Below are 72,089 nucleotides of genomic sequence, written 5' to 3'. Positions count from 1 at the left end.
TGGCATGCTAAATCAAGGTGTGATCTCTGATTACAGTGGTTTGTGTATGTACAAAGATATAGTAACCATGTGATGCATACAGTACCCATTGTGAAAACAGGGACTCAAAAGGAATAGCATTGTGTCCAGTATGTAACTGAACTAAAAAAGGACACTCTGCTTTTTAGTGTCAACTAGACAGTCACAATGTATACTACAAAGGCTCCTTGTTATGGTTGTATGCATAGTTTGATGATAATCATTGCACAGGTCATAGTTTGACCTGACAGGTAGGCACTGTAGATGTCTCTCTGAAGCTGTTGCACCTCAGGCTACAAGTGCAAAGGTCATGTAGGCGAGTGATCTTTGGAATTTATCATAATGTCAGAGTTCAAAGGGCACATCCGGACACCCGAATCATAAGGACACAGGGTCAGCCCTTGATCCCCATCTGAGAGTGATAGACAACTGCACATGACCAAACGCATGAACGGTAGGAAGACACTACAATAACATTTACCGGGAGTTTACACCAGAGTCGCTCTGTTTTTGAAGCGTTTTTCAGTTGCCCGTCCAATAGAATTCCATCAGGATAAATGTAGCAATTTTACACAGGCAGAGCTTCATGCATGTATTACGGATGACCACAACTATTTTTATGCTTCACTTCTATTATTAGAGCGTTATGTGTCTATGTACTGTGTACGCTATTATTGAAGCGTTCATATAGAAAAACACATGGATAAACACACTGTTGTGTCACATTAGAGACGAAAGGCAGTGTAAATTGATAAATTTACTTTTCACTCTTGCTTATGTTTTGCTTGCGGTGTAAATTCCCACTTATGATCCTATTGTAGTGTACATAACATGAATTGCATTTTCCAAGCTCATCAGAATAGGGGGAAATGTTACTGACAGATTCTACACAACTTCATGACAATGGTCACTAATGAGATTTGCTTATCACCAGAGAACCAAATTGAAAATAACAGCCAGTAAAATGTTCATAGAAAATTAAAGCTAAGCATGGTTTATATTGGCACTGAATTCTTTTAATTCTATGTTTAGGTTCTTTCGATCACAAGATGTAGAGCAATCATGGGAAAATTCTGGACCCAATTCTGCTTCCTAATTAGCAAGGTCTAAAGCCACCCAACCCTCACAGCAGGGGAACGACCTCATTGAAATGTCTGCTAGCATCAGATGCTTAGTGAGATGAGAGCCAAAACAGTCTATTTGTGTCATCATTTCAGCGCTCACAAGTAGAGAATGAGGAGAGAAGAGGAATGTGGTGCTTTCTGCTTGACTCAGCGCTTTCAGCACAGATGCAGACAGAGGCCAGACCTGGACAGTATAGTAGGCTGCTCACTGGGCCCTGGCAACGGGCTGACAGTAGCTCTTGTCCCATATTAGTGGCTTGGAGTAGGGCTGGGTTTGTTCCCACTTACACTCTTTCTTATTCTCTCTCCCTCTTTCTCCGTCTCTCCATATTGTTTTTCTATATTGCATGGCTCCGCTAAACCACACAGCGTTGCATTGCCACTGAGGAAGAAAACAGGTTAAGTAAGATTTATAAAAAGGGGAAGAAAGAGGGAGAAACCCAATGAGAGCAAGCCATACGACCCAAGTGGCTAATTCACATGAATAACACAATTAGACAGACAGGGGGTGGGCATGGCAGGCTGCAGCTGATCCATGCAGAGTGCCTTCTACAAACCAACAAACCGTCACTCACACAAGCAAGCACACACACACACACACACAAACACACACACACACACACACAAATGCATGAGCGCACACACAAACATTCGTGGCTTCTCATGCATGTGCGCACCAAGACACAAACACACACAAACCCTTCACTGTTCTTCTCTCCCTTCACTCCCTCTCTTTGTCCCATGTGACATCTGCCAGTTTGGTTAAGGAAGCTCCACTCTGAAGAATGTATACATATACAGGAGAAGGTGAAGAGAGAGAGAGAGAGAGTACTGAAGCAATCATACACAGACAGAGAGAAAGAGAGAGAGCGACAGAGACACAGAGAAAAAGAGAGACAGAAGGTGGGTTACATACAGTAAACCCTGAAAATGTGCAAATCCAAAATGTCATAAGAAAAACGAGTAATGGAAACAGAAACACAAATACCGCAACAAAGTTTTTATGCTCGCATGAGGTGGTTTTTCAGATATATCGAAATAGAGCTATATTGCAAAAGTGCAATGGAAACACTTTTTTCACATTTAGGTGAGTCATATGACACTAAACGCATTAAAATAGGTAGCACATTTTGTGAAGTCTAATGACACAGGATTATTTTTAGAGTTGGTTTGAGGTAAGGACATCGGTGCAGGTCTACTCTACCAAAATGCATTTATTATGTTAAATGTGGGCTATGCCCTCTCAGAATTGTCACACATTGAGACAAGTTTAGGTTTCGCTTTCAAAATTTGTCCTCCCTTTAGCCTACATGCTCACTCCCTCAGTGTAACTATCAAGTTTTTTTGTGGATGCAATTGAAGATAAACTGTCAAAAGAGATTCGTTGTCTCATTCATCTAATATGACTATTGCAAGAAGATAACATGTATATTTTATCACATTGCATCACTTAATGGAAACCATTCGCATTTGTGCTTTGTCGAATTTCGGCAAATATCGTTTTTATTTTGCGCAACACTGTAATGGAAACTCAGCTAGTGAGAGAGAGAGAGAGAGAGAGAGAGAGAGAAAGGGAAGCATAACAGCCCCTCTCTCCATCTCGCTGGGCTCCTGTTGGAAACATTTACGAGCGGGACGGGGATAATGGTGATGAGGCCCTAACGCACTGCCACACTCACAGGGATGCAGTGCTGCTCCCAGGCCTGTTTGCCTCATCAATAACACCCCTAGTAATGAAGGCAGCAGCCACTGGCTCTCTCTCCCCCCTCTCTTTTTCTCCCCAATCTCTTTCTTTCTCTCTCTCTCTCTACCTCTCTCCCACTCTCTCTCCCACTCTGCCTCTTTTTCTCCATGAATCTCTTCACCTCTCTCTTTCTCAGTCCCCCTCTCTATCTCTCCCTATCAGTCTCTACCTCTCTGAATCTCTCCCTATCAATCTCCCTCTCTTTCTATGTATCTCTCCATCTCGGCACATCTCTCTCTCTCCCTCTCTCATGTACGTACGGATGCCTCGGAGAGTGATGGTGGTCGGCAAGCGACAGTTTAATCTCCTCTCCTCAGTGCATCATACAGTCACACAGAGACAGCACTTAACGAGAAGGATGATGCCCGTTTAAATGTGCACGCAAGAGACACGCATGAACAGGAAAGAGATGAGCGAAGATTTGGAAACACACGTATATATACACATACACACACACAAATGCGAGCACACACACACACACACACACACACACACACACACAAGCAAATGCACGCACACAAACAGATTCATATCGGTGTACACACCCACATTCCATACATTCATATATTAATCCAATATACAGACATAAAAAGTCATGTGTTTGCCTACAGAGGAGCGCTCTATATAGACATGCAATATAGAGGCGTACTGTAAATGTGCATGTGATTACTTCAATGTCGGTAGTCACACACACACACACACACACACACACACACAAATAGATGCACAAACATGCACCATAGAAACCCACAAGCAAATGAATTGCACCACTATGGAAAAAAAAGCACAAACACAGCCTCTCATTTGTGGCTTTGCGCTGCTGGGACTGTGAACTCCCACCTCACGAGACGCTCCAGAGGCAGCAGGGGGTGGGGGTAGGGGGTGCAGGGAGGGGGTCGGTCATCAGGGATTTGAATCGTCTTCTCTCCAAGGAGAACCAGAGAGCTTCTCTCTTATCTACTGTCAGGATGTGTATGCCTGGAGAGACTAAATGAAGAGGAAGAAGAGAGGAGGATCTGAACAAGCAGCCAGCGAACAAGACACCTTCGACCTGCATTTTGGACCTAGAGGAAAAGACAACTAAGGACGGGAGGGAAAGAATGATCAGTCGTTAGTTCAACGCTGTTCAATTCCTGGTGGAATGGGCATCATGCACACAATCATGGCAGTGAAAGTGCCTTTTGTGTGCAAAAGGGAGGGGGGGGGGGGCACAGATGTAAAGGCGTATTCACTCTAAGCACACTACTATTCTCCATTGCTCGTTGATGTGTTTCACATGAACGAAACATGTGTAGTAACTGTTTTGTGATATTTTGTGATTATTATACATAGTACTTGACAATAATAAAGTTCTAATATAAAAGGCAAAGATTAAACTGAGAGAAAAAAATCTGTTGTCCCTTGAAGTCCATGTTTAATGTTCAACAGTGTGTTCTTAATGAGTAAGTGCATTGCCAGCAGCCACTTGAGCTTGATTGTTTTCTCTTTTCTACTTCACCAAGCAACCCTCCCTTAACACATGCACAAACACACACACACACACACACATCTAACACCCATGGGCTATGTTTGGCCATGATGAAAGAGGCGGTGATGCATTTTGTAAGACACTGATCAATCCACAGTTTGTCACGTGGCCAGAAGCCTTACTGCCCTACGGGGGCATTTGTCCAGTCAGTGGCCTCATTTGTATGAGTGTATGCTGAGGTCTCCCTCCGTCCCTCCGACCATTCCAGCACTGTCATCCTTCATCACAGGCAGGATGATAATTGGGTCAGGTGGCAGAGGTGGACATCCCGGCTTCAGAGAACAAAAGTCCTGCCATGTATTTCTTCAGTGTGTGCATAGGGGATATCAACAAATTAGCTTGTCTACCTGATTGAAGACAGAGATTATCTGAAAGCGCAACGGCAGTTGGTCCTGGACTTGGAAGCTAGCATTGGAAGCTAAGTGTTTTTGTGGAATCCTATGGGAGAACTGGCCAAGTAGCCTGACTCCTATTTTTGTGGAACCAGTTGGGTCCCTTTTTAATTAGACTATCTCTGATATGATCTTTAACATCTTACCCACAGCCTATAAATAATGGGTGTATGGGTAAAAATTGGGTGTTTAGCAGACACTTTTATCGATATTGACTAACAGAGACTTACAAGATTGAGTTTGGAATATGGTTTGACTGCTTACTGACTCGTTTTTAAGTGCAGACACTGTATGTGGAGATTGATTCCCTTGTTTGTTTATTGTTGTTTATTCCGTTCTGACTCGTAATTGGAATAATGGTGAATCCAATGGATCAGCACATGGAAAAAAGGGAGATAAACAAAACAAACTTCAGATAGATGAACATTCAGATGCTCAGTAAATTAGTGCTTGGAGAAGTGTTCGATAGACTCTTCTAAATGGTCTTTAGCCTTAGTTTATTAGTAGATAATTTAAACCTCTCTCATAATTGAAGCAGTTCATCATGATAAAAGAGTATCTATGTAAACCTTTGATGCCTTTACAAGAACATACAAATAATCCTCACCTCCTAATAGAGCAAATCCCCACTTAACCGGATAGAATGGGGAGAAACAAGTAATGGATGTCCTTTAGGAGCCTATCACGTTGAATACATATATCCGTTATTGTAAAAAAAAAAAAAAAACATCAACATCTCTTTCTCTCTCTCTCAGTGAGCATGTGAGGTGAGATCAAGATCGATGTGCACAGCGTGAGGCAAACCTGATGGGTCTGTGATCACGTAGAAGGCTCAGCGGGTGCCTATTTGAACTGCGTTTGGTGCTTATGAAAGTGGGAGCCCGGGGACAAAACTCCTCCACTCATAAATCTCCACCACAGCACAACCAACACAAGAACTTAGCAGTCAGACTACAACTACAGCAGTCACTTTCATTATGGCACAAAGAGAGTTATATGAATGGATCATCACACACACACACACACACAGTAGTATTATTCGCTGCATACTTACTGTAAATTATGTGGGGCGTAACTAATGGCTTAAGAAAGAAATTTAGATCTCCATACCATAGGATAGGATGGGGCAGGAGAGGAGTGTGACAACTCCTGGGCCTAGTTCAACAACCGCAGTCCCAATAGGTCATCCTCACCATAGTCACCCTAATAAGCATGACCTGAACTCTGGGACTCCTGATTGGATGATTGTCTTTGTGACATGTTTTGGAACTTGATTCCCCTTGAATTTATTAATTCTTTGAGAAGGATTTGTGGTGGGACAAAGTGTCAAATCTTGCGAGTAAGAGCCTTGTTGTTTTGTTCATAGATTTGTTGTGGATGTTTCCTTTCTCTTCGTTGTCTGTTGTTGGGGGTCTCTATGTCTATTTGACCAAGGTTTAGGATTATTTCCCAAAGGAAAACCTACAGAACAACAAAAGTTGGTATGATAAACCTATAGAAAACATTATATGGACAGTACATTCTGGTTGATATAAACTGCAAGAACTGAAGAAATGTATAATGCCATTGCATCCAAACATGAGAAACATTTCTAAGTGAGGAATGTGGTAGTGTGTATGAGTGTGTGTGTGTGTGTGTGTGTGTGTGTGTGTGTGTGTGTTTAAATAACACAGCCACTTTGGCAGGGCAATATTGAGTCTTTCAAGGTAAATTGCTGGGAGAGAGAGCATGAGACCAAAGGGTCACCTGACAGAGACAAACTGAACATCAATCACTCAGAGTAGCAGTTGAACAGTTGAAAATCGTCTGCCTTCAGAATGAAGCTTATAGCTTGAAAGTGAACAGGGGGCAACCTTGGCTTTCACGGTGTGATGACACTGAAGTGGATTGTGTCAGTCAATGCAACCGGCCTCAATCATCAAAGACACGGACAGAAAGACTCAACAATCACCTCAACTCATGCTTTCATGTGCAGTTACAGTAGCCGTGGTAACGTTAGAGGCAGGTCAGTTCTGACGTCCGCTTTCCTTTCTCCACCTCTTCTATTTCTCTTTTCTGTCTTTCCTTTGGTCTCTCTGTCGTTCCCCTCCCTTTTCTTTTACCATCTGTGGCACAGAGCTGATAGATTAAGATCTTTGTGGATTTGACCTTTGTGTTTTGTGCAACAAATGTGCCTTATGTTGTTTTTTTTGTTTGTATTTGCTGGCAAGCAGTGCGTAAATGGGAACAAATAATACAGTGATCCCTGACTAGCCAGAGGAAGCATTAATACTGAAGGAAGATGCCACTTCATCCTGCAGTTTAGATCTTATTTTTGCTCTCTCTCCGAGTGCCTTCCACAAAATATAAATTAGCTTGAAAACAAAGTGTCCTTTAGCAAAATGTCTAGCTTAAAAACAAAGTGTCCTTTCTGTCCTTTAGAGACAGTTTTTTACTAACAATTTTTCGTATTTTTTGCTTGTCCTTAAAAAATGCTGACAGACTCTGTACACGTACACTTACACTTTAGCACAGCAATCACAGAAACACTGGTCCACCTCTTAAGTTACTCAAAGTGTAATTCAATTAGTACCTGGACTGTTTCACCATACACTGTACACCACATAAGCACAACACATAAAAAAAGAAGACCTATCCTAATCCACCATCATCTTCTCTAGAGGCCCTGGCACTCCATGAATCATTTATCTGGGCTTGCAGGGCAGAGTGCCTTTCACGTGGAGCCGAGGATAAGAATCGATGTAGATTTCCCCAGGAAGGCCCCGTCAGCTTGCCCCCTGGCTGCGTCAAGTGAGGGATTTCGTTTTTTGCACCATCAAGTAACAGCTTTGTTCCCCCGTCTATTTAACACGTGAACTTGTTCGTGTAATCAGTCGCCTTCTGTAACGTCGCTCCAAAGTACACGTTTGGGTGCTATCTACCGAAGTAGTAATAGAGGATTAACAGAGTGCGTGTTCAATCTGACAGCGCATGCCCGCACGTGGTCTGAATCTTTTTTTCCTCTCAATTCTGGGCTGTGGTCTCTGTAATAGATAGACAGGGTGGAAATATTGCCTTTTGCCTGTGGCATCTTCTGACCAAACACTAACTGTGTGTAAAGCCGTGCCTTCATTTTAAAACAGGGGATCATTTAGGAATCTCACAGACTGTACAAAGACTCTTTTCACCTCATAATAAAGAACCCCTGAGGGGGAGGCTCTACTACTTTGTGATATGAAAAGAGGATCTAATAAAGAAGCGATTCTGACATAAAGAAGAAAGGTCTGTTAATATTGCTTGGGAAAAGAGCATTTAAATGAAAACGAGTGCTATATGCCATGTAAGCTATGAAGAGAAGAGTTTGTGGTGATGGAGATAATCTAATACTTGTCTTTCACCTTTGTTTCACCTGGCAGTACTCCAGCATTTAGAGTTTGTGCTGTAAATGCACCTAGACAGAATCATGACGACAAAACCCACCGATACACACTAAAAAAGTCCAGCAGCTCAAGCAAACACATACAACGCCTGTGCAGATCACTCTAAATGGATATGTTTGCCAGATACATTTGTCTGAGACATGGATTTTCTGGTTACAAAACAATTAGCACAAGATTAAGAAAAGCCTTTTGCCATCAACACTCGTCAACACACACATACGCATACAATTGAATTATTGATTTACTGTAGCTTCATTGTCATTAAATGGACCTGTCCGTCTCAGACATATGCAGGTCAGTCTGATAGACAGCAGTGGACAGTGCCCATCACAACCAATTTAGCCTTGTGTGACTAATAGGAGATTGTTTGCTAGGCTAATGTCAATGACTGCAGCAATGCCTATTGAGTTAGCAGCGGTGACCGTTTTAAACTGGTGTCAAAGATAGTATCAGACGCTCATCCGCCTTGAGAGCTGTCAGGGAGACAGACAACAGCCACACCTCCAGTCATTGGGTTCCTTCCACGCCGAGACCCCAGGGTTCCATCGCCACGGTGACAGGCCGGCTGGGCTTCATGTCGTTGACATGGCCACTGTGCACATGAGGGATCTGTTGTTCTGAGCTGCTTTAAAGAGCTGCTTTTCCTGTTTATCTGAAAATGCACTACCAGGCAGAGGGAAGATCACAGCAAACACATTCATCTCGCTCAGCTAATCAATGGTGCATCATTAAAGGGGCATTATTGGCTGTTCCTGTTTGGCTTGTGCATATCAATGGATGTGGCGCTATAGTTTCATCAATGCACAGGAGATTGGAAAATGACTGACTGACTGTGTGTAGTGTCGGTGAGGAATTTATTCCTTGAATAATGAAGAGTTTGGTTGTGTATGTAACAGCTTGTGCATGCACTAATTTGTTCTCGATAAAGTGCCGACATGTTGTCGATGCGTGAGTACATTGCTCAGCTGTCAGGGTCGCCCATTGCATGTCTCTATTTGGCCTAATAACGAAAAAATGTTTCTCAGTTTGCACCAAGCTTGATTCACTCATCAATTATTTGTCACTTTTTGGCTCGGGGAGTTCTTCAAAACCCATTTCCTATCTGGTGTGCAGGGCACTTGCCTCTACAAAAGCATCGCCTAAAATTTTAATGGTGTGGAGATGCAGCCATGTCGAACTTCGCTGCAGGTTCAGATGGCACACCTACATTTTGCATCCATTTGAACTGCATGTGAGTGTGGACAAAAAACAAACAAAACAACAAAAACCTAAAAAACCTAAAACATAAATGTGTCACAAATATAGAATACTTTCTCCAAGGGGGACCCTGCAGGGGGAAATTAATTGCAATTTCTCAACATGTCAGACAGATCATCAGAGGACCACACACAGGATGTTGTTGTTGAGGAGAACTTACAGGGCCACAGAGAACATGTCAGGTCTTGAGTGTCAGAGAACATGTCAGGCCTAGACTCTGTAAGGCACTTCTTACAGAGTCTAACCAGAACAAGCCATTTTATAGGCTTGAGGTAGAGACTGCAATTCTGTCGAAGGGTCGATGATAATTAAGCTCATAATTTAATCAAATTACACTCCACCCAACCAAAACAAGCCAGTTTAAAGGAGCTATACATACTGTGCCACACATAGCACTACAACATGGTATTACAAGAGAGCTGGCATGGTGCTAGCTGGTTAGCATGCTAACTTCAGGGGATACTTGGGCAACACGGAGCATAGGTGTTTTTGAGATTACGTCAAAACTAAAAGGAAAGGTAGGGTCTGCAATTCTGACGAAGAGTTGATGACATATTGCACTCACTATTTCACAAAAAGCATATGGGATAAGAATAGTTGACTGTGCCTTTAAATACCACCAACATGATGATGGCATATTAACCTCAAAACTGGCTTCACATTCAAGACTCTGAGCTATACTCACGCAAAGATGGCTGACATAGAGTTCCCCATGGAGCTAGGCAAACAGGCAGGGGAGCGGAGAAACAGACGACCCAGAGGAGAGTCCGGCTAAAACCATGGCAGCAGAGAAACACAGCAGGTGTGCCCTTAAAAAAGACACATACACACACACACACAGAGAGAGAGAGAGAGAGAAACACCCTCTCTCTTAGACAAACAGCCAGTTGCTCTCTGCACCTCTTCTCAGTTCCACCACAGGAGTACCTGCATGACAATATTCCCTTGGCATTTTATTTGCTTGTTTTTATTTATTATTTTTTGTTGCAGTTAGATGATTTCATACAGAGAGATTGAATGGCTCTGGCTGAAAGACACTGGTAAAGGGGCCATCTTAAAACAATCATCTGGTGTAAACCTTCACTTTAGGTTTAATGACACACATCAGTGTTAAGCATCTGATTTACATATATTACTCATGTTCATTAATTAGACACTGTATCGCTTGACATTTGCATAGACACACACACTTCTATTCTCCCCCTCTCGCACAGACTCACACACATGGGGGCCATTTTGATCCCTTGGGAGATTTTTCTCCAGCATCTGTCCAGGATCATTAAATGTATATCTCTTGCTAACTGTGGGGCTTATGCCAGTTCACATTAGCATGCATAAAACACATATACATTATTAGCATCTTCCAATTTCACAGGCAAGACACTTTAATAAATGCAGCCAGAGGGGGTGCAATAACATAGCAGCTGGAGGCATTTGACATTTGTTCCTAATTCAATACTGCAGTACTCGGTTCCATTTTGTTACCTAACATTCTGTCGTGTTTCATGTGATTTTCTTTCTGTCGGTGTTGTCGTGGAGATGATGTATGGAGCAACACAGGACTTGCCATCACAGAGGACAGGCACAGTATGAGTGTGTGCTGGGGGATTTCAAATGAACATAAAGGCACTAGCCAGAAAAATACACAGCACAGGCACGCAGAGATAGACAGACACACACACACACACACACACACACACACACATACATTGAGAGAGAAAGAGAGAGAGAGAGAGAGACATAGATGTGCATGAAACAAATAAGAACTCAATCTCCCCAATATCACACTAAGGCACACAGAACAGACCTGAGCTCATTCCCACGCCTGTGCACCAACCCACGCACACACACACACACACTCACTCAGCTACCATGGCAATCACCTCTCTCTCTCTCTCTCTCTGCGTCTTTTCCTCACTCACTTTTTATCCTTCGTCCTTTATAGTTTTTACTTTCACTCTCAGCTTCTGTGTCTCTGTGCTGATTCGCACTTTAGCGTCTCTCATATAGAGTGATAGTGATAGTAATGTACACAATAGGTGAGCCAGCTGCTATAACATACAACCTACAGTATGCCTCATGGCTCTCACAAATGAATGTACAGTATTTAGTATAAATGACTTTATGACTCACTGAGCTGAGGGGCTGTGGTATTATGGGTATATGAATAGTGTATGAACAATGAGTAGCGATTCACTCACAATTCCCCTTCGCGTAATTATGATCTACACAACAACTGATGGTGATGGCTATAAATTGCAATTAGCTAGAGCTCCTTGACATAATGTTTGGTCTGGTCCATATAGACAAGGTGATTTAATCAAACTGTTGATGAATTGTGTGCACCTGGGTGCCATCTGCTGTTGGAGATCAGGTATGTTTATGCTCCCCAATGATCATATTTTATAGTCTATGCACATATATATATATATATATATATATATATATATATATCAACACACACACACAGACACAGACACACATAAAGTCTATATGCAAATACAAAATACAACCCTAAAAGACATCTGCTCGTACACAATCTCACAAACATTATCTCCAGACACATTTTGGTCCACAGTGTTCATGGTGATATAGCATTCAGAGCATCTGGAATGAGTACTTGTTGGAAGAAACGTTTTGTCCCGCGGTCTTCCTCAGGTGCTGAAATGATATGTGCATTAACGCTTTGTAGAGTATTACCACTGTGTAGACCTTATTTATTGCTTGTAGGATAGTCATTTTATCGCAGAGGGATCCATCCATCTCTAAGATGTATCTACACTCACACAAAACACACACACACACACACACACATGCGCACACACACACACACTGACAAAACATATATTTCTACGCACACAGCTGTGGATTAAAAGCGTCTGCTAAATGTGTCAATGGAAATGCGCCTTGCAAAGCAGGGAGCAGAGATGGGGGCCGCCACGTTCATCCACAGAGCCATTTCATGCTAATCACCACACTCCTCTCTCCCTCTCTCTCTCCCTCTCTATGTCTCTCTTTCCAGCCATACGTGTGGTAATGAGTCAGCATGTTTGCAGGGATGCGAGTGGAGAAGTTATGCATATTTCATTGGTTTTAATGAGAACCCGTGGACCATCACAGCACTCCAGACATTGTGTGGGCACTGCTGAATCGTGTGGTTGAGAGAGAAATAAAAACATATAAGATGAAAAAAAAGTCTGGGACTAAGAGTACTGCTGTATGGTGCCATAGTGGAGTAGCACCCGGGAACAACACAAATAATGTGGAGTCAGCGGCAGACAGTGAAGTGGCAGCGTGGGCTGCACTGTGTGTTGTGTGAGGTGTTTGGTGATGGGGTGTGTGGTGATGGGTGTGTTGTGTGAGGTGATGGGGTGTGTTGTGTGTTATGTGAGGTGATGGTGTGTTGTGTGTGGTGATGGGGTGTGTTGTGTGAGGTGATGGGGTGTGTTGTGTGTTATGTGAGGTGATGGTGTGTTGTGTGTGGTGATGGGGTGTGTTGTGTGTGGTGATGGGTGTGTTGTGTGTTATGTGAGGTGATGGTGTGTTGTGTGTGGTGATGGGGTGTGTTGTGTGTTGTGTGAGGTGATGAAGTGTGTTGTGTGAGGTGATGGGTGTGTTGTGTTTGGTGATGGGGTGTGTTGTGTTTGGTGATGGGGTGTGTTGTGTGTTATGTGAGGTGATGGTGTGTTGTGTGTGGTGATGGGGTGTGTTGTGTGTGGTGATGGGTGTGTTGTGTGTTATGTGAGGTGATGGTGTGTTTTGTGTGGTGATGGGGTGTGTTGTGTGAGTGTGACGATGTGCCGCCTCAGCAGCACATCGCACTATGATTATTAGATTATTATTTAATTAATGATATATGTCAAATTCTTGAATGATTTGTGCGTGTTCTATATGTTGGGTGCGTTCCTTTGCGCGCGAGGAATGTTGCTTAATATTTGATCATGTGTTTTGGGGGTTGTGCTATGGGTAACTTTTGATGTCATGATGTATGCTTTAGATGTCCGCCAGGTAGGGGCGGTGTGCCCGTTTTGGGTGTTTAGACTGCGCCGGTGTCAGCAGAAGTAATTAGTTAATTGGCCATTTAAACGCCGGCTTTTCTCTATGCAGGGGTCAAAGTTTTGTGACGCGTGGTAAGGGGCTTGTGTGAGTCCTGCGGTCAGGTCTGATTGTATAGTGGCATGTAGCTTAGCCATAAGAGACTTCAGATATTCGTGTTTGTTAAATGTTTTGTTTGTGTTTTTCGTTTTATCTCACGTCGGGTGCGACCGAGTGTCGGATAGGAAGTGGACGGTATTTTTTGATTATTTTTGCAGATTGTAAATAAAACACCGTGGGCCCTCTTAAACCTGCCGTCTCGGCCTGGTTTCTCCTTCACCACTCCTAGGGTTAGGAGTGAGGTGATGGAGTGTGTTGTGTGAGGTGATGGGTGTGTTGTGTGTGTGTGTGTAACGGATGCCAGCTAGCTTAGCTGTGCTTGTGGAACGTTGGTAAACCTCACTCCCCGACGCCTCAAGAGTGCTGCTGGCATGCAAGCCAGTAGCCTGGGTTATTGGCTCAATTGTTAGCGCGCTCGCCTCCCGATCCGAGGTGCTGCTGTTCGCGGGTTCGAGTCCGGGCGTGTGCAGGGCTGAATCGCGCAAGTTCAACACAATGCAGGTTACATTGGTGCCGTGACCCGGATCGGGAGTGAGGTTTAGGGGGGTGAGTGTAACGGATGCCAGCTTGCTTAGCTGTGCTTGTGGGACGTTGGTAAACCTCACTCCCCGTCGCCTCAAGAGTGATGCTGGCATGCGAGCCAGTAGCCTGGGCTAATGGCTCAATTGTTAGCGTGCTTGCCTCCCGATCCGAGGTTCTGCTGTTTGCGGGTTCGAGTCCGGGCGTGTGCAGGGCTGAATCTCGCAGGTTCAACACAACGCAGGTTACATGTGCGTGTGTGTGTGTCTCTGTGTGTGTGTGTGTGTGGGGGGGGGGGGGGGGTTAGAGAGAGAGAGTGAATGTGCTCAGAGAGATTGACAGACACCAAAATGGCAATAGTGCGTTTGTGTGTGTGTGTGTTTGTGTGCGCGTGAAAAGAGCTCTATAACTGACAAGAGCTTGAATACACCAATACACCAAAGTGCCTTAGTATGATCCCTCTGACAGTTCATAGTGCCCAAAGTCAGAGTTAGAGAATGTTAGCAAATTCCATGACAGGACTCAAACAGAAACTAGGATTCACATTGATCTTGTATGAAATGGCCTTTCTAAATCTTAACTAAAACTTGGAATAAGCATTAAATCATGCAGTAGGAACCACTCACTACACTTATGTAGCATCACATATTTGTTTTTTATATATAAAATATTAAACATATAGAGATCAGTGTACAGTATGTTGTTGATTGACACAAATGGATGTCATCTGACTAAGCACAGTAGCACAAGGTCAGCCTCTGCTGGTGAAACACTGTCACTACACTTTCATTCAGCGATCCCTCCACACCACTGCTGAAGAGGCTTCATGATCCTCATATCAACCTGACTCATCTCATAGCATGTCTGAATGGGACTGAGGAAATGTATGCACGCACACGCACACGCACACACACACACACACACACACACATTCTTAATCTTACACACAAAGCTCACAACAATGCTGCATCAGGGAAGGGAGGAATGTATGCCGTCTCCTAGCAACAGATGCCTGCTGAAACAATGTATCCCCTCAGCCAATGGGGAGAGAGCAGACAGCCACGACAGCATAATAACAACACTGCCAAATGAATGACTGCTTCCTGGTGCATCTGAGACCTTATAAGAAAACTAATTTAATCAGGCCACCTGTCTTGCCAAAAAAGAAAAAAGAATGTGTGAATGTCTATTTTAGAACCCAACAAGTTAAATGGAAAATAAAGGCAACAGATTTATAGACATAACATTGTGAAGACACCATTTTCTATCCAGCTCAATTATTATTAAGGTAAGTGACTGAACCTAAAGTAGTCCTTGGACAGACTTTCATATGGTGTCAATAATACACAGTTTATGTGGTTGTGCTTCTTTAGTGAAGCAGTTCAGTTAACGTGCATTCCAACTTGGCCATTACCCAGCAGGCACAAGCAGCAGCTGCCCATCTGTGGGATCTGCATGTGTGAGCCCAGAGGCATGCAGCTGGACGTAGGACATGTGGCCAGGCAGACACACACACAAATGCATGCACACACACAACACAAAACACACACATGCATGCAGGCATGTGCATGCACAAACATACACACATATACCGGTAGCCTAACCACAGACACACATGCATGCATACACACAGATTGCATCCAAAGATCACACTAACACCATCCAAAATGGTTGATATATGTTAAGTCTACACTCAAAATACATCTCAAAATAAGATATTCTAGACTCCAAACTACAGTAACTCAGAACAACAGCCTTACTCACACATTAGCACATCAGAGAAAAACAGAAAATAACAATCTCGTCGGCTTCAGCTTTTCAGAGAAAACAAGAAGAGAATGTCACTTGGTTCACAAATAACTCAAAACAAAGCATGCATACAGACAGCAAGATTCAGGACTCACAGTCACAGAACAGTAAAGTGCTGATAGATCACGCTCACTCAGAGACCATCTGACAGAGCAGAGATCCTTCAGCAGATTGTATCAGGACAGTCACACTCAGAGCTACCGCCTTTTATTGTTTTACCACCATCGCCACATCTCTCTGTATGCCTCTCCTGGTCAGTCCTGCTGTTTGTCAAATTTTAACAGCATCTCATCCACTGTCCCATAGCCCAATCATATACTCTAAGTAGGCTAAGCTCAAGAAAACCAACTGGCAGCTCACTGCGCTGGGATTAGTGTGTGCTTCACCTCACTGTGTGCTGTGTGTGTTTCACTAATTCACGGATTGGGTTAAATGCAGAGACCAAATTTCCCTCACGGGATCAAAAGAGTATATATACTTATACTTTGTCATAGTTTTTTAATCAAAAAAAAAAAAGTAAAAAAAAAAAAAGAAAGAGTTAATAGAACAAAAGTGGTAACACTTTACTTACTTTGGGTGAGTTCATAACACATTCATAGAAGCTGTCATAAACTGCACATAAAGCATTCATGACTGTTTCATGAGACATGACTCAACTTTCATACCAAACCTTGAATGTGGAAGAGAGAACGATGACAACTTGTCAAAGTAAAAGTCCAACAATCGTAAAGCAGCATTGGCGTTTTTGTTCCTAGCCTACCTGATCACGTCACATCTGAGTCAGTGGGCTAAATATTTCATGAATATCTTTTATGAAGTCTACATCAAATGTCACTTTACTATACAAGTTGTGAAGTATTCGTAATCACTGAGTTTAACACTGGGAGGTAAACTAGCCTACATTCAGTTGACCCGTATTTTTGTAATCTGGAATTTGGTAGGAAATTCCCAGTAGCAAAAGATGAGAAATAATCTGAAAAGGTTACATCATAAAACAAATACATTTTTATGAAAGAAAAATTATTTGCTTGACCATGTTCTGTCTTTTTGGCACTAGAGTAGGGTAGCCCATTGACTCAGATGTGACGTGATCAGGTAGGAGGTTTGGAACAAAAACGGCAAAGCTGCTTTGTGATTGTTGGACTTTTATTTTGACAAGTTGTCGTCGTTCTGTCTTCCACATTCGCTTTCTGAACTATTATTATGACCGCCGCGCAGCGAAGTCATAGGTTTGGTCAGATTTTTTTTTTTTTTTCTTTTTCGCATGTCCAAATTTCCGTCAATGATTCCGGGGACACTGAAAGACTGGGGTACACAAAACTTGGTGGGCATGTAACCCCACATGGATAGCATGGAACCATCATTTTTCGTTTTGATTCGTTTTGATCTGTGGCCCCCCGCTGGACTGGACCCCCGAAAGGACAGTAGGGCAGACACAGTTTTCTGTGAATATCTCGAGAACCGCAGGGTTTAGGAGGACCATTTTTTTTTGTATGTTGGTCTTAAGGGGCCATGTCAACCCATCCCATTACCACTTATTTCATGTATAGCGCCATCTAGTTAAAAATTAAAAAGCAAAAAATGAGGTGTTTTAATCACAATATCTCTGGCTGACATGGTCAAAACTGCACGAAATTGAAAGTGTAGGATCATTATGACACCCTCAGAATGCATACCAAGTTTCGTGAACTTTCATTCACGACGGGCCTTACAATAAAATAATTTATGTGTACATTTAGTGACCGTACACCAACAGAGTTTTCTGTGAATATCTTGAGAACCATAGGGCCTAGGATGACCAATTTTTTGCTTATGTTTGCCTCCAGGGGTCATGTTAACCCATTCCATATGCACACATGTGCATAAACAGATACACACGCACACACATACATTCACAGTAATCATACGTATGACACATACTCACACAGTAAACATATGTACGCATGCATGCACATGCACAAACACAGGCACGTACGCAGGCACACACACAAGCACGCACACACGCACACACCCACACACATAAACATAAACATGTACAGTACACGCACACATGCACACAATTCAAGAATTTCTCAGAATTATGAACAGGCAAGATGGGGGTGGGGTTGTATAAAATTAATTTTACATGTGAAATCTATGAACTAATCATGTTTTGGTACTTGTTGTCTAGCAGATACCAGTGAGAATTGAGTGTGCACAATGCAATTTAGTGAGTTAGAATCAAATGCAATTTAGTGAGTTAGAATCAGTAAAGTTTCAGTGAGATTTATTTTTGTGGAAAAAATATGCTGGACTGGGCGGCGGTCATATTTTGTACCGCTCTGCGGTACATCTAGTTATTATACACAAAAGTTCTATACATATGATACTGTATTCATTGTTATTAACTAGTTTAAGGATTAATTTAGCAGGGGGATTGAAGACATTTCCAAGGTATCAAAATCAGATTGGCAGATAGCGGACCGCTGGTGGTATGCAGGCGGTGGCATGCCACTTGTGGTCCGCTGTTGGACCACCATCTCTTTAAATTTAACTTGTCATGGTTATTAAGAAAAGTTAATCAAATGATATATGGAGTATAACTGAACAAATGAAAAAGATTTTAGACCAATAGTGGCAAAATATTGGGCAATTTGTCTGAAACCCGCCAGCGGACTGCCAGAGAACCGATGAGCAAAATGCCAGCAGACCGCCAGCTATGCCCCCAATGGACCGACAGTGGTCCGCCAGCCTCTTGCTATCTGGGTTGTAAGACACTGCATATCAGTGGGGCACATCCAAATGGGTCGAAGGGACAGTGCCCTACCAAAAGATTTATTCATATCAGGTTTAATTTGTTTATGTAGGCCCATTCTGAAAGATCTTTAATCTTAGTAGATCCATTTCTTGGCTTGTAAACTGCTGTCAGCTTCTCATTAGGGGCTGAGACCCCATAAAGGTCTGACTCTAGAACGGCCCTGCAGTGCATGCATGCCTGCTATCAGAGCCTGAAAGGCAAAGAAAACAGAAACTGCTCTGCATGCTGAACAGATATATCATCATGCAATATCTTGGAGAAGGGGGTGTATTGTAAGACCTGAGACTGTGCAGGCTGCACATTCTGAACAGACATGCCCACTTCAGCCCTGCACAGCTTCCCCGGAGTTTTAGCTACACCTGGGACTAATCACCAATTAACCTCACCCTTTATATTCACTTGAAGCACCTCACACCAATGTGAGGTATTGTTGTTTGTGACTCTACTAAGCCTGTATAGATTTGATTCTGAACTCTCGTTTTTTACCTGTTTGCCTGAACTTGGATTACTCGTTGGATTCTCCCTTGGATTGTTTATTGGATTTGTGACCAGCTAAGTGAACTTTATTAAATTAATTTGCTTGCTGCATTTGAGTCTGAGGTTCATTCGTTACATGTATGACTTCATGAGATATGAAATGACATAGTAACAATAACCATGTTTGAAATAATTATATTTAAAAAATAATCAAAAGAGACATTACATTCTTAAAGATCTGTGTGGGTACATGCCCAGTTAACTTCAGAGGCACTACACCTAATACGGCAATAGCATTTGATCTCACCCAGATTTAATATTCTGATGGCCCAGCCACTGATTTTGCAACTGTTGCAGCTGTCAGAAATAAATATAGCAGCCACAGCAAAAATGTTGTTGCCAAAGCTGCCATGTTTAGATGTGTGTGTGTGTGAATAAGTAACTTGATCAGACACAGCCCATATTACCTTGTATGGGACAGGGTCTTAGTGCTGAAGTTACAATCTGGCTAGGAGCTGCTGGCAGTCAAAGCGGGATAGCTTTCCGATCCAAGGGGTAAGTAAATGTTTATTTTTTTAATATCTTTAATTATTTATATACTTGCACACTAGTGAAATAATTTGGCAAAGTCTGTGGGACATTTCAATAATAGTCTAGGTCAATTTTTAAAAGAAATTAACCCTGAAGGCAAATCATGTTAATTTTTGGCATACAACATTTTCAGGGATTTTGAAGGGTGCTGAATTCAAATCTTCTGTATGCCAGGCTCAAAAATGTCCCATAATGCCTCAAAATGGAGAAATCCAATATGGCCGCCACCACCAGGTCAAAATCGAATTAATCACTTATCTTTTAGACTGTACAAGGTAAAAACCTGAATGTAATGTGTTTTTATAGGTTTTCACATATAGGGAATTCAATGCCATGCTCAGATTTAAGATCAAGACTAGAGAAAATGCTTGAAATTAATGTACATGGTTAAAATTGTTGTATTTTTCATGAAAAAAGAGGACCATGAAACAGGTTGATGGCTTTCTGAAGAATTTACTTGAAACATGTATAGAAGTAAGGTTGATTACCATATTTTAACTATCTATTTATATTATTTATCTGTATTTTAACTATTTATTTAGTATTTGAAGAAAATGCTTGAAACTCTTAAGCTAAATGCCTATTTTAACTATATATTTATATTATTTATCTGTATTTATCTATTTATCTATATTTTACCTATTTATTTAGTGATTAATCCATTCTATTCTATTCAATTCTTTAAACTTCTTGGTATGAAGAGGTAGGCTACACACTTAGGCGAGGATCACATTAGCCAGCGGCAAGCGGCAGCGGCAAACGTAACGCGACGCTCAGACCATAATACATTTTGTCTCGTTCCTAAGCAACACAAACGGTTTGTCAATTGAATACGCTCGCGTTGTGCTTTGAAAGTTGAACCAAGTTCAACGCCCAGCTTGTTCAAAGCTTGCGTTATGCCAGCGTTGCCACCGTTCTGCTGCCGAACCCTAGAGAACAATAGGAAACCTGCCGCTTGCCGCTGGCTAATGTAATCCCCGCCTTAGGCTATCCTAATCATCCTCATCCTCCTCCTCTCCAGCAGGGTTCTGACAGGTGCTGCTGCAGCTGCATGACTCCATGCATAACATGCCACTTTTCCTGCAACTGCAGCGCAGGCTTAGACATCCCTTGAAGCAACCACAGGAGGTGATCTCCTTACAAGCTTTTGGAATTGGTGGAAGAGATAGTAGCTGTGGCACTAACTGATCATCCACATTTGGATGGCCATGATAAGTATGTGTTGTGTTTGGGCCGCTCCTTGGCTCAGTTCTGGGTAGCTAGACGCCATCTCTGGCTGTCTCAATCTCAGCTCCAGCAGGCAGACAGGGTTAGCGTCTTTTGAGAGTGCCGGGTGCCGGGAGCCTGGGTCCATGTTCGGCCCTCAGGCAACCACCCTGTTGCAGCAGGCGCGTTACAGCCGCCGCTGTGCAGAAGAGGTGTCAGGGTCTCTTGGTAGGCATGCCAGGGGTGCTAGGCGCCCTAGGGCATTCACGCCTCAGCCAACACCTACCTTGGGGCATCCGTCTTGGGGGCCGACTGATGTCAGGCAGCGGCTTCAGGCATCCCAGGGGTGGGGTAGCCGCCCACAAGCTGGCCGGGGGGCCAGCGTGCTAGTGGCCGTGGCCCCTCCAGGTGCCCTCGTCGTTCCTGACAATCTGCGGGCCAGCCAGCCTCGCCTCTGAGCTCGATGCAGGAAGGCTTGGCTGGCCTTAGGAGCGGATCCATGGGTGCTCTCCACCATGACCCATGGGTACCACCTGCAGTTCAGGACCAGGGCATCCGTGACTCTCTCACCGGCGAGACAGCAGTCTTTCGCCGCATGTCTCAGTCGCTTCACGTTGCACGCCCAGGTGGAGTCGAAACTCTGCCTTCGCCTCTTAGGCCTTATGGTGCAGGTAGTCCCCCTTGCTGATTCGTGATTCGTCGCCGGGTCGTATTTACAGACGCATCCCCAGTAGTGCTGGGGCGCCGTTCTCGATGGTCAGGGCATCAATGGTCTCTGGACAGAACCTTGGCTATCCCAGCACATCAATGTCCTGGAGCTGAGGGCCGCTCTCCTTGCCCTTCCGCACTTTCTACCGTGGCTAAGAGGCCAACATGTGATGGTGAAGACCGACAGCACGGTGACTGCGGCCTACATCAACAGACAGGGGGGCTTGGGGTCTCCAGGTCTTTGCAGCCTGGCGACAGACCTGTGGCTCTGGGCTCATCCCCTGTTCAGCTGTTTCAGAGCAGTTCATGTGCCGGGGGCCTTGAATGCTGCGGGCGACATCTTGTCAAGAGGGGGCCCACATCCCGGAGAGTGGAGGCTCTATTAGCTTCTTCCTATTCACAAAGGCTAACTGGCTAACGTTTTTAGTTTTTTATAATATATTAATTATTCAGTTAGCCTATACATAATCCTCACATAACAATCTTCACATGCTATTACAGATGTATTACATGGTCCTAAACAAATTGTTATGATATTATGTTATAGTTTACCTGTTACTGCTGAGCATCATGTGAGGGGAATGACATAATTCACAAGTGCCTCCTCAGTGTAGAGGGTGTGGCCTCATTCAGGGTTACATACGGGTATTTGTGTGTGTAGTGGTAAGGGTAGGGGTGGGATGGGCAAACATATCATCATAGCACACTGGACATCAAAAAAATAGGCTCAGGTACAATATTTCATTCATAGTATTCATTCAACAGTTTGGCATTTAGCTTAAGAATTTCAAGCATTTTCTTCAAATACTAAATAAATAGTTAAAATACAGATAAATAATATCAATAGATAGTTAAAATATGGTAATCAACCTTGCTTCTAAACATGTTTCAAGTTAATTCTTCAGAAAGCCATCAACCTGTTTCATCGTCCTCTTTTTTCATGAATTATTCATTATCCGAGACAACAATTTTAACCATGTACATTCATTTCAAGCATTTTCTATAGTCTTGATCTTGAATCTGAGCATGGCATTGAATTCCCTATATGTGAAAACCTATAAAAGCACATTACATTCAGGTTGGATATCTCCATTTTGAGATATTATGGGACATTTTTGAGCCTGGCATACAGAAGATTTGAATTCAGCACCCTTCAAAACCCCTAAAAATGTTGTATGCCAAAAATTAACATGATTTGCCTTCGGGACTTTAAATAAGCACATTTTCCAAAATCCTGCCTAGTCTATAAGTACTTGTGTAAAGGTTGCTACATGTTGAAAATATGACATTGAATTGAGCTACAGTAATCCAGTAATGGGGCTTATATGATGCCTTGTATCAGATTAATAAATTTCAAATTTTGCAATCTTAGTAGCCATATGTTTGCAGATTATTACATTATTAACAAACTAGCTCAGAGAGCTACTAGGAGACTATTGTCAGTAATAACTTCAAACAAGTGCTCTTTTGAAGTGGGTGTGAGTTAAGTCAAAAAATGAAAGGCACTCTGTTGGACAAATGAAAAAGCCTTTAGTTAAACATGGCAACATATTTGTACTAATTGCCATGTTTAAATAAAGACTTTTTGGTAACACTTTACTTGACGGGTGAGTTCATGCCAGTTCATGAATGTGGAAGACAGAACGACGACAACTTGTCAAAATAAAAGTCCAACAATCGCAAAGCAGCATTGCCGTTTTTGTTCCAAACCTTTTACCTGATCACATCACATCTCAGTCAATGGGCTACTCCAGTGCCAAAAAGACAGAACATGGTCAAGCAAATAATTTTTGTTTCATAAAAAAATATTTATTAATTTCTCATCATTTGCTACTGGGAATGTCCATTGTCCAACCATTCCAGGTTAACAAATAAGGGTCAGCTGAATGCTTCCTGGTGCATCTGAGACATTACAAGAAAACTAATTTAATCAGGCCACCTGTGTATTGCCAAAAATAAAATAAAAATGTGTGAATGTCTATTTTAGGTTTAAATTATTTTAGGTTTTAAGTTAAATGGAAAAGAAAGGCAACAGATTTATAGGCTTAACATGGCAAAGACACCATTCTCTATCCAGCTCAATTAAGGTATGTGACTGAACTTAAAGTAGTCCTTGGACAGACTTGCATATGGTGTCCATAATACAAAGTTCATGTGGTTGTGCTGCTTTAGTGAAGCAGTTCAGTTACCATGCATTCCAAATGTGACAGATGTAAAATATATTTACTTCTAAAATATTTTAATCGGTAACCAATCAGCATTTGGAAATACCATAGAAGAAGTGTGGAGTAGATCTGCACCGGAAGTTGGAGGGAGAGCGAGAGTTACGTGAAGAGGACAGAGAAAAGCGGTAACGTGTGAATGGCTGCAATATGAGAAGGAGATAATTAAGAAGAACGGTGTTAATGTTCAGTATAGTGAAGTTTAAGTTAGTAGCGCAAAGTTCTGTTTTGCCTCCTGGCTTTTGGAGTGTGTAGCCTACGTGCGAGAGTGAGGCTCAGTGCACCTGCCGAGGGAAGGAGAGTTAAACTATCGTTTGCGAGTTGGCTAGCTGATATTGGGCTCCTCACGCTGCTAAGTTCAACGGTTCCCTGCCAACCAGAGACTGCTCCACGACATCAGCGGCCGGGTGAAAGTTAAAGTGAGAACGTGAGGTGAAGTAACCTAATCTTGTGTCATTTGCCAGCAACTATATTGCGGGTGGACTTTGATTTTTGTTTATTTTTTGCTACCGTGGAATAGCTCCTGCTAGAACTGTAACGAAGGATTTTTGCTATTTGTTTTGCTACTTTGTTAACGGCTACGGACTGTGTAAAGAAGAGGAAGTTAATCTAATTATTTTTGTTAAACCATACAGACTGAATTACAAGGAGCTTATTTGAACACTTTTGAATTGGGTATTTTGGACTGAGACATTTTATGCCCAAAGCAGTACATTGGTTATTGTAACACGTTATCTTTGTTATTATGGCAAACGTTATTGTACTATTTTGCTAAGAACTGTTAGTAGGCTACTTCAAGGTTGAATAGCATATTCTGACATTTGATTTGGGACATTGAACTGAAGGGTTCTATATTGAATTCATTGAGCATTAAGAATAGCATTATTTGAGAGCTCATTCTCTAAAGGTTGGCCAACCATTTTGTGTGTCATACATTTGTCAAGAGTGAGGGGTAAACTCATTGATTGTTTTGATTGACAAAAATATTTTATTTCATTGTATTTTATCTCATATCTTTTTACAAGTGCAATAGTATAATAAACCAGCACTTATTTTCTACTTTTCAAATACTGTTTCTGCTGGGAAGTTCTTCATTTTGATTTCAGGTAATCTTCTCTGGAGTAGGGGCGTCTCATTCTCTGCTGTCAGAATAGTGTAGTTTGGGGAAAACACAGGGTAAGTGACACTTAACAAACCCACACTTATGAACGTGTTATGCTCTTTAGGTCATCACTGTGACACACTGAAATCCTGAAGCCTAAGCTATTCTATTCATCTAGTGAAAACAGCATAGGTCTGAGGCGAATTGATTTGGGGGTTAGGGACACAGATCTTGTAATTTCCAGTCATCCAGGGAACAGGTGTAACCCTTACTATGCGGATGTAGATTCCGTCCGCTACACAAACTTGGTCATTACCCAGCAGGCACCAGCAGCGTCTGCCCATCTGGGTTTCTGCATGTGTGAGCCCAGAGGCATGCAGCTGGACGTAGGACATGTGGCCAGGCAGATGTAGGACATGTAGGACATGTGGCCAGGCAGACACACAAATGCACACACACACACATACAAACACACACACAAACACACACACACACACACACACACACACAAACACAAAATAAATACACACTCAGCATAAGTGCAGTGCTGAGAGGCAACTCTGCTGTCACTGAGCCATCAGTCAGGGAAATTAGCCTAGAGATTGAGATTTGTCATAGTTTTTCAGTCAAAAGAAAAAAGTTAAAAAGAACAACTTTTTCAGTCAAAAGAACAAAAGATAACAGCCTTCTCTTCTGTCACCTGTTTACATAGACACTCAGAATTTCTCTCTGTTCTTACTGGTATGCTAAGATGAACTCAAACGGAATATTCAAGCAATATGTGTCCTATGTCACATTTGGGCTCAGTGCCCACAAGGACCCAGGTTCGAATCCGACTTAAGGGAATTTCCCGAGCTGATGCTGATACATATGACTTCCTGGAAGAATCAGGAAGAATCAAAGCATAGGAAATGCAATGTGGATCCCTTGCTTTAGCTATAGCTACAAGGTGGATGTCTGCTCAAAATGTGAGTGTCCAGTGGCAATTTACTCAGAAATATCTTTACTATCTTTATTCATTGGCTTCATTTGAAGTGTTTTTATCGAAATTGACTTGCAGATGCCAATTAACTGCAGGGCCAGTCTCCATGGAGGTTTAAGGGCCTTGATCAAGGGTACAATAGATGGCAGCTGGGAATCAAAATCACAACTTTTCAGGCTATTGCATGCCAACCTGGCTCCTTAACCACTACCACCATCCCAGATGCACATTAGCATGATCATTATTCAGTGATAACAGTGCCCACACGCACCGTGACTATACAGCCTGAGCCTTTCACTCTACACTGCAGTTTCTCTGCCTTGACCTGCTGAGCTGTCAATCTGACAGTTAATAGCACATCCCATTATCCAATGACAAGGCATTTTACAATGGCATAACCAAGGCCTGTCTGACTGGTTCTTTTATGCTGTGGCCATAGCATCGATCCCACATGGTGAGTTATGACAAGCCGTGCTCTCCACATCACAGCAGGGAAACTGCCCCCATGAGGGAGCCTTGCTGGAGAGGACAGCCCTGGGTCATAAGTCATGCCCTCTAGTCCCTGTTCACTCGCATGGTGCTAGAAAGAGCTGTGCAACAGACTGGATCAATTGAACCCTGTTCAACCTAATCAACATCTGTTCTTCTATAAGGTCTTATGAACATAAAGGTTTATAAGTTTACAGTAGTTTTAAGTAGAGAAGGATAGATTGAGAGAAAGACGTATAGGCCATGGGAGATACAGATACAGAAAGATCAAAAAGACAGCAGTTCCTGTGTGTGTATGTGCATAACTGTACCACTGTGGCCCTTACTGCTGTGGGTTGGGATTTCTTCACAGTGGTCAGCATCAGGTGGAGAGGTGAGTGAAGCTGTACCACACAAATACACATATACACACACACACACACAAACTCTCTCACACACACACATACACACAAATACACATACACACACTCTCTCTCTCTCTGACACACACAGACACACACACACACACACATACACACTAGTCTGTGTGCTGCCAACATGTAGAGCACCCTGTGGGACCAGAGGGGCCATTTTGTGTCTGAGTGATTTAGGGGTCATGCAGCAGTAAGAAGAGAAGGGGAGGAGAGGATGAAGAGAAGGAGAAGTGGATGAAGAGAAGGGGAGGAGAGGATGAAGAGAAGGAGGAGAGGATGAAGAGAAGGGGAGGAGAGGATGAAGAGAATGAGAGGATGGCAGAGGGGAGAGAGAAGATGTCGGCAGAGAGGATCATAAAATGTACAAAGACAAGAGGTGAGGAGGACATGCAAAGCTTACTCCACCTTGGTCTTATAGGACAACATGGACATGACATGAAAAGAAGAGGAAAAAGCATCTTGATCCATAACATAAGTTACAACATTGCACATTCATCTATAAAATGTAACATTATCCGCAACAATGCTGGAGAAAGCCATGTAAAGCAGCATGATAGAGTTTTGGTGTAAAACTAGTGATTTACCGACCAAAAAACATACAAACCATTTTATATTGTCATGTGGTGTTCCATCCCAGTCCACAGAGCTACAGCTAGTGCATGTTGCATCAGTCATGTTTAGTTAGATAGATAGATAGATAGATAGAGAGATAGATAGATAGATATTCAAGGTTTCAGTTGCATACAGACATCACACACAACATGCACTTACAGCAGAAATGGTAAATATAAGTATAAACATATAACCAAACTCCACTGTACAATAGAGACAGTAGAAAATAAGAAAAACTAACTAAACTAACTGACTGGCCTGTAGTTATGTGTGCATGGTGAGGTGCAGTTCCACCTGTAGTTACAATTAGTGGTCAATAGGTGGCAGTGACTTGCTTCAAACATAACAGCAGAGATTTTTGATACTACACTGACAAAGACATAATGAGCAATAATCCTGTACACACTCATCAGTTTTACATCAGTCCTCCTTTTTAATGTATACAGTGTTATGCCATCTCTGTTCTATTTTAAATCTTTAATTATGTCTAAAATATTTCTTTGTCTTCTACTCTATTTATAGTTAGTGCTCTTTATTGCTGAGCCAACCTACTGCTTTTCCAACACATTTCATTTTAATGTTGATCTTGGGTTAATTTGAACATGAACATACAGGTCTGGAAAAAATTAAGAGACCATTTTTCTGATGTCATCCTATGGTTGCTGAGTGACATTCTAGTAGTAATAGTAAAAACTACAGTTTTTGTCTTTACTGTAAACATTTTACAGAAGCATACTTTCTTACTAGATGTGGCACTAAAACCATTAAAGCTTTGAGTCGTCCGGTCTGTTACACACAGCTAGACAACCAGTGGGTATTATATATAAATATATTGATGAGAGTATAACGTGTGGACTATATATACATAGTTCCCCCATCACAACACATACACATACTTCCGCGCATGCGTGTGCGCACACACACACACACACACACACACAGACCATGCAGGAAACAAGAGGAACACTGGAGACAGTCAAACAGGGCGCGCTATAGCTATAATATATATATATATATATATATATATATATATATATATACTGTATGTATATATATATATATATATATGTATATGTATATATATATATATATGTATATGTATATATATATATTCAGAGATGTTCGGTAAAGTTTAAGAGTAGAGTGATTGAATCACAGTTTAATCAGGTGACTGAGAGTAAGCTGTGCGTTTATATTTGTGCGAGTGAGGGAACAGTGATTATTAATTTATTTATTAAGCTTAACGTGGGTTTATTTTACTTGATTGGGACACCTCCTACTGCTCTGTGCTAGGTTGTAGAAAAATGGCCTAATAAATCCAACCAACAGTGATATTTCAGCTCACATCTCCGTTTCTATTTGTGAGCTTTCTAATGGCGTTACAATATGTATAAATGTTTGCCCAGCAATGAGATTATTGTGCTTGACACAAGATTGCCAGTTTTTAAAATTAGGGCCCAAATTGTCTTATAAATTATAATACTAATGAGTAAAATAGGGAGAAATCCTTGGAGTTTTAAATCCAGCTATGCTAGAATAACTTTGTATACCAAAAGTACTTAAAAATATATGTTGTTAAAACATGTGAGAGTTGAAATCAATCAATTGTTTCAATAATGAGATAAATGAAACGCATATAAACGTGTGACATTTCAACATTAGTTTCATTAAATTGTGACAATATGTAATCTATCCAATCGTTAAAACACTGGCATATCACAGGGACAACAGCAAAACAACCAAAAGAGATTAAAACAAAGTTATGTAGAATGGATGAAATAATGAAATTATGTGGTGGCTTCATGAAAGTACACAAAACAAATACAGTTGATTTGTTTAATACACTGAAAGCTTCGACAAAAGGAACTCATTGTAACAAAATCTACTGGCAAATCTGAGTTGTGATGGTACAAAATAGCATTTCAAATAGCAAGTTAACTGGCTTCATTCTACATTCATTATAAAAGTTATAAAAAAAAATCCCCCCCCCGAGCATTCTTTCACTCATGAAGCTATAAATATACAAAAATAATTTGTACTAAATTTAACATGTTTCATGCACACATCCATGGAGACAAGGCCAAGGTCAGAAAAAGGAGCCTAATTATTAGATGGTGATGGGCCTACTACATGATGAAAGGTGATGCTAATGTACAGTAACGCACACAAATTAAACCTAACAGTGCCTTGATCATTTGGCGAATTAACAGATTAACAGGCAGGTGCTCCACCTTCTCATCTCATTCCATTTGGTGTCCTGAGGACGTCAAAGCACAGCAGGATGTCCATCTTTCCCTGTGCTCGCCCTGGAAAGCTGGCGGCGAGTTTGAGCTGGGGGACAGTGCTGGTGTGCACCTCCCCCTCCCACATCTGGCTGTTCTGGTTGAGATGCAGCTCCGTGTGGTCCTGTCCTATGACGTTCACTTTTATCGCCCTGGGGACTTTCACGCAGAAACGCACCTTGGACTTGGGCTCCAAATGACCCGTGCGTGGTTCGAAGAGAACACATCCGGCATTCCAGGTCGAGTAGCTCTCGGGGAATGGAGGCCAGACACTATCCCAGTCACTCCGCAGCAAGAAGTCACATATGTGGGATAAAGAGGTAGAGGTCACAGGCCCACCGAACAGGCTGAGTCGGTAGACCCCTGCACCCGGCAGGGCCACGCTGATCGTGACGTCTTCCTCATCACAGGAGAGGAGCACGTAGCGAGAAAGGGGGTACTTGGGTTGCTGACGCTCCTGTCTGGTCAGATCAGCTTGAAGTTTCAAACTGTGCTGATTGCTAAATGTGATGCTGCATTGCCCCTGCTGAGTGTTTATTATGGCCCTGGTGTGGCTGAAATCAGCAAGACCTGCTTTGAGCGTGTCATTGCCAGGCCCACAATTACTGCTCAGACCAGGTGGAAAAAGTTTATTGATGTTAATGACAGCACTGCCTGTGCAATGCAGGAGGAACGTGCCAGCAGGACTGTATAAGTTACCAGTGCTGTCGCAGTCCTTCACACACACTGTCAGCCGATAATAGCCCACATAAGGGCAGAGAACGTGACAGCTGAGCTGGTCAGGTTCACTTTGTGTGGCCACGCATCTCTCGGCCAGCACCTTATCCAGGTCTTTGTGGAAAAGCTTGCACAGCATCATCAGAGGCCGGCTGGTTTGAAGCACCATCTCAAAAGTGGCAGACTCCAGCATGATCTCACCCTGATATTGGCATGGTTTGAGCCCCATGCTCTTTGAGTTCTGATTCAGACCCCAGGACTTGGATGGGTTCTCGGGGAAGCTATCTAAAGGAGAAGGCTTGGGACATTCCAGTAGGAAGTTGCAAACCTCGTGGTGCTTGCCAGACGTGTTGGCTGTTCGAGCAAACACAGTTATGTCGAACGTCCCCTGGGTCGGGGGCCGAAGCCGCAGCTTCATGTTAGTGGTGGTGACGGTGAGGAGAGCAGCAGAGGTGCTCAGCTCTCTCTGTATATTGCCACAGCGCTGCCAGATCTGGTAGGAGAACTCAAGAGGCTCTGGGAAAGTCATGGAAATGGTGGCCTCACCATTCTCTGAAATAGGAAAAGAGGAAGGTACGTGTAAAGATGTTAGTATTTTGATGCATTATGATACCCCTACTATCTAGCATCAGACAATTGTTGACCAATTGACAAGGTGTTTGAAGTGATGTCTCCTCATATCATAAACAAACCAACCCACAGAATGCATTATGACAAATCCTCCTAATGCTCAATCCAGTGCACTGAGATGGGAAAGCCAACCTGTGATCAGCAGGAAGTGTGTGGGATGGTGAAGTGTCAGTCCCAGCTGGAAAAAATGTGATTTTTTTTGGACCCTTTTCCGGAACTCCTCCAGTGAGAGAGGCTCCGTGAGGAGTTGCCACTCCACCTCGTCTGGGAAGTGGTTACTTATGAACATATCTGGATCCGTCAGGAAGTAGAACTCATTGTAGCTGGAAAAGAGAAAAAAATATTTCACTAGAGATTCATTTTTATTAGCTTAGTTATTTCTGTGTGTCATTTAATTAATATATTTCCACAACCTTTTAAAAACCTTTTTTACACACATTTAAATTACCTTTTCCATTACAGCAGTGAATTACACCCTCTGCCCTATAAGACAAACTGCAAGCTAGCCTGTCTCACCATTTATTGAAGACTCTTTTGGTCAAGTCCACGGTCCCTGCCCCCCAGCATGAGTCCAGCAGGTACCAGTTCCCCTGGAGACGCACTGCATTCCAAGCGTGGTTGGACTTGGTGGATTCTCCATGAAGACTTGGCCGGTAGCTGCCACCTTTGCTGTGACCACTCACCTCCCGGCACTCAATCCCAACCTCACTGCAGAAGCACACAAGAGAGACCAGTGAGGAAAACAAGTCACCAGTAACACTACATATGGATTGTCTATCGACTGAGGTCAAAGGTGAGAGATCAGGGTACCTGCACATCTTCTTGCACAACCTGGCGTATCCACAGCAAACGCCTCGGCGAGTCTCGATGACCCGCTCAATTGAGGTTATCTTCTCAGTCATCCCCAAGTATCCGTTTATGTCATACTCTACACAGAGACATCCAAGCACACTTTAGATTGTCATCTAAATAATTACACAGCTACAGAGATGTTAACTCAATAACGACTACCACTACACAACAACAGTTACACGTTAATGCAAATGTTATGGAATAGTGTGACATACTCAGAACCAGATGCATCTAGATTTTAATTAACTGGTCTGTCCACATAAATCAACACTTCAATACTCATTAACAGAATGTATTTGACGTTGTCTAGCACAGAGTATGAATAGACCCTTTCAAGAGAGTTCCATTATCAGCATCATAGTTGGCCCCACAAGACTTCCTTTTTAACATTCCATGTTATCTTAATGCAGAGGAAGTAGATTGGGGCCCAAATAGAACGTTCAAGCATTGTTTTTGTTTTTATTGTTGAAAGGGTCTATATACAAATATAAACTCATATTGGTGTTTAAGGACACACATAATCTCTTTCGCAATATTGCAATGCAATGGTAATCCTGCTAATTCATGATGGTAAGCCAGTGTAATATTAACAATTAATGTTATTAAATATGGCTATAAAGCAACAGACTAGGGTATGGAATGATGATTAGAGCCATGGAACTGACCAATGTTGTGGCACAGCCAGATCCAGATAGCCCTTAACTTTTGCAGGTCAGTCACTGCACCCACAGTGATAGCTTGAGTGATGGCCTCCACAGAGAAGATCCTCTTTCTCCTCAGCTGCAATGGACAACAATATGATATAATGTCTGACGCATACACACAGACACATCTTGGTCATTTAAATTAGTGATATCTGTCAGCCAAACAGCTTGTTACCGCTGGCCTGTCTTCAGGAGGCTTGGGAAGGTGTGTGCACTTTGGACCTCTGAGCACCACTTATATATTTTCTTATCAGTTACCAAGATAACAGTCAAATGATATTGCAATTATCTCACCTCCTCTCCAGCCTTGATGGCATGAGCATCAATCTGGCTGAAGACTGCTGGGCTTGGAAACAGGTGCTTTTTCCTGCTGCTATCCTTCTGCCTCTTAAGGCTCCCCTTGGCATTGTCGTCGATCATGTTATTTACATGTGATATATTATCAGTGTTAGTATTTGCTGATGCCTCAGTCGGAGGTTTTCTCTGTCGGTTTTGACTGCGTGGAACTCCATTGCTGCTTATGTTTCCCCTTCCACTCCTCAACTTTGTGTTGAGACAACCCATCTTCTCTTGTCTCGTGTGTTTCAATAGTGTCTAAGAAATGGAAAGCCTTGCTTAAATGTGCATTTGTGAAATAATTTGATTTAATGTATCTCAAAATCAATTCACAAATTCTATATCTTTCTCATGGACACAATTGCCATCAAACTAGTGAATCTTACGATACAAACATGCCTTACCTTCAGCCGTATCTACACAACGCTGGAAGAAATCGAAAGCACCCACTGATTTGACGCTACCGGAACACTAAGTCAGACAATTTGCTTCCATCAGAAACAGGTTTTGTTATAACCTTTCTGTGCACTTTCAAAGTTTGCAATACAATACAATACAAGTGTACAATACATCGGTTTGTCTATAGGGACTCTCACCACACTACCACAGAAGTGTAATTATATTTTGAGCATTGTCAGTGGTATAAAATGGTGTTTGTTTTTTGATGTGCTAGCTTGCCCTTTAGCTTTCACTATAAGCCATTTCATTGTTAATGCAAACAACAGTCTTGGTCAAAACTCCACCAATGTAATTTTTCTCTCAAACGAAAGTTTGAACTTATCTTCCATTAATAGACCCAAGGTTGTTTCAACTCCGGAATTTCCCTTTAATGATGTCCCTGCCATGAAGGCTAGTCATTCAGTCATGCTCCTTAGGTGTCAGGGTGACACACACATTTTCTGTCATACACCCTAAAATAGCCCTGGCCACCCCATGTAAAAGTCTTGTTCTGCCACTGCTGACACGGGCACTGAAATGTACTGAGGCCCCCATCTCTTATAATATTAGGCTGTTTTTAAATACAAATGTGTAGTTTGTTTTATGCATGATATCAGAATAAACAAATAGGCTAAATAGGCTTCCCAATAGCATAAAGAAGCCAACCTCATCCTGAATCAGACCGGTGTCCATTTTTTGCTCGCCATTATACATCAAATCATTTTGTAACCAATGTAACCAAGACTATCTGTTTTTAACAAACCCCAAGGTAGTCTGCTGGTTTCATTTCCTTAAAAATATGTAAAAATGACAGCAGTTGTAGGCTATTGCAAAAATGTTATTGGTTGAAACTTACCCAAGTCTAGTTTATTCAACCATCATGTTCTGTTCTGTCAGAAAATAAAAGTGAAACCAGAAGTTTTTAAAGATATATACCCAGACATAAGCCCCCTCTGTGACAGAGGCCAGCAAGGTCCAACCTCTTTAATTCATATGTTCTTGTCTTGCCCCTCTCTCCAATCCTATTGGACGGATATTTCCAATATTCTATCTACTTAATTAAATGTATGTGATCCTATTCCAGTAACTATTTTGTTTGGGGTGCTACCCTCCACCCTACTAATATAGCCTATCTAAATACACGGCTGACTTCATAGATTTCACCAATATATTAGCTAGGAGATTCATTTTACTCAGATGGAAGTTTTTCACACCACCAACAGTATTTTGCCAGTTAAGAGACCTCTTATCCCATCCCAAGCTAGAGAAGATGGCTTCGTTGCAGGCTCAGCCACAGAATTTGGCAAGATGTGAAATTCTGTTCTTGACTTTCTGAAATCCATTCAGTTCCCCTCTGCCACTTTATAATCTACTTCATACTTCTATACATATGTTTGTACTTGTGTCGCCTGCATAGCTTGAGAGTATTATACATAAGTACACATAGTAACTATGTACAAACCCACTTCCTTCCTCCATTGTCATGTACTGTAACTAACCTGTAAAGAGACTATAATATCAATCACAAAGGCCCTTTTTTGTGTTGTTTTGTGTTTGGTCTTTAATTTGTAATCTGTGCAATGTCTGTTTGTGTGTCTGCATTTTCTCAAATGAGTGTATTTTTTGAAAGTTGGCCCAAAGTTAGCCTATTTAAGATATTGTTCTTTTATCAATTTTTCATTGCTAACTTTGAAACACCAGAGAGGATGTACTGTAGCTCACCCCTCCCTTCTGTATCCCCCGAGAAAATGTTTGTTTGAGGGACAATTTGATTGACAGATTGTTTGTTTCCAGTTTTCGTAACCTGGGCTACCTACAGTACAGAGACGATTTTTACAGTGTACTTACAGATTGGGCAGCTAGCGGATTGTAAGAGGATTGTTGAATGTGAAAAAAAAATCGTAATGGGCTTGAAATCACGTACAATCGCTGACAGACAATTAGTCTGATTTATAAGTTATATTATTATTATATATTATAAGTATTTCTTAATTTCTATAGCTTTCCTGTCATCTCAGTCCAGACCAAGTCCAATTTAAGTTCAAACTAAGATAGTACACATATACTTTTTCTCTCTCTCATTGTGTTTTCTTTTGTTTCTATTCTTCTAATGAGAGTTTAGCAGAAATGGGTCAGGATTTAGTAATCTCCAGAGTTGGGGTTCAGTGACATGGCATTTCATCGAGGCCTGTCTCTGGTTCTTTAATGCTGTGGCCATGGCATCAATCCCACATGGTGAGTTATGACAGGCCACACTATCCAGACCACAGCAGGGAAACTAAGTCAACTGTCATAAGTCATGCTCTGGTCTGTTCACTCATAGGCCTATAAACAGAGTGCACTTGATCAAATTTTGCTACCAATCACATTTGCACATCTTCAAGGTCTTATGAACATAATGGAAAATAGAAAATTCTGGTATAAAATTAGAAAATGATCTGGATATGTTATTTAGAGAAAGATTTGATGCATCTGTATTTGTTGACAGATATAATATGTTTCCTTAGATATCAGTTAGACAGCTTGTGTTATGACAATAGGCCAGCCACTGGTGAGCCGACGTCTGCAAATCTGATTTTGCTCTCTGGGATGAGAGATGACAATGCAACTGTAGTCACATGTGAACATTTTATGAGAATGATATTTGTGACATCTGTCAGGCAATGTATGTGAAAACAAAACCTGTTGATACATGTTCCTGTTTGTGGGTTGTGGATGGAAACAGTTGCAACAGCTACATGCAAAAAAACAGAAGCATACGTGACAGTCGGCCAGGATTTGTATGTAACCTAGGCTATCTGCTTGTCGGCTGGATTCATTTCCTTAAACAGCCGTAAAAAGGACAGGAGTAGTAAAAAATGCCTTCTCTTTTCTGGGTCAGAATTCAGTAATTACAGAGGCCTGACTGCCTGTTCTATGCTGTGGCCACATTCATCCCACGTGGTGAGTTATGACGAGCAATGTTCTCCAGGCCACAGCAGGACTGCTGACCCTGTGCTGTGAGAGGCCTAGGTGGAGATGACAGCCCTGGGTTGCATGTCATGCTCTGGTCCCTGTTCACCCACATAGTGTTATAAACAGAGCTGTGAAACAGACAGGATCAATCAATCCCTGTTGCAAATCACCCACTTAATCAACATCTGTACTTCTATAAGGTTTTATGAACATAATGGCTTATACATTTTCATTAATAGATAGTAAATGAGACACTGACACTCAGCTGTCATTGGACAGTTGTAGAACTCAAAGAAAATACTGGTGGAAAATAAGAAATGTGGTGTGGGTGTGGATGTGTGATTTAGAGAAAGATGTATAGGCCATGGCAGATATATATAAAGAGCAGAAAGACAGCAGAGTGTCTGCCTGTGCATACTGTACCTCTGTGTTCCTTACTGCAGTGGGTTGACATTCCTCCACAGTGGTCTCCATCAGGCCCAGCTGGAGAGGTGAGTGAAGCAGTAAGGGCTAGACTGGCCCACACACACACACACACACACACACACACACACACACACAGTGCTGCCAACATGTAGAACATCCTGTGGGACCAGAGAGGCCATTTTGTGTCTGAGCAGTGTCTGGGTGTTTTAGGGGTCATGCAGCAGTAAGAAGAGGTGGGGTGCATCCCAAGCTCTATTTGCATGCGGCTTCTCTCGTTGGTCCTCCAGCTCGTGCCCCGGAAATCGTTCAACGCTCGGCGTCATCAAGGATGTTCAATTTGAGAACGAGGAGAGAGGTGGAAGGGCCGATACGGGATGAAACACAATCCTATGCGGATGCATTTCCAAGCTCCCAAGGTGAAAGGTTCCTTCCCACGTCTATCACCTTTCGGTTTCAAACAAATTTGTAATGATTTATTAGCAACAATAAATGAATAGATAGACCAAGAAAAGGAAGAGGAAGGAAAGAAAGGGAGATAGGATGGACAAATAGAGAAATTATCTGCACCCAAGGAGAGGATGACAGAGAGAAGGTGTGGGTATGAGAATTGTAAAATGCACAAGGTCAAGAGGTGAGGTCTTATAGGACAACATGTCAGAAGGATACAGGACATGAAAAGAAGATAAGGGGAAAATCATTTTGATGATTTTGATCTCTAGTTACAACATTACAAATGAATTTCTAAAATGTAATATTATCCAATAATGCTAGAGGAAGTCAGATGGGTAAAACAGCACAATAGAGTTCTGGTGTAAAACTAGTGATTTAAGTACCAAAAACCATACAAACCATTTTATATTTCCACAGGGTGCTCTATCCCAGACCACAGCCAGTGCTGCGTGTAGCATTATAAGTCAATGTTTAGTTTCCACCTGCAGTACCACCAGTGATCAACAGGTGGCAGTGACTTGCTTCAAACGTAACATAGCAGAGATTTTTTTATCATACTACACTTACAAAGCATCTAATGTGCAATAATGTGTACATAATGTATGCTCGTCAGTTTTACTTTAGTCTTACTTTTTAATTTATGTGTACAGTGTAACATCATCTATGTTCCATTCTAATAGTCCATGGGCCAGAACCGAAAAAATCACATATCGGTATCACCTGAGGTGGCAAAATCTACCAATGATTTTTGTAATCCTCCATGCCTGAGGGACATTATTTGGTATGATAACCCTCTCTAAGTGGTAGCTTAGTTGTATGTTTCAGTAAATTATACAATACAAGCCTATGTACAGATATGGGTGCCTCAAAGTCTAGGGGAAGGTGGGACATGTCTTAATCCATGTTATATCACATCTAGATGACATAGGCTTGTAGAAAATATAAAATTTAGATGGATGATTTAGTTTTTCATTAATGATGCAGGCTAAATTAAATAAAATGTACACATTTTCGCCTATATAATACATTAATATATACATGCAAAAGGGTGGATCAAGTCCAAACTCATGTTTTGTGACATCTAGAGAGTATGGGCTTTTAGAAAATATATGGATTAAATGGCTGAATAGGCATGACTCTCTTTTGTCCTTTGACCTTTCAAATAGTTGCTACATTTGTCACAAAATACAGGTGCTGGTCATATAATTAGAATATCATGAAAAAGTTGATTTATTTCAGTAATTCCATTCAAAAAGTGAAACTTGTATAATGTATACATTTATTCCACACATACTGATATTTTTCAAGTGTTTATTTCTTTTAATTTTGATGATTATAACTGACAACTTATGAAAACCCCAAATTCAGTATCTCAGAAAATTAGAATATTGTGAAAAGGTTCAATATTGAAGACACCTGGTGCCACACTCTAATCAGCTAATTACCTCAAAACACCTGCAAAGGCATTTAAATGGTCTCTCAGTCTAGTTCTGTAGGCTACACAATCATGGGGAAGACTGCTGACTTGACAGTTGTCCAAAAGACGACCACTGACACCTTGCACAAGGAGGGCAAGACACAAAAGGTAATTGCTAAAGAGGTTGGCTGTTCACAGAGCTCTGTGTCCAAGCACATTAATAGACACCCATTCAAAAATGTGGGGGAGATTTACAAAGAGTGGACTGCAGCTGGAGTCAGTGCTTCAAGAACCACCACGCACAGACGTATGCAAGACATGGGTTTCAGCTGTCACATTTCAGCTGTCACACTTGTGTCAAGCCACTCTTGAACAAGAGACAGCATCAGAAATGTCTCGCCTGGGCTAAAGACAAAAAGGACTGGACTGCTGCTGAGTGGTCCAAAGTTCTGTTCTCTGATGAAAGTAAATTTTGCATTTCCTTTGGAAATCAAGGTCCCAGAGTCTGGAGGAAGAGAGGAGAGGCACAGAAACCATGTTGCTTGAAGTCCAGTGTAAAGTTTCCACAGTCAGTGATGGTTTGGGGTGCCAAACTAGCCTACCAACTGAAACTGCTCTCTCACACATAGGCTACATCTCTGTATATTATTTAAGTAAGTATATACTCTTTTGATCCCGTGAGGGAAATTTGGTCTCTGCATTTATCCCAATCTGTGAATTAGTGAAACACACTCAGCACACACAGTGAAGTGAAGCGCACACTAATCCCGGCGCAGTGAGCTGCCTGCAACAACAGCGACGCTCGGGGAGCAGTGAGGGGTTAGGTGCCTTGCTCAAGGGCACTTCAGCAGTGCCTACTGGTCGGGGTTTGATCCGGCAACCCTCCGGACAGACAAATTGAAAAAACAGACTTTAGGCCTAATAGTTATGCAGGATCTACATGCATTCTCTTTGGAATTGAAATATCATGGGATGTCCGATCATTATAGTTTTGGTATCATTAAGGAAAACAGATTAATTACCCTAAAATATATTTTTCTGGCAAGTCTATATATTCTAGATGTGATATAATGTGCATTGAGACGTCTCCCAACTTCCTCCATACTACTATACCTTAGTTCTGTAATGTATTTTGCATTACATTGAAATGCATTGAATTTCAATGGACAGCTATAAGTTATGGGTCTAAAATAGCTGTGTAAAGTGTATTCAGCTATCTAACCCATATATTTTCTAAAAGCCTATACTCTCTAGATGTGATATAGCAAGAGTTTGGATTTGACCCACCCACTTTTAGTCTTTTGCCTCTATCTAATCCTATATTATATAGGTGAAAAAGTGTATGACGGAAGTGCTGACGGATACATTTTAGCCTATGTAATTTATGGAAAGCTAAATAATCCATCTAAACTGTATATTTTCTAAAAGCCTATGCCATCTACATATGATATAACATAGATTAAGACATAACGCATCATCCCACACACTTGCATACACCTATACCTACACATAGGCATGTATTGTGAATTGTACTGGGTATGTGTATAAAAGCCAGTAAAAATACAACTAAGCTACCACTTAGAAAAGGTTATCATACCAAAACATATCTCTCAGACATAGAGGATTACGAAAATCATACTTAATCTACTTAATAGTCAAGGGTATAATCTGCGTTCAAGTAGATATATTCCCTTAAATGTTCCCTCAATGATGACAGAGTTTGGAAAAACTGCTTTTATTTATAGTGCACCAACTGCTTGGACTGAGATTCAAAGATCATTGAAACTTATTGTTTCAATTTTGTCAATGAGTTTAAACATTCCAAACTGTCTGCACCTGTACTTAACTTTTAGCATTTCAAGCAAGATACGCACTTTTGCAGATTATCCATTATGCAGTGCAATTTGCACTAATTGTTTTGAGAAGTGCACTAACTGTTGTGCAAATGTTCATTATTCAAGAAATGGACCAAAGTGTCAGAGAGAAACTGTAATATGCAATTTTCAAAAATAGGAGTAGAAAGAGAACCTTTCAACCCAGAGTTGAAATCAATCATTTTATTAAAAAAATTGATCAATAAATGCATAGATGAGGAAAAAAAATATATCAACAATTCCAGCATTGATAAAGGTTAGGCAAAGTAGGAATACCTGATCAATATGATTGGTTAGGCTGGGCAAATTTTTTTAAAGTTAACATAATATCTATAGAATAGTATACATCCATTATGATCTCCATCACATTTCCCAATGGAGAATACTTAGCCTACCACCACTAATCACCCGGTGAGTTGCAGTTTTGAAAACGAACATTAAGGGTTGTTTTAAGGACATGTTTGTGCATGCCTAGCAGCCACTCTGAAGCAGTCAAAGGCAATTCTAAACGAGTCAAAAAGTCGAGAGAGGATCCCTCGTCAACATTTCATGTGTCCACCACTATAGTTCATCCAAAACAAACCAGAAAAGGGATTCAAAGTGCTAAATACCGGAATTATCCTTGAAGTGAGTATTGTGAAACCACACTAGTACAATTTCTAGGCTATAGTGATTTGTACTTGCTTCATTCATAGTAAAACACATGTTTTGTTATACTTGTTTTTCCATTCTTCAATTTTTTCTTTTAGTTCATCTGTTTCTAAGCTATGTTTTCCCTCTAAATCCTTGATGTGTTTTTGTAAGAAGTCATTGAATTCCTCTGCTTTCTTTCGGACTTCCTCTTCATGTTTTTTAATCAACTCTTCAATTTTCTTTTGATTCTCCTCTTCAGTTTCCTTCAACTTTTTCTTGTGCTCTTTCTCTCTGTCTTCATCCTCTTTCCTCCTCCTTTTCTTTTCATCCTCCTTTTCTTTTTCAAATTCTGCCTGAAGCCTTCTGATCTTCTCCCGGCTCTTTTCATCTTCTTTCTCTCTTCTTTCTTTTTCTTCTTCTTTCGCTTTACTCCACTCCTTTTCTTGCTTTTCCCAATCATTCTTCATTTGTTTTATTTTTTCTGCATGCTCTTCCTCAATTCTCTCTCTTTCTTTCCTTTCTTTTCCTCTCCTCTCTTGTTCTTCAGCATCCCTTATTCTTCTTTCTCTTTCCTTTTCATTTTCAAAGTTTTCTTTCATTTTCTTCTGCAACCTTTCCCACTCATCTCTCTCATCTAGTTCTTTCTTTTTTTCTCTCATTCTTTGATCTTCCCACATTCTCAGCTGTTCCAGTCTTTCCTTGCGAATCTCTTCAGTCATTTGTTCTGCCTCCTTCACTTTAGCCTGTAACTTATTTTTCTCATGTTCCTGTATTTCTTTCCTCCTTTCCTCCTCTTCATCCTTTGTCCTTCTTTCTGCTTCTTGCCTTCTCTCAAATTCTGATCTCTCTTTTCTTTGCTTCTCAATCCATTCATTGTGTTCTCTTTCTGCTCGCTCTTTTTCTTCTTTCAGTCGTTTTATGTGCTCCCTTTCCCAGTCTTCTTTCTGGTCTGTATGCTTCCTCTCAACATCCTCTAAGGTTTTAGTCCATGTCAGTCTTTTGGCCTCTTCCTCATCCCTCCTCATTTTGTCCTCTGCTTCCCTTTCTTCTCTCTCCTTCTTCTCTTTCTCATCTCTTCTCTGAAGTTCACTGTTGATATACTCCTCTTTTTCTCTCAGCTGCCTCTCTCTCTGCTCTCTTTCCATCTGTATGGCCCTTATCTGTTCCTCCATCATTGCTTTTTTATCTTCTTCAAATTTGACCAAAAGCTGTTCCTTCTCCCTTTCAATTTCCTCCTCCCTCTCTCTCATCATGTTCTCAAACTTCTCTTTAATTGCAGATTCTGCCATTTGGAACATTTCATTGGTGTAACAACCTCCACCATTCCTCTCCACCATCCTGTCAATTTTATCCATCAGCTCAGTAACCTGTTTGCGATTCCCTTTCTCTTTGTTATTGAACGCATGGTATCGTCTCTCGCAGTCAGAGATTAGTTTTTGAACATCAGCGCCACTCTTTTTGATGTAATCTTCAAAAGAAAGGCCATCCAGAAGATCAGCTTTAGTGAAAAGAACAATGATAAACTTTCCAGCACTGGTACCAAAGGCATCTTCGATGAGTTTCAAAGTTTCCTTTTCCTCTGCTGTCATCCTGGTACCAACTCCAAGAACCAGCAAAAACACATGAGGTCCAGGGGCCAGATAGCTGAAACACTTCAGAATTTCTTTCCTGACCTCCTCATTGGAGACAGTTGTATCAAACAGTCCTGGTGTGTCTACAACAGCAACAGATTTTCCGTTTACATCTCCTATGTCTTTCTGACAATATTTTGTCACTGATTCACCACAAATATCTGTTTCGAAAGTATTTTTCCCCAGGATGGTGTTTCCTGTTGCACTCTTTCCAACACCAGTCTTCCCAATCAGCACAATCCTGACATCTGTGGTGCTGTCTTGACTTTGAATAACTACAAAATTATAACAAAATGACATTTCTCAATGACAAATAACATGACAGTGGTCAATAATAAACATTAAAGGAGAATTCCAGTGTGATATTGACCTAAAGTGTGTAGAAACATGATACCGAGTGTGAACGTATGTCTCATAGCTCATCTCGGCTTGTCCCCTGCACTCAGAAATCTGGCGCCAGTTAGGAGATGCTACCAACAGTTTTTCGATGGGGGTGCCTCGGGAATCGGCCTAGCCATGCAAATAAATCACTGTTTTACATTTACGAGGGTCAAAGTAACTCCATACTTCATTGGTAGACTTCCGAGGGCCTTGACATTTTAAACGAGACATTGAGAACTTGAGAAAAAAATGGAAAAACTGTTGGTAGCATCAGCTAACTAGCGCCAGATTTCTGAGTGCAGGGGACAAGCCGAGATGAACTATGAGACATACGTTCACACTCAGTATCATGTTTCAACACACTTTAGGTCAATATCACACCGGAATTCTCCTTTAATGAACTATTGCTGCAAGTATTCATTTAGAAAGCTGATAGGCCTTTAGTTAGCTTAATAGCAATAAGTAATATATATTGTGCTTTTGAGAGAGAAGTGAAATAGGAAAGCAACACATCTTCCGCATATAAAAAAAACAGATACATTACCTTGTGGGTTTTTAAGACTCTTCTTTTTTTCCATGTCTAATTCAGTCTGGACCCTGACTCTTTCTTTTATTTGAGCATTCACAAACATGTCAGTTGTGAAACATTTGCCTGATTTACCCTTAATCTTCTTGATCATCTGTGATATCTTCTCTTGCCCACTCACCCGGTGAAGCATGAAGCAACCTTTACGAAAATGCTGCTCTAGATGTTTTTCCTCTTGCAAATCATGCTGTACAAGATTGCCTTTCGGACATGACATATTTGTGTAGAGTATCATAATGTAGTCATTCACACAACGGCCAAAAATGGTTTCAATCCACTGTATCTCAATTTTGTCTTCATCAGTCAAGGGACCATTGGGCAGAGTGAGCAGGAAAGCATCGATTCCAGGTGCACACTGACTGATGGAATGGTAACACTTCTGTAGAACAACTTCTAGTGAGAGGGATGTGTTTGCAAGACTTGGCACTTCAACCAGGGTGATTGAGTATCCACATACATTAGCTTGTCTCTTCAAAAAGTTTGAGGAGAGATTAAGCTTTGAGTGAGACTTTGATAGTATGATGTTGCCTATGGCTGTTTTTTGCACTCCTTTCCTCCCAAACAGCATCAAATTCATTGGTAGCAAAGATTCTGAAATTGAATGGGAAAAAAGAAAGTAGTATATAATATTCTGGATTTCATACTCAGCTATTTTATGGTACACTTTGCAAACATTTTTCATCATATAATCGGAAATCTGATACTGCAGAATGCTTTGCAAACTATGTTAAATATTTGGCAATTTTCCATTCACCATATTGTAAATAAAAAAAGCAAAAGATTAATTTCTTTATACCTCTTTTTACTCATCTTTACTAGTGGTGCCAATAAATCTGAAGGGCACATGTGCAGCAAATGGGTTTCTCATTCTTATTTTTGAAATAAACCAAGAGAACAAAATACAGAAATGTTCAGGTTTTCCATCTCAAAGATGGAAAATTCACATGATTTTCTCAATGTGAGTGGTGCATACAGGCTGACAGAAGATTACTTTCACATATGGCCCTAATCAAACTCTGTTTCTAAACAGAGCAAGACTGCCTAGAGGAGTTTGTCTTGGCTCATTTCCAATAGAACTCTAGAGCCATTCTGGAACGTCTGTTGAAATTAAAGCAACAATCTGACCCATATGAGAGAACTGTACTGTATGTGGAGTTTTGTTTACAAATTGTATTCCTCTAAATCAGGGGTGTCCAAACTTTTTGACTCAAGGGCCACATTGGGTTTTGAAAATTGGTCAGCGGGCCACACAACAAAAAAGAATGTGTGTGTGTGTATATATATATAATGTTTTATATCATTTAAATGACAAAGTAATTTTGTTGTAGAAAATTTATTTCTAAAGAAATACTGTTCATTTAATGTTGTTTAATTCATTTATAAATGGTGCACTGTCACTCTAAGATTGTTTTGCCAGCTCCACTTATGGCTAGTGCTGTGCCTATGGCTCGTGCCCTCTCTCAGTTTATAAGTGGTCAGTAGTGGGAACTACTGTTGCCATCGCGATTTCCTTTTAAAAGTTTCTTATTTAAAAAATAGATATCAATTATCAACAATGACAAGCCAGCTGGAACCTGCCGCGCTCTCTCCCTCTCGTGCACGCTCAAATGCATTCCCAATTAAATGGAGTAGCATAACGTAGTTAGATCTGCTGCAAAGGAGATACTATGTATCTCGATGTAACAAGCTGTTTTGACATTGACATTGTAATCGCTCTCTAAGAAGAGTGTAAAGCAGTTTGCATTAGCCTAAAGCTACTCACAACATCGTCTACTGCTGGAAAAAAATAGCGAACGGGCCTATGATAACCTAATTATTGTAAGGGAGGGAAGGGAAGCAAATAGAAATAAATATTTTTAGCAAAAACACATCACTCACAATTATTGTCACCCCTACACTGTACTTGTAGTACCCTCTTAAGCCTCCCTTTGCCAATAAAACAGCTTGTAATATTCTCCTATGACACCCCATAAAGTTGGAGAATACAAAGCAAGGGATTTAAGACCATTCGTCTTCACAAAATCTCCCCAGAACGTCCAGATTCCTAAGTCCACACTTATGCATTCTTCTAAAACTGATAGTTCCGGTCCTTGATTGTGATTCACTGAATTGTGTTCGATGCTGTTGTAAAATCCAGCACAAACATACACCTTGACCGCATTCCATTCTATAATACTGCGCGAACATAACTTGATACAAAAGTTAAAGTAGCTGTGTCTGCGTTGCTTGGCAACCATTCAGATAGGTAAGCGGAGGGGTCTTGCTTTGCCCTGAAGGGACTTATTTTCCCAATAATGACCGCCATTCTATACATTATCCTGCTTATTATACGGCTACTTGCCAAAACGAAAAAATAAACTCCACGATATGTCTCTTTACACTTATTTGTTACCGTTTCGTCGTGGCTTTTGCTGAGAAACAAATAGTTTGCAATACACGCTGAACTTGAATCAAACATTCTTTAGAACACAGCTGATCAACCGTCTGCTTTCACTTTTGAATGAAGTTCCAATGCAAGAAGTGACCGGACTAATTGCGGAGTGAAATGAAAAACTTAAATCAGCAGCACAAAACCCGTTGCCATTGACAACGGTAATTATATGTTTGCAGCGGATTACATGAAAATATTTTACCGTAGAACGTTGGGAAATCCCATTCAAGTCAATGGAGCGTTCTACTAGCATTGTGAAGAGCCGTATAATAAAGGAAATATATTTCTTGGCGGAAGAATGATTATCTATGAATAAATCGTTACATTTCTCGTTGCTTTGCCTTTACTTTATTAAACTTTGCCAGGTATTTGTAGCAACAGTTTTAGAAAAGGCCTTTAGCTAGCGCGTCGTGCCTAACAACACCCTTTAGCTGTTGTAGAATCAGCGTAACCTACGGCCTCCCAGGGCTTATTGCTTAATCCTATTTGACTCACCCCACTGTTTTTCTATGGAGTTTAGATCAGGGGACTGAGATGGCAATGGCCGAAGCTTGATTTTGTTTTCAGTAAACCATATTTGTTTTGATCTGGACGTTTGTTTTGGTTCATTGACTTTTTAGTCTTTTGCCAGAGATTGAAAGATTTCCTTTAAAAATGTTCAGCTTTTTCCTTGGGTTCATGATACCATGCACCGTAATTAGGTTCCCAAGGCCTTTGGGTATAAAAACAGCTCCACAATATCACAGCCCCTCCACCATAATTATCATTAGGCATGGGGTTCTTCAGTATAGTCATTCTTCTTTGTACACCAAACACACCTAAAGTGTTTATAGCCAAAAAGGGCAATTTTCATTTCATCTGACAATAGACCACATTTCCAGACAAAGTCACTGTACCATTCAGTAACTCCTGCCGTTTACATTGGTAATTAAATGACTGGACAGGCTTTTACCTGGGATGCCCTCTAAATAATCTATTAGCAGTGAGTCCACCTTTGAAGATTTTTTACGGGACTTGGTGACAGAAGATGATACCTTTTTCTGTAGATCTCCAACAGTGTTCTTATGGAATGTTATACCTATCTTACCATCCTCCATACTGTATGTGGGGGCAAGATGACCATGGGTCTTTGTCACATTTCCAGTTTTATTTATTTCCATTTAGTTTTATTTAAATTCAGTGTATTATCTTGTCTTTCCGAAATTAAAAAATGACTAGAGGATTTAGCCTCTATTCACTTTATTTTCATACTTTAGTAAAAAAAAGACAGTCTACTTCTGCAAGTTCAGACACTCTGACTAACTTAAATAAGTTGAAATTAGGTAGGAAAAATGCTTCTGTTACATTTTGTATGATTTTTCTAGGGGTGCCAATAATTGTGAGCAATGTGTTTTTGTTAAATCGCTGATTTATTTTTTATACCTGTTTTTAGTCAACTTTACCAAAGGTGCCAATACTTCTGGAGGGTACTGTACTATTGTGCTCCACATATTGATGAAATTGATGACAGTTGCAATCAACATGAAAATGTAAGATACCTTTGAGCTGTTACATACCTGCTTTTTGTGATATCATTTTTGAAGATCCTTTACTCTTGATAGGCAGGTATTGAGAGAGGGAGGCTGTGTTTAGATCGATGGATGAAAGGCAAAAGACAAACAGTTGGGATTTTTTTTTTAAATACCATACCTACCAAAGATGATTTACATAGCACACACATATGCCATAAATACACATTAATCTGGGTAGCCTTACTCATAACAGATTTCATTTGGTCTTTCACATCCTTGGAACTTGCTGTGTATTTGAGGAGGAAAGTGAAATGGAATATTAACTCAAGCAGGTCTGTGACATTGCAAGTAGAATAAAACAATAAGAAGTACTGATTACTGATCTGAGTACTAATAATGACTTCAAAAGATGCAATGGACACATGAGATACATACCAGCAATTTCAGGATTTTTTTTCTGGTCCTTAAGTGCATCTTGAAATATGCTTTCAGTCATTATTTTTTTCAGAATTTCAACGCGTGTATGTTCCTCTTCATCTTTCCTGTTAAATCTGTAACATTCTCCTCCACAGTATTGTATCAGACAATGCATGGCATCACTCTCATTGTCATTAACAGCTTCTTTTTCATCTTCAGTTAGCAACTTCACTACTAAAGTACTTTCCAAGGCCTGGTCAAGCACAGAGGTGAAGATTCTCTTCACATTATAAAAGTCAATCTTTGCGAAGTTTTGAGGTTGCACAACCATAACATTTGCCCTAGGCCCTGGACCACATAGGGCGACACATTTTTGTACCCATTGTGTTAGTAATTCCTGTGTGACCTGATTACTGATCAGATTCGGGGTGATGACGACAGTCAGGAGTGTGTCATTCACCAATTCTGTTGCAGCTTCACATAGATCTAGAGGTGGATGACTTTCAAATGCATAGCTGCCAAGGATAACATTTCCCACACAGCTTTTCTCTGACCAGTCTTTCCCGAAAATTATGATTGACACTAGAAAAAGAAATGATTGACACATTTGAATATTTTCCCTACAATAGCTTCTTTGTCAAACAGTTGGTGATAACAGCTGTCATTATATCACCAGTTCTTTAAAATTAGCACCAAACAGGCTTTGTTTTAGATCCATAACGTTTCTAATCTAAAAGCCTGAAACAGGGATGAGAGAGTAATAACTAACCCATAGCAGATCATCATCACATTTTGCTTTTCACATTGGAAATGCCTTATAAACTGTCAGAAGGGAATTGTATTTGTGGTCATTTTCCAAAGGCATGTCATGACATTGAGTAACCTACGTTTACAATAATATTTGGATATAAGTATATATACTCTTTTGATCCCGTGAGGGAAATTTGGTCTCTGCAATTAACCCAATCTGTGAATTAGTGAAACAAACAACACACAGTGAACACATAGTGAGGTGAAGCACACACTAATCCCGGCGCAGTGAGCTGCCTGCTACAACAGCGGTGCTCAGGGAGCAGTGAAGGGTTAGGTGCCTTGCTCAAGGGCACTTCAGCCATGGCACACTGGTCGGGGCTCGAACCGGCAACCCTACGGTTACAAGTCCAGAGTGATAACCAGTGGGCCACGGCTGCCCCAAAGTGGGCTGCGGCTGCCCACTAGCCTATTAACCTTGACACGAGTAAGTCTTCACATGAGGACGGCTGCACAAGAGCGCTGACGCTCCAGCACAATAACCACTTTAAATGCTAGGCCTAATTGATCATGCGGAAAACCAGCCCCTCTAAAAACTAACGACACAAAGGCCAGTCTAAGCGCAAATAAACAGACGGCCTTAATGAAAACAATATCGGAGTGTCTATTTACACCCCTAGTACGAATAGCCTTGGCCACACAGCTGAGCTATTCACACCCTGTGACATAACAACAAAAAGACGTTGCTCACGTGCACCAAAAACATGGCAGACGTTTGTTTTTTCGTCAGCAGAAAGTGAAGAATTCTGAAAGGTTTCGGCACTAATATCTGTTCAAATTAAGTTTAAATTGAAAAGTTGTGTTTTATTTTCATAATCTTCGTTCAGCGAACACATACAACCGTCAGTTTGTTAGTTAACAGAAATTTTGTGAATATGACGCTCAGGCCTATAAACTATAAGTTTACCTGCAAATACCTGTCTAGTTGTGGAAGTAGATAGTGCAGTGGTCACAGACATGGTTTAGTATGTGGGAGACTGGGGTTTGATTCCTGCATGATGCGTTTTGGCAGAGTGAGTGCACACGTGTACCAACGTCTTTGCACAGGGGTGCAAATAGAATACACTGATATTTGTATCAGACGGGGTATTAATAAAACACATTGCTGTGTGCACCGGGGTACGAATAGCATACATCGGTATTTGTACCAGACGGGGTATTAAAAGAACACATTCCTGTGTGCACCGGGGTACGAATAGAATCCACTTCTAATTGCACCAGGGTACGAATAGCATACACTGCTAATTGTACCAGGGGTGCAAATAGCCTTACCCAAACAATATCAACTACCACTACCCAGTACGGCTAATAACTAGTTTACCAACTTGTAACTATGACAACTACACAAAACAATTCCCTTAACAACACGAAACTCCCATACAATTACTCAGATATAAAACTTACAGCAAGTGCAGGCGTAGCTCCAGAAAAACCACGAGTTAAGTTCAGTAAAGCTCCCCCCCCCCCCCCCCCGATATAGGCTCTGGACAGGGCGTGCAGGATACCGTTGTGTCTTGGAGCTTCTACTCGCTCGACAGGTTGTTTGTGACTTGTTGCTGATCATGTCTTAAACAGCCACCGCAATTAAGAGAAATGACTGTAGAAGGCAATGCCTATTCTAACCAAGCGTAAACAATGGGAACACGAGACCCCAACATGGTGGATCCACACCCACACTCATGTTGGGGTCTCGTGTTCAGGCACCACTCTTGAGCCTTGTGGAGGTGTTGTGGGCCTTATTCCACAAAATGCCTATGTAGAGTCTATCTACATCAGTGAAAACAGATGGTATGCGTCATATATGCACTTTTTCTGCTTCCAGTGTTTCCAAGCTTATCGTACTTACTGCTCGGGCGGCTACCTTCATTAGAATTATCGCTTGCATCGGAGTTTGTCCTTCCTCTTGGAGATTTGTTTGGCTCTGTAAATAGAAAAGATGTTATTTTAAGCCATGTCTACATTTTAGTGAGATAACAGTGCAGTATTTTCTGATATATGATATTTCCTCGTTTTCAGTCCCCAGCGCATGCACTGACAAGGCCAGGTTACTGAGAAGCACAAGAGCACAAGTGGTCCAAGTGGCCAGAAAACCCACAAAAACCATCAGAAGGGGCTCCACACACACCTGTGAATATAAGCCACCCAATCATCTGATTGTTTTTATTGTTCTTCCATTTTTAAAAATAAAAATTATGAAGAAAAATTATTATGTGCTGTCAAGTGCCCAAGTGGACAGAAAACCCTTAAAAAACACCAGAAAGAGTTCCACACACCCATACAGTATTAGGCCACAAATAAAATTTGCTCCCCAGCTTATGATACCAATGCAAGTACCAATACTGAGAAGTGCCAGTGTCCAATTGGTCCAACAGGGCAGCCGTGGCCTACTGGTTAGCACTTCGGACCTGTAACCGGAGGGTTGCCGGTTCGAACCCCGACCAGTAGGCACCGCTGAAGTGCCCCTGAGCAAGGCACCTCACTGCTCTCTGAGTGCCGCTGTTGATGCAGGCAACTTACTGCGCTGGGATTAGTGTGTGCTTCACCTCACTGTGTGTACACTGTGTGCTGTGTGTGTTTCACTAATTCGCGGATTGGGATAAATGCAGAGACCAAATTTCCCTCACAGGATCAAAAGAGTATATATACTTATATACTTATACTTAGTAGTAGGCCACCTAATCATCGTACATATGTTACAAGGTTACAAGTACTGAGTCTGTGTGGTACTGTCATTCCCTTTTCTGACCACACACAAACTGCAGCAGTAGAGGGGTTTTGACATAAACAGGGGAGAGGCAGAGGTGGCCCTGCATTACCTGTTCTGACCACAGAATGGCAACAGTGGGCTATACTGGCCTGCAGTGAGGTGTGCAGGCAGGCTGCAGTACCAGAGGGCCAGAACAAAGGAAGGGCCATTAAAGGGACACCAGGCAAGCCTGATGCTTTTTCTCTACGAAACTCCCCCTCGCTCGGTCTGAAGCTCTTATATCCTTTTCTTTGCATCTTCTGTCAAGGATTTTTAGCTGCTTCTTCGCCGGCCATTATACACACGTTTGCAACAATCGCTAGCGTATCGCTAGCCTGCCTGTGCTGTGGATGCAGGATGTAAACTGATCCTACTTCGGTCGGCGGGTAGGATACACTGAACTTGCAAGCGGGATATTCTTCCTACAGGCAGTAAGGGCGGGCGAGAGAGTCTTCATTCGCCCTGTAATGAGTCATTTAACCATATACCGACTTACGAAGATGAGTAATTAACACAAAAACGTTGCCTGGTGTCCCTTTAAGCAGAACAAAGAGCTGGTCTGTGGGGGGTTGGGTTGCAGCCTGGGTTAGCAGGTTGAGTTGCAGCTTCATGGCCTTTGTGACAACAACAGTAATAGATATAAAATGCTTAAAAATTAAATTAAAAGTTAAATCTGTCCTAAAGCCTCCAAACTTGTTATATAGCTATTGGCTAGTATACATGTGCTGCAGCGGGTCAAAGGGTCCAGGGATGGCCCCCCGTATGCCTTGAGTGAGCTCCATGGCCTTAATTGTCACTACAACACTAATAGATAAAAAATGTTTAAAAATAGTTAAATCTGCCTCAAAGCCTCCAAACTTGTTATATAACAACCGAAGATTTAGGATACAGGATTCTTTACAGTCTTTTTGAAATTATAAGTCAATGCAGAGAAGGGACCAAGAGACCTCCTGTGAAAATAACACAGTTTGTAGGTGCTGCAGTAAGGAGAAACATCCATGAATGCCATAAGAAAGTGCAGCTTCTCAAACTAACCTGCAAGTTTGCTGATGTGTTAGCCTATGATAACATTAGCCCATGTTATGGATGTGTTATAAAGTCTTGGCTTTCCATTTTAAATCCTCAACTTTTTTCCAGGAATGTCAAAGATGATTTAGAACAATCTGATTGAAGCTAAGTTTCAACTACCATTTAAAAACGAAATACACAGCACCGTTTTTCGTGTGGCAGATTGATGAGACCATTTCATGCAAAGTGCAATTGTCAACTATCGATATACAACACCAAACCAGAAAAAACATGTTTCAAAAAAAGTTTGGACAGGAGCATGTTTACCACTGTGCTGCTTCACCTCTTCATTAAACAAATTCTGTAAATGTTTAGGAACTAAGGAGACCATTTGCTAGTGTTTTGAGAATGAAATGTTGTTCCATTACTCCCCGATACAGGATTTCAGTTTCTAAACAGTATGGGGTATTCTTAGTCATGTTTTTCATTCCATTGTGCACCTAATTTGACAAATCTGCAGACAGGCCATTTTAGCTCCTGGACTCTTCCTCTATGGAGAAATACTATTTAAATATGTGCAGAATTCATTTTTGCATTGTTTTGAAATATTCAAGGTCTTCCCTGGAATATACATTTCCTGGATGGCAGTATATGTCTCAAAACCTGTATACATCATTCAGATTGCGCTTTGCCAAATGTGCCAGATGCCCTTGCAGGCACTAATGCACCTCCACACCATCATACTGTAGATGTTGGGTTTGGAACTGAGCACTAAAACAAGATGGAAAGGTTGGATACTTTTTACTACTCCTCTTTAGCCCAGATGAGTCCATGACTTCCAAAAAGAATGGCAAATTTTGATTGGTCTAACCACAGGACCATTTTCTATGTTACCTCAGTCCATTTTAAACAAGCTCAGGGCCAGATAAGACGGTGGTATTTTCTATATCATGTCTCAATACAAATGGCTGTTTTGGCTACAATTTTGACTGCAGTTTTTTAATTGAGTATCAAACTGTGCACATAGACAATGGTTATCAAAGGTTTTTCCGGAGCCCATACAATGACAGGTCTGGATACAGATCTGGTGTTGATGCAGTGCCATCTGAGGTCCAAAAGACCACGCCATCCAATGTGTTTTTTAGCTCTTTCCCTTGTTTGCAAAGATTTCTCTGGATTCTCTGAATGTTTTAATAATATTATGGCCTGTAGATGATGCACTCCCCAAATACCCCTACATATTTACTTCTAAGAGACCCTGCCTCTCTGGGATGCTCCAGACTTTTCAGTTTGATCCAGTGGTGATTCTAGACATTTCTAACAAGGGTGGCACTAGTGGGGCACTGATTAATTCAATGGTGGCATGAGGCAAAACATCCAGATAAACAGAAACAGGCTCAAGATGTTAAATTAGCACAAATACACTAGGAAAACCATGCATCAAATGTGGCACACGCCACCCTTGAAATTCGATTGGCCACCCCAGGTGCCACCCCAAAATCCTAGTCCACGATTGGCCATTATGACTGTCTAAGGCGGGACCTTTCTTGATTCACTTGCAGCGAGCTAGTTTGAAGTGTCAGACGTCAGAAATGTAAGTGGCAAACACGCTTGCCGTTATAGGCTACATTATTGTTTTTATGTGAGTTTACAGTAGGCCTAGGCTACTGCTTGTGCTAACACCCAAAGATATATGTATGCTTTTTGATGGAAAAGTGGTGTTTAATTTCCATAATCTTGTAGTGAACGCATAAAACCATCAGTTTACTTCACATGCACATATACAGTATATGCATGTGTGTAGCTGGGTAGGTCATGGTACATAATACAAAAATACAGAATTTAAAGCACTAACACCACACTTAACTCACAACTCACTACTGACAATGGAATAACTCTTTTAGAGAGAAGTGTGTGTATGTGAGTGAGGGAGCGAGACAGAATATTTTTGTAAATTTTTAACTATGTTAATTTAGAATAATTTATTTCTTTTAATCATTATACAGTTTTAAAATGTTTATTTATGTTTTTTATATGAAAGATGTAGATTTTTATAGATAAAAGTAGTTTGTATATTCTAACTGGTGCAATTTCTAAAGTGTATATACAGTACGTACTGTGTATATATATATATATATATATATATAAAAGCTTGTATCATTTTAAAATGTTGGTTTTATTGTTTTATTTGCAAGGTTGTGTTTGTTAAACTTGTTAATAAAAGTGGTCTGTGTAACGCTTTGCAGTGCTGTGTTCTATTTGCAGAATTCTCATGAAAAAATATAAAAATAGGCTTAAAAATCTGTTATCCATTCTTTAGGACAGCACAATAAATGGGTTATTGATGCTTATTTTGATTTATTTATTTGATTAATGTGCAGTGCTATGTTCTATTTGCAGAATTCACATGAACAAATATAAAAATAGGCTTAAAAATCCGTTATCCATTCTTTAGGACGGCACAGTAAATGGGTTATTGTTATATATTTTATATATTTTGATTTTCAATTGAGCACCGTATGGTTTTCTGTTTGAAATGAAAAATGAAATGAATGAAATGAATGAAATGAATGAAATGAATGAAATGAATGAATGAAATTGAAATGATGCGTCAATTTTCTAATTTTCCTTTTTTAAGCTTTTGGTTGGACTGAACCACGAGCACCGGGGGGAGAACACCATCTAGCTGGGCCAGGCTAGATGGTGGAAGAGGGCGCTGCCTGAAGTTGTGCGTGATTTTGACTCATTACTTTAGAGATTAATAACTAAAACTTCGCCGATTTTTGGGAGATGGCACATTAAACATAACTTTCAGCCTATGTTGAACATATCTATTTGAATGCCATGGCCATGCCATACCATAGCAAATAATTCCCCAAAGCAGAATGCTTTGCCATCGACGTCTAGGCTATACAGGATACCCCAAGCACTGTTTGATATGGGACATTTTTGCTTATTTAACACTTTACGCTAGACTAGGTTTCATTAGGCTAAACGAAGGCACAACAGTGAGTATGCCTAATTTATCAGTTTATCCATTTATTCATTTCAACGGCAAATGGCCTACATTGCTGTAGGCTACTACGGCTCAAGTCCATTGGATCATGTAGGTCTCCAAAGCCTCCCAGAACATGAACATTCTACACACATACTCATAAGTGTCAGGATGCAGCAATGTCTTCCTCTGCATCTGAAGTTCTGATCTCGAGCTGACATTATCAATCGCTTGGCACCTTGATGCAAGCTGAACTGTGTTTGATAGCCCTCCATCTCTACATCCGCTGATAAAATGTGATCACCAACATTGTGCGCCACTATGTATCCCCTACGCTTGTGGTTCACCCCAACAAAAACGGTAAAAAAGGCAAAAATCCAATATTAACTGAATTTTACTTTTGTTTCAAATCCAGTTTCTGTTTTTTTCTTTATCTTGCGTGACTTGACACATTTAGAAAATAGCAGCAATTATCTATTTGCTGACCAGTTAAAAAAAATGAAAATTGGATTATTGAACACATTTTTTATTTGGATCAGATGGATGGAGCAAATAGAACAAAGCACTGCAAAGCGTTACACGGACCATTATTCAATGTAAGGGCGTTTTCACACCGACAGCCTTTAGTTTGTCTCAATCGAACTCGAGTGCGTTTGAGTTCTTGTTTCGGTTCGTTTGTAGCCTAGAAATCTAGACGCACGCTAGCGGCAGCCAGGGTTAGTCTAGCAACTCTCCGTTGGCTTGTGAGCTCGAAAAATTGAACTTCTATCAGGCCAATCAAATTGTGTATAGAGTCGTTAGGCGGGCTTAACATAATGATTGATGGCAGAGTTGCAACGGTTTGGCTTGAATTCCCTGCTACTTGAAAACAAATAAGAATAAGATAATGTTGCTGTTGGCGAACAGTGTGACACGAGTTAAGCTTTTACCTTAAACAGGCAACGTGCACCAGGAGATACATACTTTTTAACATCCTCTGGGAGGCATTTCTAAAAGAAAATTCCAAATCAAGTTATGATTGATCAAAAGTCTGTTATCAGTCTGTAGGTCACATGACTTGGTTCAGGTTGTTTGTCATTATGTAGTTAGCTTGGTCAGAAATCAAAATGGCTGCCAGCAGTAGCGTACATGCTAACCAAGTGGTAAGTAATTACATATAAATCATAGTTATTTTCAATAAATCAATCATATTAACTCATATAACTGATTATGACTATTGTCTAAATATATTGATAAAGAAAAAAAAGCCTAACTGTGTTTGTGGAGTTAGTTTAGTAACTTTGAAATGTATGTATCCCCCAAGATACTTTGCCAGATTAGGGTATAAAATTTGGTCAATGGGAATTCTGTGTAGTATTGAAAATGTAGTTTCAAACAGGAAAATATGCTAATATACACTGCAAAAAGAGATGTTATCATGTACAAGTATGTACATTATGACAGTACAACCATATATTGCCCTTCAGGGTATCACAGTTAGCTCATTTTATGGCAACCGAAAGGTGAATAGAAGAGCGAGCGAATGAGCGTGATAAAGGGAGATCCCTGAACACTCTTCAAGCATAGGCACTAGTGATGAAGATGAGGATAATCAGGTAGAATTGAGAGTTAGAACTAGAGACTGTGAATAGTTCTGCTGAGGAGGAGGAGGAGGAGGAGGAGGAGGAGGAAGAAGAGGCGATGGAACAAATGCCTAAAAAAGCTTAGGTGACAGTGCTTAAATTGAGGGACATTTGGGCATATTTACTGAAGTGAGCAGGCCAACCAGCTTAACCAATGAGCAGTCCCTTATAGAACTCAACAGTCACCACCTATACCTCCCTAAGGGGTCAGGTACTGGATGTAAGTTCCCCATTAATTTCCCCATTTGATGTCTGGAAAATCTGTATAAAGTGTTTTAGGCCTGGCCTTAGGCTGACCAGCTATGGTGTGAATCGTGATCGTGCAACATTTAATTTTGTGCAAAACAAAAACGAACAGAAAAACAACAAAAATACATTATATTATACATATGTATACAATATTTATTCATTTAATTTCCAATCGAAGGAACTACTAATCCCATGATCAGCTATTGCGAATAATGCATTTTCCAATGTTTTCCAACCTAATGATAGTTTAACACACTTTTTTGACTGTAAGACAAGATGACTTACTCCACAGTTTACATTAAGCCATTTCCACTTCAAGGTAAGCAAAACGATTTTCACTGGATGGCCACGCATAGACCTGTGAGGTTCTATATGAGTATATGTTATCACTTGATCATGCCATAGCTGATTTTAACCTTAGACTGTATAAAATAGGTTTTGATACATTGGATGGTTACATTTTTTTATGACTTATAATCCAGTTCTCAAAGGAGAATGTGAATTAGATTATTACTTCCAGAATTTGAGTGGGCTGTGACTGTGTCTTGGTATGAATGGCTCCCTGCAAAGTTCCCTTGTTATACACATAGCATAACACTGTTTGAGTATGTACAGGTTATATTTTGCTTCCATTTTGGTCAATCAAAAAGAAAAGCCAAATGAATTTACACAAATACTGACAAATTGCCAAGTTATCTCATTTAATAACTTTGTGTGTACTTCTGTGAAAAAGTTTAAGCACCTGTCAGTGGCAAAAAGCCAGTAAATTCAGAGCATCCGATGAGATGCCATCTCCATAATATATAGTAGAATTTGATAAAAATAATATGAAATCCATTTAAAAACAAGATTTTATCAGTTAGATGTATCAAATGAGAAATGGAAAAGTTCACCAATTTGATTTATACCTTAATAGGGCAACATACTGTATCCCAGGAGATACAACTCATAAAATCCAAAATATCCAAAATATTTCAAAAATGAGTGTGGAAATGTTTTCCTTAGGTGCAAATGAGACAGAATGTAACATAAAATTATTTTTTACTACTATTTGTTTTACTCTTGCCTGTTTAAGGGTTAAGTTGGCAAAAGTTTGAACTAGCCAACTAGCTCCGCTGGTGGGAAACGCATGGGACTCATAGTGCTGTCCTATTGTGTGCAGAGGGAATTTGAAAGACAACCGATTATCCCGCCCCTGGGACTGAGCACTGCAAAAGGTGAGTGCCCAGACCATACATTTTATTGTGGGTCTGGCTCGTCAGGCTAGTTCGTCTGTGTTGGTTGGAATGCAACAAGCACCAAATTGATCGGTCTGAGACCAAAAATAGGTGGTCTCGGTCCGCACCATCCAACGAACTCAGGTGCGGTCCTGCTGGTGAGAAAGCAAACCTGAAACAAACAGGTCCAACGGTCTAGTTCAGGGGCGTCACTAGACCTTATTCACTGGGGCACGTGCCTTAGTAAAAGTCTCCAGTGCCCCAGTAAAATTGCTGCTCTCGCTGGAAACGGCATTCATGAGCGCATCTCCGTGCCTGCTTTAGTCATGAGCCTGTCACTTACCAGCCAATAAAATAAACAAAGAAAAAAGAAAGGGCCCATAATAGCCAATCAGGAAATAGCACCTCTCTAGCTGGGTAAGATTGAACGCAACAACCAATGAAAATCTTTCACATGATTCTTCCGAGTGTTTCGTTGTACAGTGGAAACCGCTGGATCACCGCTGGATCACAGAATAAGTCGTCCCCTGTTTTAATGTTACAACAAATTCACAACTTGTTTAACAGAAAAAAGTTGATCGCTGTTAGAGAATGTTGCCCACATAATTAGCATCTGATTTTCAATGCTTATTGTAGCCTAAATTTAGCAACAGTTTACCAGCTTATGCTCTCTCCCTCACACACACACTCACACCATGCGTAGGCTGCATGCACACATGCGGAGAATTAATAATGATTTAGCCTAGTTATAGGTACTGTAGAGAGAGTCCTGTAAAAGTAGCCTATACTTTTTGTGAAGCTGTCCTACTGTAAAACTAAACATAGCCTTCTAATAAACTATTCAGAGATGGACATCAGAAAATTCTTCCTGAACAGAGGCAGAAGGAGAGGAACAGTGAGGAGAGATGAGGAGAACGAGGGAGTATGATAATTGTCCACATTAACGGTAACATTCAAATTTATGTTGGTAGCCAGTGCTGTGATTTGATCTATGGTTTAATGGCAAACATTTGGCAAGCATTTGGAAATGATCACCAAAAGTCAGTATGAAGGCTTTAGTAGGCTATTTAAGCTACAAAGAACAGCAGTATTGCCAGGATGACTATAGGACCCTTGCCTGGGAGGGAAGTATATCTCAATTTTGACTAAAAATAAGCTTCCCTTGAGTTAGTAGGAAAGGCTATTAAATTCATGCAGTGAGTATAGGCCTACTAACAGGGCCGCGTTTGGGCATTGGGCAAAGGGGCTGCTGCCCCGGTCCCCGGCCACTAGGGGGCCCCGGTGCGGGATATTTAAAAAAAGAAAACAAGTGTCTTATCGTCACCTGTCTTTGCCCGTATCAATGCATGCTATCACAGACAACAATGGCTTCGCATGAGACAATTAGTAAATATGAAAGCGGATCTCGAAAAAAGAGAGAGCTTCAGCCAGACGTTCTCAGTAAGGCGCGCCAAAACCATGGCCGCACTGTGCGTATCAGCCAGGCTACCCAACGAGAGAGAATTTCCCCTGTGTGCGTGTATTCACACCAAATTGGCCTAGGCTACCATAACTTCTCAACTCTGCATAGTAGCCTATTCCAATAACTGCATGCCAGTAGGCTATTTACAATTTTCTGTAAAGTAAAGTTTGTAACGTTATCAAAATCAACTTAATGCAGAACTATGCACGCGCGCACCTTTTGATTGAGCAGGAGAGATACACAGGCATGCTACAGAAGTTGTAGGCTAGCTTGTTGTTTTCTATTACTATCAAGCTGGTTATCAGCACACAATGGTATAAGCTAATTCATTAACTCGAGACTCATCATGGATATAACACGTTTTTTTTAAACAACGAAAACAGAAAGGATGGAAACAGCAAAGCGAGAGGGGTTAGGCCTATTTCAAATGGGCAAGCCGCAAGCACAAGGTAGGCAAGATTATTGCTTGTCAAAACTTTAGGCTAGCATTACCACTGTTTAAACTTTAAAGCCATATGTGAACGTAGCCTTCGCTAGAACAAAACTAGGTAATTTTAGCCTTTATAGGGCTATACAAAGTTGTCCAAATAAATAGGCGTTGTTATAAAGATATTGCATGTGGATGTTATTAGCCTACTACAGTATGTAGGCTACTTTTTAACTGACCAATGCAGGAACCTAACCGGGACAAATCTTATTAAAGCGTTGAAAGTTAGGTAGGTGTGTGCGGCTGCAACACCCCCCTTGTTTGTATTTGATGTGGTTGGGCTGTGTGTGTGCGCTAGACTGCATATTTCAATGTATTTGACGTCGTGGCTGGCTAGGGCTGCGTGTTACAGTGTATTACAGACAGCGTGTTACAATGCATCATGATGTGGCTGTATGCGTGCGCGCCAAACTCTAGGCTACAATGTTTCATGAGTTCAGAGTTCGGGAGTTGCACATTTTAGTCTGACCTGGGTACCACTGGCAGTTTTCAAGCCTTAGTTGAAGTAATTGATGGTAATAATGTAATATTTCATGGTTGATTTTTGTGTGTGCATTGCCCCATGTTTGTAGGCTACTTGTTTTTTGTATGTTGGTACAATTGTATGTTTGTTATACGGTTCCACAATATAAATGCACATTTCATTTTTACATTATGTCTGTCATAATTTAATTGCCTCTCTCTCTCTCTGTCTTATGTATATTGATAATAATAATAATAGTAATATATAATATATATATATTGAAAAAAAAATGGGGGGGGGGGGGGCCTCGGGGAGTCCTCTGCCCCGGGCCCCAGATGACCTTAACCTGGCCCTGCCTACTAATGCCTTTGTGTTTGAATGTTGCTGGATAGTGGCTGCTACAACAATTGAGGGAGAGAGTGCTAGTCCTACAGTATGACAGTGACAATAATGATTTTGATGCTTGTAGCCTACCCGTAGGCTAGCCATTTATTTCATATTGCGCGCACATTTTTTTATGTATTGGGAGTTGGGGGCCTGTGCCCCAGCAAAGCTCTAGGTCTAGAATCGCCCCTGGTCTAGTTGTAGTTAATTTTGAGAGTTAAGATCATTGGATCATTGGTAAAATTAGGTAGGCCTACATATTATTTCCTATTCACTTCCTAAATAAATGGCATGCGCAATTTGTCCTAATATGGAATGGATAAATGTGGATGCGTGAGGAGATACAAATAATGTATGGTCGAGTGAGTAAATCAGATGCGTGAGGAGATACAAATAATGTATGGTCGAGTGAGTAAATCACATTATTTTCTAGATGCAGTTACACTCGTTTCCAAACTCCACAATTTGCCAAAAGTCATAAATGCAAACACTGAGCCAAGATCGCCCCGCAAAACTGTCACTACAGTGTAGCCTACAACGAAATAGCTCAAAATAGGCGGAAGAAACACCTGAGTGAGCTGTCTGCTCAACTCCCACGCAGTTTGGTCCGCCTAAAAACAATGCGTGTGTGAAACTAAACCGGACCACAATTCGTAAGATTGTAGCCTACCAATTTATTTCCTGCTGCGGACCAAATAACCAAATAGGCTAGGTCTGAAAACGCCCTAAACACGAACGTTTGTTCGGACCTTGGTCCGCACATTCAGGTGTGAAAACGCCCAGAGACGTGCGCCATTTTCTCAAATGGACATTTAATATCCTCTGGGGAATGGCTGCTAACTCACAACGTTTTAAAAAATTAACCTATCTGCTTTTAATTGACCCCAATGCTGTCTGCTGGTTTCAAGCAGCTGGTGGTGACGCAGTATCTCACTTTTTAGGCAAGCAAAATAGACCTTTTCAAATCCTAGGCTATTATCTTTAGGCTCATGGCCTATACTGACGCAGGATACCTGGCTATGTTTCTAACTGACGCCAAGGAAATCTATGCTGGTTTCAATGTCTTAAAAATTGTAGAAGTAACAGCAGTAGCCTATGCTATGCCGAAAATGTAATTTGTTGAAACTTACCCATTTCTGTTGTAAATAGGCCTAGCTTAGCCTACTCAACCATCATGTTCAGCTCTGTGAAAAATAAAAGTGAAAGCATTCTTTGACACAAATATGCCTAAGGCATTTGTGGGTGGTAACAGTTTTGAGAATGGGTGAAAATAGGGTTGGCACATTTGATTTGTGAACCCCCCCACCACCACCACCCATATATTTATTAACATAACATGAGAGATTTTTTATATTTTGCACTGACAAAGACATCTAATGAGCAATAATGCTGTATACACTCATCAGTTTCACGTCAGTCCTTCTTTTTAATGTATACAATGTTATGTAATTTCTGTTCTATTTTAAATGTTTAATTATATCAAAAATATTTATTCTTCTTACAATACTCTATTTATAGTTTAATAGTGCTCTTTATTGCCGCCTACTGCTTTTCCAACACATTTCATTTTAATGTTGAACTTCTGTTAATTTGAACATGAACATACAGGTCTGGAAAAAATGAAGAGACCACTGCAAATGTTTCTGATGTCATACGGTTGCTGAGTGACATTTTAATGAGTTGACGGTCATATTCAAATTTGCTGTGGTCTCTCAATTTTTTCCGGAGTTGTAGATCACAGAGTATCTTGCAGCAAAATATACTCAGTAACAGTTCTCTATCCACTGAATAGACATACTAGTTTTTGTCTCTACTGTATACAAAATTATAAATATATTGAAAAGAGTATAACATGTGTGGACTATAAGAACAAAATTATTCATACCCCTGGCAAATATTGATGCAATGTTGATTTTCTCTTGACCAATATGTTTGTTGTGACTGAAAATGACACTGCCACATGCCAAAAGGTTGTAAGACAATGTGGTAGAAACATGGAATCAAATTTTTTTTAATGAAATTTCATTTTTATGAAAAATGGCATGTCCAAAATTATTCATACCCTTTTTAAATAATCAATAGAAACATCTTTATGTGCCATCAAAACTCTCAAAATGGTTCTTATAATACCTACCAAGCCTCTCCATGTCTCCACAATGATTGTAGACCGCACCTTTTTAGCAGCAATCTGGGTTTTGAGGCAGGAAGTATTAAGTATGTATAAGTATTTCGGTATATATACTCTTTTGATCCTGTGAGGGAAATCTGGTCTCTGCATTTATCCCAATCCGTTAATTAGTGAAACACACTCGGCACACAGTGAACACAGTGAGGTGAAGCACACACTAATCCCGGCGCAGTGAGCTGCCTGCAACAACAGCGGCGCTCGGGGAGCAGTGAGGGGTTAGGTGCCTTGCTCAAGGGCACTTCAGCCGTGCCTACTGGTCGGGGTTCGATCCGGCAACCCTCCGGTTACAAGTCCGAAGCGCTAACCAGTAGGCCACGGAACGATTATTTGCCATCACTTTGGCCTTGTGCTCACTTTTTTGACTGATTGAGGTCTGGACTCTGGCTGGGCCACTCTAAAATGTTGATATTGTTCTCTGTTAACCATTTCTTGCCTTGTTTGGCTGTATGTGTTGGAAACCATTGTATGGTTTAATGGCCCAATGATATTGGGGCAGGTCTGTTGGCACACTGCCTGATCTTTTTCTCCAGAATCCCAGTGTAGCCTCTTGCTGTAGTGTTACCGTGTACTTTGAGAAGGTCACTAAGTCCCCCTGGTTGAAAAATATCCCAAAAGAATACTTTTTAACCCCCACAATTGAAATGGACATCATTGGAATTTAATACTTCTTTTTTATGCCAATCTTAGGCCATGTCCCTGGGTCAAAAAAAATCCAGCAAAGCTAAATTCTTTGTCCAGGTGTGCCCTTATAAAGGTTTAGCTGAGTTGTGCATGTTTGGAGAAGAGTGATCCATGATCAGCATCCAAGATGATCAAGTGATCCATTTTGAGATGGAGTGAAAATTTCAACCACTAAAACACCATCCACAATGTGGAGAATAGCTATAGAAATTTATTAGTTTTGGGTGTTTTTCAGACAATGGGACCTGATGAACTTCTCAAAGTAAACGGTAACACTAAAACAAGGGGCTGTCAGTATTCCTGATTTCATGACACCTGCTGGACATTTTGGGTATTTGCAACCATATGCCTTTGTTTGCTTTGTGTAAAGATCCCGCCCTCACCTGTCATGTTTCACTTCCTGTTGTCAGCCTAGTCAGCCATTTTGTGCTCACCTGTTTCTTGTTTGCCCCTTTCTGATTGTCTGCTCACCTGTTCTTTATTTAGTCTTATTACACGGCTCTTCAGAGTGCTGCAGAAAATTCCATTCACATGAATGGGCCTTCCCAACGTTCGGGCCTATGTTAAATCTACATAAATCACCGGCAAAGCATTTAATCACCGCTGTCAATGGCAACGGGTTGATTAACGTCTTTCATATCGATCCGCAAGAATTCCGTTCGCTTATTGCAATGGAATTTCATTGAAAGGGAAAGTAAGCTAGTAAGACGTTGCCACGCAACACCTGAAACTGTGTGGCGAACTATTTATTTTGTTAGCGGAAGACACGAAACAATAGCAAAATCATTTTTTGATTTTTCCGCTGCGCGTCGGGGTTCTGTTCTCCCTGTCGGGACTTATTTTCTGATAATTACCGGCGGACAATACATTATCCCTTACCTAATGATTAGGCCTACTTATTCTGTGTGTTGTCAGCCCCAGTTTGTCAGATTGTCCCAGCATTTTGTCTGAGCACTTTCAAGCCTCTGTTGGATTCTACCTGTTGTTCTGTCTACCCGTCTGTTTGAATTCTGCCTGTGACCTGTCTTTTGGATTTGCCTGCCGTTTTGGACTATCTGCCTGTCTGTGCCTTTTGGACTGCTTCTCGGTCCTGACCTCTGCCTGCCTGTGGATTACTCTGGACTGTGGACTGTGTTTCTGGTTTGTCAGACTTTTGCCATTTTTCAGTTTTGTGACCGAGGGTCTGCCTTTTGTTCAGTTTCCACTGTATGACGGGAAGTTTTTTGTTGGAGTTTTCTTCTGTTGAATAAACTTTTTGAACTAACTCTGCACTTGGGTCCGAACTATTTACGAATCCTGACAGGGGCTACATTGAGATTTTTGGTGGAAAAGATCAGGCAGTCTACCGAGAGACCTGCCCCAATGGGCATCATTGGATCATTAAACCACACAATGATCCAAAACATACAGCCAAACAAGGCAAGAAACGGTTAACTGAGAACAATATCAACATTTCAGAGTGGCAGAGCCAGAGTCCAGACCTCAATCAGAGAAAATCAGCGAGAAAGAGAAAATCAGCATTAATTAGTCCCCCCATCACAAACCCACACTTGCGCATACACACACATACTTGCACGCGTACACACACACACAAACTCAGACCGGGAAAAAAGGCAAACACTGGAGACAGTCAAACAGGGGGCAAGCAGCCTCAGTGCTATAAAATATATATTGTAAAGGAGTCGACACTATGGGGAGACAAGGACGCAGCGAATAGGTTTAAAAGCCCGAACTTGGGGAAACTTTAATCACCGTAAACTTAGCTCGCATGTCAGTTTATAGGTACACACAAGTCGCGCCAGCAAATATGCATATGCCCCCCCAGAATTCACAAAGACAGACAAGTTCATCCGGTTAGGGGGGCGCAGTGCTCGGCCAAACTTGCTCTGGCCATCAGGCACTGGAGCCGCAGGAACAGGAAGTTCAGGGTTCGTTGACTGTGGAAGCGTGGTAGATGGAGGACGGGCCCGCCGTGGGGGTTGGGCAACTACCACCGGAGAGTCCAAGTGAGCGGGTTTAAGGCGGTCCACTGACACCAGGTCTCGCTTGCCCCCGATGTCGAGGATAAAAAATATGTCTCCCATTTCCAGCACCCGGAACGGACCATCATAGGGTGGACGCAAGGGGCTGTGGTGAGCATCATGACGAATAAACACATATGCCGCGTCCTGCAATCCTGGCAAGAGCTGTGAACGTGGCATGCCGTGCTGAGAGGTGGGCACTGGCGCAAAAACCTGGGCACCATGGAGGTGCGCCTGCCGCTGCTCACCAGCAGACCATGGGTGGGTAACATCAGGCAAGAAATCCCCAGGCACCCACAGAGGCTGCCCATTGACCAATTCGGCCGCGGATGAAGAGAGATCACAAAGCAGAGTGACACCCGTGCCGCTGAAAGGAACATCCGCCAAACGCAGTCCACTGATGGCAGTCCTGTACGCCTGGACGTCAGCGTCATGGACCTTGTCCGCCGCCATACGTGCATAATCCACTCCAAGATGCACCGCCCCCGCAAAACGACGAGAAAGACAGTCTGCCACATGGTTGTCCCTTCCTGCCACATGACGAATATCCGTTATGAACTCCGAAATAAAAAAAGGTGATGTTGCTGCCAGGCAAACCATGGCTCCGAAACCTTGGCCATGGCAAAGGTTAAAGGCTTGTGGTCCACAAAGGCAGTGAATGATCCGCCTTCCAGCAGGAAACGGAAGTGTCGTATGGCCAGGAAAAGGCCTAGCAGCTCCCGGTCAAATGTGCTGTACTTCCTCTCCGTTGGGCGCAACTGCCGGCTGAAAAAGGCCAGGGGCTGCCAAGCACTCGACCAGCTGCTCGTGGACGGCACCTGCTACCCTACAAAGCCAAAGTGCAGTAACTGCATTTTTTGAGAAATTCACTTTTTTACACCAATATAAAATGCCATATCCTCTAATCAATCTATCAAAATCTCATTAATCTACTGAAACATTTCCTGAAGATATAGGGATTTTGATTTTACAGTATCTGCTAAAATACAGTGTGAAAGATAAACAACAATGCTGTTTTTCTCGGTTTGGAATTTTCGTAGATACTGCACTTTGGCTTTTTAGTGTTGGGAAAGTTCACTTTCTACGTTAACTAGTTCAAAGTTCAGTTCACAAATTGTAAAATGAACTAGTTCAGTTCATAGTTCATAATTCAAAATTTTTCAAAATTATTGCCACAGCCCATATAGAATGCAGTTAATTTGGGTTGAGGATCTGTCTTGACAGTCTTTTGATTTTTTATTGGCTTGCACATACCTTGAAAGGCTAGCCAGGTGCTTCAGTTCAATGTGCCGTTTCAGGATTGCTGTGGATGTGACTGAAGTGCAGGCAAAGTTTGCACAGAAATGTACGATTTTTCCCATCCTCATCGACCTTGTCATAAAACTTGTTTAAATGATCATACGACGCCTCCTTGCTGCTTTGTCGTCTACATCAGCCTTTCTCTAACTACTTTGACCTGAGGCCCAGTCAAGGCATACGTCATAGGGCCCACCTACATGAACCCACCCCCTCCTCCCACCCACCATATCTATGATATCACAATTATTATTATTTTTATACTATATTGCTATACATGCACTTCAAAACAGTCCAGTGTTTCCCATACATTGACTTATTTGTGGCGGGCCACCACAATATCAACATTGACCACCACACAATGATTTTCCAGCTTGTACTAAATTGGGCTTAAATCTGGTTAGCATCATAACCACGCTGCGCTAATGTGTTAAAATCTGTTGCATTGAAGTTAATTCTCCAAACCTACCACCACAAATAGAATTCAATTCTGTGGGAAACACTGCAGTCAATGTTTAAAGTGCTAAGATTGTTCACAAAAGTTTGTGAAAACATCCACATCAGAGTACTGCTTTACTAATGTAAAATATAATTAGGCCTAGGTTGCATTGTTTTTGCATTGTTGCATGATGCTTGCATGAGAAATACTTCTCAAAACAACAGCAATTATATGGGTGCCGTTGTTTTGGGATGTTTCCCTCATGCAAGCATCATACACTGATAGAATATATATATGCTATTTAATTACATTTCATTTGAATGCCTGAATGTAAGGATTCAGGAAACACAATACCAGCTTTTGTGAATGGTAAATGGCGGATCAGATCATGCGTAAATCAATGATCTGGAGACCTTTAACTATCTTTAACTAAGACTATAATAGCTTTTGGCTGACTTTAATACTTAATGCTAGACAGTGTTTTATATAGTCTGTGCTCTGTTTTTTATGGAAGTTGCATAAATCCATGTCGTTCTATTAAATGTCGTTTCATAATTAAATAGCCTTCCAATAGGTTGAAGCTTAGCTTTGCTACCAACGTGCACACGCATGCATTGAAGAAACGCTCATGCCACGACTTAATTCTATGCCTCTATGTTTGATGACACCAAATTAACAAGTATTTCCTACTAATTACAGAAACTTTTGTTTTCTTTTTCTGTCCGCGGTTCCTTGATCAATTGCGCAGCAAATTATCGTAACTCCTGTAGGGTCCTGACCGTGGCTGGTCACGGGAACTGGCCAATGGCCTCCACCTTAGCCGCTAGCGGAGCCGCCCCCTCGGTCGTGACATGATGGCCAAGGAAGTCAATGGCAGACCAACCAAAATGGCACTTTGCTGTGTTGATGATCAGTCCGTGATCGTCCAGACGCTGAAACAGAACCCTGAGGTGCGCCAGGTGTTCGACTTTGGAAGTACTAGCTACGAGGATGTCGTCCAAGTACACAAAAACGAACAGCAAGTCACGCAGAACACTGTCCATGAGTTGCTGGAACGTCTGGGCGGCGTTTTTTAACCCAAATGGCATACGGAGGAACTCAAACTCAGAGAAACTCAGGCCTTGCTTTCCCTGCTGCGCTGCAATGACGAGAGCTCCCTCTGGTGGCGATGATTCAGCAGCGCAGTGGTGCACTGCTGCCCTGCAGTGCTGCATGACAGAAAAAAACGTATCTGCCTCTTCAGCCAGGTTGCGGGAGTCCTTGATGTTAGAACCAGCAAGAGCAGACTTCCCTTTCCCTGGCAGCTGCTGAAGAAAGAGCTCTCTGAAGATGAAACACGGTGAAGGAGAAATTTTGGATTACTAACATTTTTATGAAATAGAAGTGATTATTAATAATTTTACATGTATTAGAAGTGAATACTAATCTACATTTATTACATAGAAGTGATTAACATTTCATTTTCTTATATTATGTGTATGCTTACTATACATTCAATACTGTGCATCAATTTTGCTTTGTCTGTCATTTGCTCTCAGCGAGGCTTTATGAAACACTGAAACGTTCGAAGCAATTGTGCCGAATTAAATCACTTTCTTCTTATAAAAACTCTCGATTTTTGACCATTCTGAGAGTTTAGTTGAAACTGTGTGGTTAATGGTGAAGAAAGAAAACATAAACAGATACGATCTGAAACAATACCTTACAAATCAAACGGGGATCGAACCACATTTGAGCAGCCTGGGCTACCGTGCAAAAAACACCCTCATTAACCACTACACCATCATGGTTATTGCTTAAGTGAAAGCTACACTGTTAATTGAACGCGCGGGCACGCCTGCCGACACCGGTGAAATGCACCGAAGGTTCACTTAACTTTGGTCACATGACATGGGGATTTTGAATGATGTTTCGAAGCAGTGGTCACATGACATGGCTGTTTTGAACCACGTTTCGAAGCAGTGTTTCGAAACACTTGTGCTTCGAAGCCTCGACACTGATTCAAGACGTCGGTTTCGAAAGTCACACCCCTAGTAATATTAGGAATATCCTGCCGTGGCAGATATTCAGACTCGGGCCAGAAATTAAGTCCAAACATCTTGCCCACAACGTAACAAAAATACACCATTATAAGTGCTGAAGTCAAAAACTTGTCCCAAAAAGAAGGCGCAAAAGTCCGGCAGAGTTCCGTGCAAAAATTCCTTTAATGACTACATAGCGCAAAGCCTGAGTGGATCGCACGATCGCACTCCCGAACAAAGGTAGAACTCTCTTACTTATACCCCTCCAAAATGCTGACACAACACTACCCCGAATGAACTTTTCACCTTAAGTTTATGGAAAGTTCAGGGGTGTACAGTATAGAGTGATCACAGGTCATACATTGTGCATGGGTTAAATATCGTTCGCCCCCCTGCACTCTCCTACTGGTTGTTATGAGTAGAGCTCGCCCTGTGTATGCGGTATCTTGCAGCTTCAAGGCCGACTCAAAAGGCCTAGGCTAAGGCAGCATGAGACACAGTGCAACAAAATGAGACACAGGGCAGCAAAAAGAGACATAGGGATACAGAGCGCACGTAGGGGGAATTCTGGTAGAATAGCTTCAGTATGTTAATAGTATTAGTTAAACTTGTTATTTAAAATGTTATAAGAGTATTATGGTTAGGAATAACTTCAGTGTATTACTTGATTATGATTAAGGTTATATGAATACATGCTTTACAGTTTCAAACTCGTTCTCTCATCATGATGTCTACAACCCATAGGATAATTTTATACAACAATCCCGACAGGAACTAGACTATGGCAAGAGAATGCTGAAGGATGCATATGTATTGTATTGACCAATTATCTACTTACTTGGAGTAGCCACATGACTTGCGTATGGTGCATGGATGGATCACATGCTATGTCCAAGAAGTGTATATATGTATTGTTGTATTTCTGCATGTATGAGGATTTTTGGAAAAGACCATTGTACTCATGTGATTTGTATTACCAATGTAAATATAGCTGCAAGCAGCAATGTGGGGGCCAAGCAGTGCCCTATAGCAGGAATGGTGTTGCCATGGCATAAGCAACCACTCACAGCAAGTTTGATTGCAATTGGATAAAGAATGGCTGAGAAATAAGCTCATTTACTTTGCTATAGTGCCCCTAGAGGCGCAAATTAAACCAATGTCCTTGTGCGTTCTCACAATCAGCTTCCATGTCCCTGGACTTCATACACCAAAGAGTTGCTGAGATGTGAGCTCAATTTTTCTATTACAGCACCCCTAGAGGCCAAATGAGACAACTTTCCTTGCATGTCCTCACAATCAGCTACTTTGTCTCTGTATTAAGTTTGGACTTCATAAATCAAAGCGTTGCTGAGATACAAGCTCACTTCCTGTATTGCAGCGCCCCCTATAGAGGCCAAATAATGCCAATTTCCTAGTGCAACATCACAATCAGATACCAAGTCCCTGTACCAAGTTTGGACTTCATACATCAAAGTGTTGCTGAGATACAAGCTCACTTCCTGTATTGCAGCGCCCCCTGTAGAGGCCAAATAATGCCAATTTCCTAGTGCGTCCTCACAATCAAATACCAAGTCCCTATACCAAATTTGGACTTCATACATTAAAGAGTAGCCGAGATGTTAGCCCACTTCCTGTTAGGCGGCATCAAGGCCATGTGTGATTGGCTGTCACGGGCAAATAAACCTGAAATTAAAAAAGTACCGTTTGTGCGGCTCGGTGAGAAGATCAGAAAATCAGACAAAAGAGTCAAGGATCACGCACATGA

The 72,089-nt window shown here is 41.2% G+C and overlaps 2 protein-coding genes across 5 annotated transcripts; both read right to left on the bottom strand.

The window, feature by feature from the left end:
* Window positions 1–29,386: 29,386 nt before the first annotated feature.
* On the bottom strand, window positions 29,387–34,429 carry LOC143136176 (kyphoscoliosis peptidase-like). Of its 4 annotated transcripts, XM_076296725.1 has the most exons (8): window positions 34,380–34,429; window positions 33,490–33,556; window positions 33,044–33,343; window positions 32,711–32,825; window positions 32,004–32,121; window positions 31,710–31,901; window positions 31,326–31,516; window positions 29,387–31,115 (listed from the first exon to the last, which is right to left on the bottom strand). In XM_076296725.1, exons 3-8 carry the CDS (start codon window positions 33,311–33,313, stop codon window positions 29,800–29,802), a joined length of 2,202 nt encoding a protein of 733 aa, XP_076152840.1. In that variant the 5' UTR covers window positions 33,314–33,343; window positions 33,490–33,556; window positions 34,380–34,429; the 3' UTR covers window positions 29,387–29,799. The 4 variants fall into 4 exon arrangements, with proteins under 4 accessions (XP_076152840.1, XP_076152842.1, XP_076152839.1 ...); XM_076296727.1 differs by lacking the exon at window positions 33,490–33,556; XM_076296724.1 differs by lacking the exons at window positions 33,490–33,556; window positions 34,380–34,429 and adding an exon at window positions 34,190–34,366.
* A 6,390-nt stretch (window positions 34,430–40,819) lies between these two features.
* LOC143136175 (GTPase IMAP family member 8-like) lies at window positions 40,820–62,877 on the bottom strand. The gene is made up of 7 exons (XM_076296723.1): window positions 62,809–62,877; window positions 50,892–50,966; window positions 48,254–48,817; window positions 48,063–48,104; window positions 47,864–47,929; window positions 43,835–44,467; window positions 40,820–43,184 (listed from the first exon to the last, which is right to left on the bottom strand). The coding sequence occupies exons 1-7, from the start codon at window positions 62,810–62,812 to the stop codon at window positions 41,335–41,337; spliced, it is 3,234 nt and encodes a 1,077-aa protein (XP_076152838.1). The 5' UTR covers window positions 62,813–62,877; the 3' UTR covers window positions 40,820–41,334.
* Between the last annotated feature and the right edge of the window lie 9,212 nt (window positions 62,878–72,089).

This window comes from Alosa pseudoharengus, unplaced genomic scaffold, assembly GCF_046254945.1.
Source record: "Alosa pseudoharengus isolate Yale_2024_CS ecotype anadromous, Long Island Sound unplaced genomic scaffold, YU_APseudo_1.1 YU_APseudo_1.1_scf_20, whole genome shotgun sequence".
NCBI classification, from domain to species: Eukaryota; Metazoa; Chordata; class Actinopteri; order Clupeiformes; family Clupeidae; genus Alosa; species Alosa pseudoharengus.
This window is presented reverse-complemented; position numbering and strand designations above follow the sequence as displayed.

Excerpts from the sequence above, each read along its gene's own strand:
- LOC143136176 (XM_076296724.1), bottom strand. The coding sequence starts at position 34,237 with ATGTATAATGGCGAGCAAAAAATGGACACCGGTCTGATTCAGGATGAG. Across the intron at positions 33,344-34,189 it reads CCGGTCTGATTCAGGATGAG|ACACTATTGAAACACACGAG; the intron begins GTTGGCTTCTTT and ends TCCATTTCTTAG. Across the intron at positions 32,826-33,043 it reads CCATCAAGGCTGGAGAGGAG|CTGAGGAGAAAGAGGATCTT; the intron begins GTGAGATAATTG and ends TGTCCATTGCAG.
- LOC143136175 (XM_076296723.1), bottom strand. Across the intron at positions 47,930-48,062 it reads CCAAATGAAATCTGTTATGA|CCTCCCTCTCTCAATACCTG; the intron begins GTAAGGCTACCC and ends ATCTAAACACAG. Across the intron at positions 43,185-43,834 it reads GAGTCTTAAAAACCCACAAG|TTATTCAAAGTCAAGACAGC; the intron begins GTAATGTATCTG and ends ATAATTTTGTAG.